This window comes from Sorex fumeus, unplaced genomic scaffold (genome assembly GCF_029834395.1).
Source record: "Sorex fumeus unplaced genomic scaffold, SorFum_2.1 ptg000086l, whole genome shotgun sequence".
In the NCBI taxonomy this organism is placed as follows: Eukaryota; Metazoa; Chordata; class Mammalia; order Eulipotyphla; family Soricidae; genus Sorex; species Sorex fumeus.
In genome coordinates, this window is record NW_026606143.1 from 28,454,256 (window position 1) to 28,526,344 (window position 72,089).

Here is a 72,089-nt window from a genome sequence, read left to right on the forward strand (position 1 = left end):
GGGAATATATCCCAGAGAGGCAAAAATGTATAGTCGAAGTGACATCTGCATTTGTTTGTTCGTGCAGCCTTGTTTACAATAGCTAGAATCTGGAAAAATCCTGAGTGCCCGAGAACAGATGACTGGTTAAAGAAACTTTGGTACATCTACACAATGGAGTACTATGTAGCTGTTAGAAAAGATGAAGTCATGAAATTTACATACAAATGGTATTACATGGAAAGTATCATGCTAAGCAAAATGAGTCAGAAAGAGAGGGACAGACATAGAAAGATTGCATTCATCTGGGGAACATAAAGTAGCAAAATAGGAGACTAACACCCAAGAGTAGCCATAATAAGTACCAGGAGGTTTATTCCATGGCTTGGAGGCCAGCTGCACAAGCTAGGGGACAAGGCAGCTCAGATAGAGAAGGGAGCACCAAATAAAGAGTGTTGGGAGGATCCTCCCAGGTGGGAGAAGCATGCTGAAAGTAGACTATAGACCAAACATGATTGCCACCCATTGCCTCTTTTGCAAACCACAACACCCAATAGGAGAGAGAGAACAAAAGGGAATGCCCTGCCACAGAGGCAGGGTGGGATGGGGGGGATGGGGGGTGGGAGGGATACTGGGATCCGTGGTGGTAGGAAATGGGCACTGGTGGAGGGATGGGTACTCGATCATTGTATAACTGAAACCCAAGCACAAAAATTTGTAAGTCTACAACTGTACCTCATGATGTTTCACTAATGAAAATTTGAAAAAATAGTATTGTCACAAGCATTTGTATTTCATTCATTAATAAATGATATTTGATACAGCTTTCCTAGAAGGTAGACTAAATATCATTAATCTGTATTCTAGTCTGTGAAATGGGAAAATCAGAGAGACAAAATAATTGTAAGTTCATTAGGCAAATATTTGGAGACAGGTGCTCTTTTTGCTTAAACCTCTTTTTTCCCCCTACATCAATTATTGTGCTGGAGCGATAGCACAGTGGGTAGGTTGTCTGCCTTGCACATGGCTGACCTGGCTGACCCAGGTTCGATTCCTCCACCCCTCTCGGAGAGATTGGCAAGCTACCGAAAGTATGTTGCCCGCACAGCAAAACCTGGCAAGCTACCTATGATGTATTTGATATGCCAAAACACAGTAACAAGTGTCACAATGGAGATGTTACTGGGCCCGCTCAAGCAAATCGATGAACAACAGGAGTGACAGTGACAGTGATATCAATTATTAGGCCACAAAGGCTTGTGTTGCTATTACTAATATTAATCATAATATTTTGCACCAAAGATTCTCAGATTTCAGAATTATGGCTGAAACACTGTCGAAATTTAATTAATATTTATTATGAATAAACATTCAAATCTATATTCTTAGTTAGATTAAAGTTTTCGTGGGTACAAAATGAGTATGTGCCTCCATTGTCATCCTGTTCCCAATTTCACACTGTTAATTTAGAGCCAGTCTATCTCATGTTCAGCTTGGATCGCTGACTTTTACCTATGCTCTTGGCACAACTACAGGAAACAAAGTGTATTTATCAGAAGAGTAAGAGAATATTCTAATTAGCATAGAGAGAATGTCATATGTGCTTGGTGTACAATCTATTCTTGTTTGTATCATGCGAATCACTATGGCATTAGGTAGATAGGAATAGTGGGGTGCTTGGTAGTTTGGCCCTGGAGATTTCCTAAATTATGTATAAGAGGCAACAGTGAGATGAGAAGGGCAATGAAGACAGGCAAGGTAGGGGCAAGAAAAAACAAAAACTATAAATCCTCTTCTCTGAGGCAAGATTTTCATGGAAATGAGAAAGACACAATTCAACACATTATTTTTCATTAATTAAACCACTATAATTGTGGTTTCAAAAGATATACTTTACCTAGTACTTTCTAATTAAATTTAATTACCTTATTTGGTAAAGTTATTAGTCTTTAATTTTGATACTTTAATTCTAATTCAGATACAGCAGAAAAACTCACCGTGAAGCTAAAAGCACGATGTTCAAGGTGGATGGAGCAAACTCTTGGGATATATTGCTGGGATAACAGTTTTATGAGGTAGACAGGACAAGTGATATTAGAACCTCTGAATACAAAGTTAAAAGGTTCTTCAAAGTACCTTCTGACTCTTAGTAAAGGCTAAATTTAGTGTTAGCATGGTTCCCAATATTTTTTACTATATGACACTCATTTTTCTTTTTTAAAAAATTTTTTTATTTTAAAAGATGGTTCACAATATTTGATTACAGCTAATATTCAAACATCAATCCCACCACCATTACACCTTCTCACCATCAAATTTGGGATGTTTCCATCCCAAGCCCCAAGCCCTGTCCCAAAGCACAACCGAAATAATATATTTTTTATTGTCTGTATGGAAAACCATCTTCTGATGTGTTGTGCGGCCGCAATTGCTCGTTACTTGTATGTGAGGCTCAGGCTGAGTGTGTGGGGAATGGCCTTGAGTGTGGTGACCGTTGGGTTCTGGAGGTTTTTGGCTGCAGTAACTGGGTCTCTTGGGAAGGGAGAGCTCTCACCTGCCCCCCTCTGGGGTGCCCCTAGTGAAACAGCCTGGCGTGGAGTCTGGTGGCATGGCTAAGGTGGGCATCATGTTGCTCCTTTCCGGAAGAAAAAACCATGTGATCTAGACAGTGGCCAATGAGATTATCTCTACTCATTTTTCTAATCTAATTTTGGGGGTAAAGGCCCTCCCGTTGATCATCGATTTGCTCGAGCGGGCCCAGTAACGTCTCCATTGGAGACTTTGTTGTTACTGTGTCTGGCATATCGAATACTCTCGGTAACTTGCCGGGCTCTCCGAGAGGGGCAGAGGAATCGAACTCGGGTCGGCTATGTTGGCTGCGTGCAAGGCAAACGCCCTACCCGCTGTGCTATCACTCCGCAGCGGGTAGGGCGTTCGCCTTACAAGCGGCCAACATGGCCGAGCCGAGTTCGATTCCTCCGCCCCTCTCGGAGAGCCCGGCAAGCTACCGAGAGTATTCGATATGCCAGACATAGTAACAACAAAGTCTCCAATGGAGACGTTACTGGGCCCGCTCGAGCAATTTTGGGGGTATTTTTTCCCACATTGCATACCAATACTCTTTTTTTGTTTGTTTTTAATTTAATTTTTATTAGTGAAACACCATGGGGTACAGTTGTAGACTTACAAACTTTCATGCTGGGTTTCAATTGTACAATGATCAAGTACCCATCGTACCCACCCCCCATTCCCCCCACCTTTGTGGCAGTGTATTCCCTTTCACACCAATACTCTTTGTTCTGTTTTGTTTTGAGACCACATCTGACTATGCTCAGGCCTTACTCCTGGCTCTGCTCTTCAGGATTACTCCTGGCAGGCTTGGGAACCACATAGGGTGCCTGTGATTAAACCCAAGTTAGACACATGCAAGGCAAACACCCCACCTGCTGTAACACTCCCACCACAGAGATAGAGAATATTGATGGCTGACAAACCCTTAGCTTTTGAGCACAAAACTGAAATTTCCAAGTGAAGCAGAGTGAAGAAGGAAGTTGCAGAGCAGACTTGACATAAGGACAGTGGTGATGGGTCTAGGGCACTTTGGTGGTGGTGAAGCTGTAGTAATGTTGTACAGTATAAAAGTTATCATGACTATAACCACATTACCTACACTATGACAAAAAAATGGGGGTGGCTAAATGGAGGATTCATGTGTTTTTCACAGTGAGTTGTGATCATCTGTAGCTATAAGCATTTTCTCTTATAGATTAGAGCTGCTGTTGAGCTTGGGGAACTGTCTTGTTCAGCCTTGCCCTCCAATCCTCTCCAGAGTTGTCACTCACAAAGGGTTGAATTATTACATCTTAACAAATGTACTAAGCAAACCCTAATTTCCGCTCTCAGATAATTCATATGTATTATGCCCCTCCACGTGTCCCATTCATGAATAATTAACAAATACATGAAAATTTAGAATTTTTTAAATGTTTGTCATATTGGGCTGGAGTGATAGCACAGCGGGTAGGGCATTTGCCTTGCACACAGCCGACTCGGTTCAATTCCTCTGCCCCTCTCAGAGAGTGTGGCAAGCTACCAAGAGTATTCTGCCCACCTGGTAAGCTCCTCGTGATGTGTTCGATATGCCAAAAACAATAACAAGTCTCACAATTTATTGTGAGACGTTACTGGTGTCCGCTCGAGCAAATCAATGAACAACGGGAGGACAGTGCTACAGTGCTTCTCAAATTAACATTTTAGATTATTTTTATTATGATTTTTAAAAAAAATTCTATTACTTCACTCATTGAATGGCATGTTTGAATGATTTTCTACAAGATACAAAAAGAATATTTACCTATACTCAAAATTAAATTTTATATTATTTTTATTAAATATGGGCTGGAGTGATAGCACAGCAGGTAGGGCATTTGCCTTGTACACAGCCGACCCGGGATCAATTCCTCCACCCCTCTCAGAGAGCCGGGCAAGCTACCTCTCTGCCCGCACAGCAGAGCCTGACAAGCTACCCGTGACATATTCGATATGCCAAAAACAGTAACAAGAAGTCTCACAATGGAGACGTTACTGGTGCCTGCTTGAGCAAATCGATGAACAATGGGAGGACAGTGCTACAGTGCTTATTAAATATACTTATTTAAAATTTATGTGATATTCTATTATTTGTAAGTCTTGGCTCATGCTGTGGCCTATAGGTCATCTTTTTCCATATTAACAAAGGTAGAGATTAAAATTCAAATGAAAGTTGTGTTCAAATGAACTCACAACTGGTAAATAATTATTTTATCTCAAAGCTTATTTTCTCACTACTTCTCTCTGCCAGTTGATAGAGATGAAACTTCTTCAAGACACTGATAGAAAGTTCATATACCAATATTTATTTGACCTCAAAGTATTTTCCTGGGCCAAAATTTATTATTATTATGCTGGGAAATTCTTGAGCAGAAATAAATCCCTTATTCGCTAAGTGAAATCTATTATGTGTAGCTAGAGTTCATAAAAATAATACACTAGAATCTAAATCCTCTTGTATCCTCTTAGAGTTCAGAGGTATTTGTTGAAACTGTGCAATTATAGAAGATGTCTTACTAGTCAGTATAATTCTGCTTTGTAGCATATTTAAGTCTTTCCTGAATATATAATTTTGCATGAAATAATACACAAATTTAATATATTAGTAACTAGACTATTTCTAGTTACTTCCTTTATGGATAAAAGAGAATGATGAGGCTTAAGCATGAGTAAAACATATGCCAGATGAGTTCACCCCGGTAATCAACTAGACTTGCTTCTCTTTCCCTAACCTGCTTTCAGCTTCTGCTAAGCCATGATCCTTGCTTCTTTGAAATAGTATCAGTGTTCTATTGTGCAGCTCTCACCAATGTTAGTTGTTACTACTAAAAAGGTTTTCTGACATTTTAAAACCTGGCAAAATAGAGTGTGAAGGGAAAATAGGCATATCTTGTTGATCACCTACCCTCTGTTTCCAAAGTTTGTTTGCTAGCACTAGCAGGATTTTCCCAGGGAGGAGCACAGAGATAGAGTACTGGGGTTAAGGTCCTAGCCATGCCTATAACCAACCCTGGTTTGATCCTGGCACCACATGGTCTCTCCAGCACCACCCAGACTAACCCCCAAGCATAGAGTTAGGAATAGCCTGAGAGCACCTCCCGCTGTGACCCTCAAGCCCTAACAAGAATCAATACAATTAAATAAAAGGATATGTAGAAATTTTGGCTAGAGCGATAGCACAGAGGTAGGGCGTTTGCCTTGCACGCGGCCGGGTTCAATTCCTTCAGCCCTCTCGGAGAGCCCGGCAAGCTACCGAGAGTATTTCATCTGCATGGCAAAGCCTGGCAAGCTACCTGTGACGTATTCATATGCCAAACAAGTAACAACAAGTCTCACAATGGAGACGTTACTGGGCCCGCTTGAGCAAATCGATGAACAATGGGAGGACAGTGCTACAGTAGAAATTTAGTTTCTATATTGGTCATTTGATGTCTTGCCTGTGTCCATAAGCACAGCCCTACTCAGGTTTTGAATTGTCATGGCAACCAGATGACAGGAGAGATAAAACCCAATGTCACAGCTGATGACAGTGACAGGCCCTCAGGGAACTGGATCCTTGGGGGAGGTAAGGTGGGAGAAGGGAAGCCTGGATTCTCTTCCTCTAGCCTCTTCATTGGCAGCCTAAGGTTCCATAGCATCACCTGAAACACAAATATTATTAATGTTCATTCCCATGGTAGTAAAGAGCTCTAGCATCACTGCAGGGAAAAGCACTGTGTCAGTTTTAGCTAGTATCAATTTCCATTCTCTTTTATGTATAGTCACCGTGCCAGCTCTCACCAATGTTAGATCTTTATTACTGTAAGTTTTTCTGACATTTTGATCTGGCAAAATACAGTGTGAAGGGAAACCAGACATGTCTTGTTGATCACTTATCTGTATATGTGCCTTTTTTGGAAAGGTTCATACACAAATGCAAAACAAAGTGCCCCTTTAAAATGTTCTTTAAAAGAAACGTAGAAGACACTTTAAAACTCCATCAGAGAAGCAGTAACATTTCTTTTCTTACTGTAGATCCTACTCCTGATACATATGCTAAAAAGTCATATGTGTTCCTTTTGCTCTGTTTCCTGTATATTACCACCCTTGGCATGTAGTGAAAGGTATTCTTTTTCTTATTTGCTTGTGTTATATGATTTGTCTTTTCAGAAGTCTTTCATTATCCACTGTCAAAAAGATTATTTTATAGTTTCCTATTTCTATGTTAAAGCTTTTTTTTTAAATATAAGCATTTAATTTGTCTCCATCTTTTATGGACAGCGTGAGGAAGCTGCGTAACTTATTCCATATGAAAGTCCTTTTCTCAGCATGGTTTATTACATGTTTCAACAGTTCATCATTCTTAATGCCCCTTCCTCATGATTTTCCTTTTCTTTCCATGTCCTTGATTTTGAGCCTGATCTACATTTCCGTTTGTCACTTTCTGCACCAGCAGCATATTATGTTAATCATCACAGTAGCGTAGGTGGCTGTCCTGCTTGCTAAGTTCCTTTGGCAAAAGTCCTTCCTCTTCATTTCTTCTTCTATGGGGATTCCAGGATCTGGTAAGTTGAAAATGTACAAGAGATTTTGGTATCATCATGAATTCATGCGTTTATGGGGAACTGGCTTTTTTTTTTTCACAATATTGAATGTTCTGAATGAATCATATAGCTAGTAATTCACTGATTTAGTTTTCAATACGTTGATAAAGGTAAAAAGGTAAAGGCCCTCCTGTTGTTCATCGATTTGCTCGAGCGGGCCCAGTAATGTCTCCATTGGAGACTTTGTTGTTACTGTGTTTGGCATATCGAATACGTAATGGGGAGCTTGCCAGGCTCTGCCGTGCGGGCGAGATACTCTCGGTAGCTTGCCGGGCTCTCCGAGAGGGGAGGAGGAATCGAACTTGGGTCGGACATGTTGGCTGCGTGCAAGGCAAAGGCCCTACCGCTGTGCTATCGCTCCAGCCCCCAATCCGTTGATAAGTTTTTATAATCTTGTTCTTAAAGACCTTGCAGTTTTTCATTAGAATTTAGGTTTCTTTTTTGGGGGGGGGCGAGGCATTCAGGGGTACACCCACCCAGTGACAAAAAGAGTGGGTCCTGTGCAAGGCAAGCAAGAAAATGCTGGCCTTAGAGCTGTACTTTCATTAGGTTTGTGTGTGTGTGTGTGTGTGTGTGTGTGTGTGTTCCTGGGTTAAAGAGATTGTTTCAATTGGCTGCTGTATGTATATCAGCCCACTACTATTTTTTTCTTTTTACTAATCTTATCTCTAATACAGACACAGTAACAACAAAGTCTCCAATGGAGACGTTACTGGGCCCGCTCGAGCAAATCTCTAATACAGAGATAAGATTACTATGTTATCTCTGTATTAGAGATAAGATCTATTGGTTCTTATTGATAGCTTCAGTGGATAGGTAGCTTTTCCAATCTGAGAAGTGGCTTGGTGCTTCTATGCCATTAGAAAAATCTGGACACAGGAAGTCATTTTCTATCAACCAAACCTGTGGGTGAAGTTATTCCTTTCCATTTTTCAGTGATAGAAATGGGTAGGCATTATGTAGCTTTGGTTTCTATTAACTCTTATGCTTTTACAGCGGGTAGGGCATTTGCCTTGCATGCGGCCAACCCCGGTTCAATTCCTCTGTCCCTCTAGGAGAGCCTGACAAGCTACCGAGAGTATCCCGCTCACATGGCAGAGCCTGGCAAGCTCCCCATGGCGTATTCAATATGCCAAAAACAGTAACAACAAATCTCACAATGGAGACGTTACTGGTGCCCTCTCGAGCAAATCGATGAACAATGGGAGGACAGTACTAAACTTATCTCAGGAAACCTGGCTGAACTCTTAGTGGACTTAGAGTATGGATGTATTATTATTATTATTATTATTATTATTATTATTATTTTAAAGCAGTCTGCAAAAAATGAAAAAAAAAGTTTGGACTTTTTTCATTGTTTCTCCCTTCCCCACACCATGTTGTATTCCCTTGTAATGACCCCTGTGGGATATATTGAGGGCAGAGTTGGGGCGCATCTAGGGTTGACAATTGAGTCCCCGACACTTGACCCTAATGGGCCAAGCACTAGGCGGTCCCTCCCATGAAGCTTCCCCTTTTGGCTTCTGGGCCAAGGTCCCTCTCCCCTCCAGTAAATGTGGGCTCGGAGCAATGTCAGGGAACGGTTGAGCAAATGGGGCCCCAGCCAAAAAGGAATTGACTGTCTTACCTCCTCCTCACTTTGTGCAAGTACGTTTCGGAAATCCCTGTAAGATGGGGGATGTTTCTTGGCCCTTATAGTATATAAGGTTGCCCTGTGCGAAGCGCTCCTAGAATGCGTATCTTTCTTTTGCTCCGGATACCCACCCTCCCCCTAAAAGGCTGCTTGCCACCCAAAAGGAGAGAGAGAACAAAAGGGAGTGCCCTGCTAGAGAGGCAGGGTGGGATGGGGGATGGGGGAGTGGGAGGGATACTGGGATTGGTGGGGGTGGAGAATGGGCACTGGTGGAGGGATGGGTGTTTGATCATTGTATAACTGAAACCCAAGCACAAAAATTTGTAAGTCTACAACTGTACCTCATGATGTTTAACTAATAAAAAAAACAATAAAAATAAATAAAATAAAAGGCTTCTTGCCTCCTCTGAGAAGGTGCACAATGAGTGCAGCTGGGAGAGCTGCCACCCTCAGCCCAGTGACTCCTGCCTGTTGAGTCACAGACCCCCAGACCAAGAGCAATAGGCATTCTCTTCTAAGCATGTCCCAAAACCAACATCAAAAGATATACTTAGTCTTGATTCATTTTCAAATGCGATGCTATGGACTGAACTCCAAGAACATTTCAATATTCTTCATGTATCCCATCATGGAATGTTAGAATGCTTAACATTACATAAGGTTGGGTGGGGTTTTTTTGGAGGTGGGGGGAGGGTGCTTTTGAGCCATACACAGCTGTGCTCAGGGATTACTTCTGTCTCAGGTATTCACTCCTGGTAGGGCATGGGGACCATATAGGGTGCTGGGGATCAAATCAGAGTCAGCAGCGAACAGGTCAACTTTCTACTTGCTCTACTGTGTCTCCAGCCCTGAATACTCCTTCTCCTGTGCCTCTTTCTTCTCCTTCTCCTCCTCCTCTGCCACCCATTCTCCCTCCTTTTCCTCCTCTTCCTCCTCCTCTTCCTCCTTCATCTTCCTTCTCTTCCTCCTCCTCCCCCCACTTTTTCTACCTCCTCTTCCTTTCCTTCTCCTCCTGTTTCCTCTTCCTCCTCATTCTCTTCCTCCTTTTAAATTATTCTTTAAATTAATTTGATGGTTAGTCAGGCATCCAAAATTCTAACACCAGCCCCTCTTGCCCACAGCCAGTGTTACCTCCCCCGCCCCACCCCAATGTTCCCACACTCCCTAACCAACCCACACACTCCACTTCCCGCGTTGCCAGGAACTTCTTAAGTAGCCAACGTTCTATTGAAAATGATCCCACTAGACTGAAAACCAATCCCAACACTGCTTGTGTCAGCTGTCCCCCAATTCTACAGCTGAAAACACCCCCATTTCTACAGAGCCCACTCCCACTCCCTTCACAGACATACAAGAGGCAGGTTAGAGGCTGGTACCCTATAGTTTATTGGGAGACCATATAGTTTATTGAGGTAGGAGGGGCTGCTGTTTCCTTAGTTGGCATCATCCCCCATCAGACTCACCACTGGCCTCCTCCGCCTCTGCCCTGGCCCCAGAGAATCACTCTTCCTCCGAGTCGTCATACTGCAAGTCTGAGTCTTCATCTTCCAGTGCGGGGTCCTGGTCTTCCAGCTCTGATACTTCCTCCTCTGGCTCCGGGTCTTTGTCCTTCAGTTCAGATTTTTCATCCTCCAGCTCAGGCTCTGATTCTTCATCCTCCAGCCCACGCTCTTTGTCCTCCAGCTCAGATTTTTTCTTTACCAGCTCACGGTCTTTGTTGTCCAGCTTTGATTCTTCCTTTTTGGGCTGAGGGTGTTGTCCATGGTGGCCAGGACGGCTCCCGAGCTCCCTGCGGACCTCCTGGCGGTGGGCTGGTCCCCTGTCTCCATGGTGTTGGGCCACTTGGCGGGAGTCACTGCCCCTCACGAGGGCGGACCCCGTCAGGCCAGGGCGCAGCTGCATGCCACTCAGGTCCCACCATGGTGCTCCAAGCGTCAGGGCAATCCGGGGGGTGGACGTGTCAGGGCGTCGGGAGCTGATGTGGGGCCAGTGGTTGGGGCAGAAGAGGAGGGGCGAGACTGGACGTGGGGATCGGCGGGGGTGGGTGGGCGCGGACACCGGCCACCCCCGGCTGGAGGCGGTCGGGAGGCACGATGAGGTCACAGAGGCCGAGGTCCTGCCCTTGGGGTGCCCGCTCTGACCTGGGCCCATGGCTCCCACCTGCTGCACTGCACACTGCTGCTGCCCGGTGTGGCTGCCGTTTCTGTGGCCACGGGCCCTGCCCCCCATTCTGCGCTCATGGCCACTGTGAGGTAGGAGAGCCAAGGCATGCGCGTCCCCAGGGCCCACAGCCTCACTCATTTGGGGGCCTGGTTTGGGGGCCATGCCCCACAGTGTTCAGGCCGCACTCGTAGCTCAGTGCTCAGGGATCACTCTTGTGGTGCACAGGGAGGGCAACCCCGGGGAGTTGCTAGAGATGGAAGCCCGTCAGACGCTAGGCAAATACTCACTTCCGGGCGTCCCCCTTGCCCGCAGCTGACACGAGTTCGATCCCCGGCACCCCACAGGGTGCCCTGACATGCCAGAAGTGATTTTTCAGAGCTTCTCAGTTCACACCCAGGACCCCACCATCCCTCATCGTTTAAGGACAATCCTTAGCAGTTAAGACACATGAAACCTGCTCACCTGCCTACCCAGCCCTCGGCTTATGTCAGCACTTGGCTTAAAGGTGATGGTGCCAGGTACCAGAGACACAACCGACTTCGGCCTTTGTCAGTTTTTTCCTTTCCTTTCTTTTTAATAAATATTTTGCTATGAGAAATTAGCCAAAATGACTTTAATTACATATGTCACTCCTGTGTATATAAGATCCAGACATGAGTGACTGACCCACGGGAAATTTAATTCTGGTCAGCACAAACTTGATGATAACTAATTTCTATTTACCCTAACAGTTTCAAAAATTGATCATATGATTTTCCTTAATACCTTTTTAAAGTTTTGATCCCTTTTTGCCACTTGTTTAGATTAATTGGAGATAACTTAAAATTAAGAATCTGTGGGTCTGCAACTGTACCTCATGGTGTTTCACTAATAAAAAAAAAGTATTGTGTACCTGGGCCAGTTTTGTTAGGGGAAGGTTTGGAACAAGACCGATTCTCCATTTAAAAAAGGCTGGCTGTATCTGGCATTGAGTTTCTTCTATTTAGAAGAACTAAGATCCATTGACTTTGATTTTTGTCTTATCTTTCTATATATTTTTTGACTTTTTATTCTCTCTTACTTGATACTAGATCATAAGAAAATAATTTTTTCCTGTCTTTGAAAAATTATTTATTTATTGATATAGTTTGTAGGGGCTGGAGTGATAGCACAGCAGTAGGGCGTTTGCCTTGTGTTCAACTGGCCTGGCTGAGCCGGGTTCGATTCCTCCACCCCTCTCAGAGAGCCCAGCAAGCTACCAAGAGTATCTCACCCTCAAGGCAAAGCCTGGCAAGCTACCCATGACATATTCCATATGCCAAACACAGTAACAAAAAGTCTCACGATGGAGACGTTACTGGTCCTGCTCTAGCAAATCAATGAACAACGGGAGGATGGTGCTACAGTCCTATAGTTTGTAGGAGTTTAAATGTTTATTAATTAGGGACACAGCCAGGTGTGCTCAGTGCTGACTCCTTGATTGGTGTAACTAGTTGGGTCTTTTCGGTAGTGATATGGCTCTGACCTTGGAGTATGGGCACAACTATATACAGATGTGTGAAACTGAAATTTCATAGTATTATAAGCCAATGCCAAGTCAATAAAAACAAAACTTGAAATGTGACTTATTTTAAATTAGTGCTTTTTATTTAGAATTTTGAATTTTGGCAGAGAAATCCTTTAGCCACTAAAAAATTAAAGTTGCATTTGTGAAATATGACCCTTTATTTTCTCTTTAACTTTGTGATCCAAAAATATGATTTGGAAATATTTTTGCAAATGTCCCAATTGGTAGCTTTTAACTTTAAACTTGTTCTTAACTTAATCCCCTCTCATTAGTCAGTGACGGGTTTCCATTGATAACCTATTTAAGGACAAAAATAAAATTTGTACACCTGAAAAATAAAATTTTCATTTCATTTCATCATCCTGTTAATCGTCGATTGCCTCGAGCAGGCCCCAGTAACGTCTCTTTCATCCTAGCCCTGAGATTATATTCAGGGCTCTTTAGGAGAATGAGACCCATCATTGTTACTGGTATTTGGCATATTTGGTAGGCCACGGGGAGTTTGCCAGACTCTGCCCTGTGGGCAGGCTACATTCGACAGCCTGCAAGTTTGTCCAAAGTAGGAATGAGATAATAAGATGTCGCGCGGCCGCGAATGCGGCCGCGCGGTTCCGGGATCTGGATTTTATAGTCTCTGAGTCTTGGCCGCTGATGGGATTACACGGCGCCAGGGGGCCAGGTGGTGGGTGTGACCCCCGCCTACTGGAATTTGGAGTCGAATTGGAGTCGAAAAATAAAATATTTGGGGTTAAAAGTATTTCTTATTACATTTCCCATTATACAGTAGAATCCTTAAAAAAGTCACTTTTATAGTGGAGCAAACTCACTTTTCTTTACAAAATTGCTTTTTTTCTGAAGTACATCTTATTATTCAAGTATTTATGGAAAGACTGCCAAATCAAGCATTACAAATCTCAGATTTCATATGAATGGAAAAAAATATAACAAATAGTCTCAAACATTTTGACTTCAATCAGAAGGTATAAATTGTATTTCTTTTAAACAAATAAGGTACTGTACCTAGATGCTTTTGGAATCCAGTAGATGAGTAACAATTATTTCAACAAAGGTAGCAGGTATTTCTGTTAGGACTTCAAGGTTTTTGTTTTAATTGCCATATCTCCAGTTCTAGATTTGTTATTTTAGAGCCTATGGACGTCTAAGGACAATATGGGTTGGACTTAAGAGACTAGAATCATGGAAGTTACTATTCATTTCCTCGTATCAGTTTTACTGTTGTATCATAGTTTGCAACAGTATTAATATTATTGTTTTCTACTTGAGGTGCTGGGAATCGAACTCAGGTCAGCCGCGTACAAGGCAAATGCCCTACCCACTGTGCTATTGCTCCAGCCCCAGGTGCTGGGCTGGAGCGATAGCACAGCGGTAGGACGTTTGCCTTGCACGCAGCCAACATGGTCGACCCGAGTTCGATTCCTCTGCCCCTCTCGGAGAGTCCCGCAAGCTACCGAGAGTATCTCGCCCGCACGGCAGAGCCTGGCAAGCTACCCGTGATGTATTCGATATACCAAACACAGTAACAACAAAATCTCCAATGGAGACGTTACTTGGGCCCGCTTGAGCAAATCGATGAACAACGGGAGGACAGTGACAGTGACTTGAGGTGCTACTATACCATGTCCATCACCAGGGGCAAGAACCCTCCACCTCTGTGTCCCACCCTGCCCCAGTTTAGTCTTCTCAGTTCACAATTCTCTTGACCCCATCTCAGGATTTTTTTTTAGGGTAGCATTTTAAAGCCAATGGACCATTGTCTGCCTGACTTCCTTAGTGCTTTTGAATATCATCTCCACTCCTCTGTTGAATTGGTGAATTTGGTTGCTTTGGTCCCCAAAGTGCACTCATTAGCATTTCTATCCAACTCAGGTAAATCCCCGGTGTTGTAATGTAAATCCTGAATTACAACCCTGCTCCTCTCTTATGTATCTGCCTCTCTCTTCAGTCTAGCACCTTCCCCGACCTGGGCCTTCTCAGTAGGCCTTATTCATCAGTGTTTCCACAAAACTGAACTCATGTCAGGCACAAAGTATGTACTCCATATTTGAGTTGAGTTTGTTGAAAGCATAGGTGGAAGCGTCAACAATTCTCAGGGAGAACAGTTTTCTCTTCACTGCTTTTCATTGGTTTTCTCTGATTTCTTTATATACTTGAATTTTCTTGCTGGCATCTGAAACCATTATAAAAGAGCGAAGAAGAAGGATTAAGCCACTCACCCTTGACCACATTAGAAAAGGCATTGTAAACCCAATTGTTATCTTCTTCTACCACTCACCCAAGGAAGGGAGAGAACAGAGCAAGTTTCAGCTCTTGAGGTAAGAGGATGGTGATTTCCTCTGTGCCCTGGAGTCATGGATGAGTTGAACAAGGATCAGAATGCAAAACTAAAAATCCTTAAAGTTCTGCTAAGGTGCTTTTCCCCCTTCAAGTTATCGTGACTCAAAAATGCTTTCCAGGGTCATAATAGAATGATTCAAGAATTGTTCACACCACCATTCTGATTATTACAGTGAATCAAGAATTCAGTTTATGTTATTTCAGCATGATGTTATTCCATTTACTCAGGCAGCATCCCTAATAGTGGTCTTAATTAAACACATGATCTGGGATTCTGAGAGCATTATCTCATTCACGTCATATACAGATTTCCCCTCTTAAATATCCTCCAAATCCACCCCCCTCCAGAAGCTTTTTTTTTTTGAAAGGTGGGATTCAATTTTAGAGGAAGAGAAACATCCTAATTGCGTGCATTGTCCGTGGTTAGTGCAGCTTTCAGAAGGTGAATGCAGTGCTTAGCCACATTTCTTCTCAGGGATTTGGTGTGTGTGTGTGTGTGTGTGTGTGTGTGTGTGTGTGTGTGTGTTCCAATGACAATCCATTTGTTATTTTTATGGCAAGCCAGAGAGTATGGCCTTGATTGCAGCTGTTACCCTCTATTCTTGCAGTTGGCAGCACAGAGTCACTTGGGATCACCTACGCTCCTTTCCTTCAAGTTCACAGCTGGAGAAATCTACTTCTACTGTTACCGTGATTCTTGTGCAGTTAAGAGGGCACCTGAGAATTTGCAAACCCTTCAGTTCATTAGTTGGTAAAGCATTAGTAACTCAGGATAAAGGTTCCTTTTATCCTTTTAATTAAGTTTAATTTATCCTTCAATAGGCTTGGGCTGGATTCATGCTAGTATTCCAATGACCTTACCTTAGAGAACAACCTGGGTATTATTTTGGTAGTTAATACCACCTGTCATGTTCAAGTTTTCACTTACTATATATTTTTAGAATCATTCTATATTCTTCCCCCTGCCTCCCACTGCTTGCCACATTTCTCTGTGAGAGGGATTCAGAGATCCCAGACTATTGGACTATCAGGATTATGCCTTGGTGCATGTGGGCCATGGCACTAGGGTGTGGACTTCTGGCCTGGCACTCTGGACCCTACATTCCCTTTTTCTTATGGACTTTAAATGCTTTGACAAGTTTATATTATCAGAAATCATATAATAGAGGTAGGATGAAGGTGTTTGGATAAGAGAGTATGCTTTGTTTTATGGACACGTTAAGCTAACGAAGACCTCAAGCACCCTTAGTGACATGTGGCAGTATACTGTTATTTTACTGATCCAGGAAAGTCTCACTGCTGCTGCCTGACAAAGGCAGCTTGCTTGGTCCTAGCTGGCCTTGCTCATATATTTTTGCATGCTGGCTGTGAAGCGATCTCTGATGACCTAGGCTGGGATGACAGGATCACACCAGTTCTGCTCCACTGTGTCTTTCATGCCCTAGCAGGCTAGCCAGAGTGTTGTGAGAGCAGTGGCAAAGGACAGGAGCAAGAAAGTTTTCTTATATATACCCTTGTCATGACTCCGTGTGCATCACCCTCGGAATCTCCTATTGGACAAAGCAAGCCGAAGACAATGGGAAGGCGTGATTGCTGCAACACTGAAGGGTGAATGGTTAAGGTAGAGTGACGAGCTGGAGTCAGTCTGTGTCATTAGTCTTCTATAGAATCTTCCATTCTAGCCTGAGAAAACCTCTTTCTACTGTCCGCGGATGACAGATGTCCTCTCTCAGCATTGCCTCTTAGAAGACTTTTTGCATCATGACTTATTTTGCTTGTTTTCCCCATCCAAGTTGCTCGCTCTTTTCCTTTCCCTGGACTTCTTTCTCTTCAGTATTTACCTTCTTTCTCCTGTTTTGCTCCCATCTACCCTTTCCTACAGAGAAACTGAAAACAAGCCTAAAATTCTCACACATAGATGATTGTTTGAAAGGAGTACTTTTGCTTTTCTTTTTTTGGTCCCTGGAGCTCTCATTAACGATTAACTCCTTAGAAAGGGAAGTGCTGAAGTCTCTGTTTCTCCAGAAACTTAACAGCGTGGGTGGTTCTGGTGTGGGCAGGAAGACAGAATCAGACTTAAGTTGTCCCGAAAGGTGGGGGGGAAACCTCCCTGGACCAAACACAGAAAGAAGAAAAACCTAAATAGATTCCCCCAATAACACTTTTTTTTTTGCCAGCTTTTCCTCCAGTTTACCAACTGCCAATTTCGACCGGGCTTTTCCTTTTAATTACGGGTTTAAAACAGACAGGGCTGCAGGTGGTAGTTTGGTTGGTAGTATGTGGTGATAAGTATTGTTACCATAGCTACCCAGAAAGTATTCAACAGAATATCACTTTGTGTTGCAACTTCAAACAAAGGCTTTAAAAGTTCTTTGCTTCTCATATAGATTTAATTTAAAAGAAAAAGAGTCTGCTTTATTCAGACTGGAATCTGTCACTTAATCTGTCTCCAAAAATACGGCTGAGTGTTCAAAACAGGTCAATTCAGGGGTAAGTAAATTTCCTTAATAGGTTTAAACTGAGTTCAGCTACCTCCTTCCAGAGTCTTGGCTTACATTACACTAATTGGATAACAACTTAGCAAAGTGAGATATATTAAGGTGATTTATTATGGTAAACATTTAATAAGGTTTCAGACTTCTAACTGGTTTCAGGGGAAAGAATCCTGCCCTTATATAATGCTCATATGTTGTGCTAAACCTTGATTCATTAAAAAAATCTATAAAAAGCTCCCATACAATAATGTGTACCTCTAGAAGGTTCAAAACCTTTTCTTTCAAACTCTGCTTCTATTAATCTGCCTTGGGACAGCCTGGGCTGGGTTCCATGTGGTTAATTCAATGAGAAATGGTAATTCTGTTTCTCAAAATGTATCACGTATAAGGCAGTGGGGAGTTTGATTAGAGTTCTCTAGCCCTGGGAACCAAGCCTAGTTTTCTGTCAATTAGATTTAGATTTCTGTCTACCTACCTACTTACCTATTCCAATAAACCATTTCCCTATCACACTTCTTGTGCTTAAATGTTTTCACGTCAATATCACCTTCTAGTGTGGTAGAGAGGACTAGTGGCCAGTGTAGATGAAAGCAACCAATGAGAATTTTTTTTTTGCTTTTTGGGTCACACCCAGCGATACACAGGGGTTACTCCTGGCGCATATACTCAGGAATTACACCTTGCGGTGCTCAGGAACCATATGGGATGCTGGGAATTGAACCTGGGTTGGCCATGTGCAAGGCAAACACCCTAACCTCTGTGCTATTGCTCCAGCCCCACCAATGAGAATTTTTTAAAGGGGGTTTGCGGGGTAAGCCCTACCTCTCTTACATGGTGAAGGAAGCATATGCCCTGTGATCCTAATCCCCACTGCGTCAATAGGTTCTTTTGGAGGAGCACACCTGGAGGTGCTTGGGGGACCACAAGGGCCAGAGATTAAACCCAAGGGTCCTGTGGCCAGAGAAGCTACTCCAGCCCTTTGAGCCAACAACTTGGCCGCCATCAGTGGGCAAGTTCTGAAATGCTGTGCAAAATAAAGTCTTATCATAAACAAGGATGTTCTGACATAAGCATTGGGAAGACTCAAGATTTCCTCCAAAGAACTTTCATCGATGATATGAAGCCTTTTGTGGATATGATGGCAGAATTACAGGGTAATGGTGAAAAAGCAGTGATATCTAATTTGCTTTTCATTTCTACATCATGAATTTAAGGGGCTGGAGTGATAGCACAGTGGTAGGGCGTTTGCCTTGCACGCAGCCAACATGGCCGACCCGAGTTCGATTCCTCTGCCCCTCTTGGAGAGCCTGGCAAGCTACCAAGAGTATCTCGCCCACACGGCAGAGCCTGGCAAGCTCCCCTTGACGTATTCGATATGCCAAACACAGTAACAACAAAGTCTCCAGTAGAGACGTTACTGGGCCTGCTCGAGCAAATCGATGATCAACGGGAGGGCCTTTACTTTAACTTTACTTTAATTAATAGAGGAGGATTTAATTGTCACGTTTTCTAAAACAGCTCAAAACTTGAGGAACAGGAAGAATTTAAGTCATGTGACTGAAAATTGAGGCTACACCACCAGAGGGATTTCTTCTTTTTTGGGATTTTGGGCCACACCCAGTAGTGGGAGATCAAACCCAAGTTAGCTGTGTGCAAAGTAAATGCCGTGTCTGCTGTAATATGGTTCTGGACCTTGGGAAGGAATTGTTATGGGAAAAAGATAGAAAAGGGGTAAACAAAAGATTTGATTAGTGATAATAGGCTTATGCTATGGATGCCGGTACTGTAGAGGATACAAGAGAATGAACTTGAGTCTCTCATCTAGCTGAAAATCCAAAATCATCAATTCTCACACAATTGTTTACTTGAGGGTTTCAATAGCTTTTGAAGAAGTCCAAAGGGCTTCAGTGTCCAGTTTAAGGAGACAGGCCCTACAATTTCTCTGTAGCAGCCCTCTTCCTTCCAACCTTTCATACACACACACACACACACACACACACACACACACATATAATTGAATCTCAGTAAGATGTGATACACAGTTATAAAGTTGATTATTATTGGGTTTCAGTCATATAATATTCCAACAACTATTCCTTCACCATTGTACATTTCCCACCACCAATGTCCCCAGTTTCCCTCCCTTCATCCCCCATCCCTCATCTCTGTGATCTATGGCTTCTCTCTCTCTCTCTCTCTCTCTCTCTCTCTCTCTCTCTCTCTCTCTCTCTCTCTCTCTCTCTCTCTTCCCCTCTCTCCTTTGGGGCATTATGGTTTGCAATAAAGATACTGAAAGGCTATTAGGTATATCCCTTTACCAACTTTCAACACTTAGTTTCTGTCCAAAATGCCCACATACTTGTAACAAACTTTCAACAACTGACCAGTTTTCCCTGGCCTTGGATATTAGCCTCATTCTATTTTTTATATACCATAAATGAATAAAGTCTTTCTATATCTGTCCCTCTCCTTCTGTCTCATTTCCCTCAGCATGATATTCTTTATGACAATTCATTTATAAGCAAATTTCATGGCTTCATTTTCCCTAATGGCTGTGTAGTATTCCATTGTGTAGATGTATCATAGATTCTTTATCTAGTACTCTGTTCTTGGGTACTCAGGTTGTTTCTAGATTCCAACTATTGTGAACAGTGCTGCAGTAAACATAGAAATACAGATGGTTTTACTGCTGTGTGTTTTGGGGGCCCCAGGTTATATGCCCAGAAGTCGTATTGCTGGGTCAAATGGTAGCCTAATTTCTAGTTTTATGAGGAATGCCCATATTGCTTTCTAGAAAGGCTGGGCCAGTTGGCATTCCCACCAACAATGAAAAGAGTCCCCTTATCCCTGTATCTGCCCCATCACTGGTTGTTCTTGTTCTTTTTGATGTGTGCCAGTCTCTCTGGTGTAAGGTGATATCTCATTGTTGTTTTGATCTGTATCTGCCTGATGATTAGTGATGTAGAGCATTTTTTCATGTGCCTTTTGGTCACTTGTATTTCTTCATTGAGGAAGTTTTTGTTCATTTCTTCTCATTTTTTGATGGGGTTGGAGGTTTTTTTCTTATAAAGTTCTACCAGTGCCTTATGTATCTTGGATATTAACCCCTTATTTGATGAGTATTGGTTGAATAATTTTTCCCATTTCGTGGGCTGTTTCTTGGTCACCATTTTTTTGAGTTGCAGAAGCTTCTTAGCTTAATGCAGTGTCATTTGTTTATCTTTGCTTCCACTAGCTTGGCTGTTTTGAACAAGTGACTATTTATTGTAAAGATTCATTAAAACGCATCAACCTCAAAGGTATGGCTCAATATCAATGGAAGTAACCTACTTAAAAAATCTTAGAAGGACTGTACAAATCTGAGTCTCTTATCGCTTCTCACCTGAAAATGATCCCAAATGCTCGAACCCCTTTGTGATGTTCTTGTAGTGTTTCTCGGGGTCTTTGTTGGCTTCTGAACTGGGACCTATGAGATCTCCACTTCGCTGATCAAATTAGCACAATACTTTTGGAAGACTTTTTATTGCAGCTTGGTAGAGTAATTCGCATTCAGTGAATTGCCACTTCTGCTTTCATGGATGTCTTTCTGGTACCTTTCATAGCCTTTGCTTCTGTGGGGCTTCCTGATCAACTTGTTCATTGGTGAGAGAGAACAGTGTTGAAGTTGGAGCAGGCGGACCAATGGGGGTGCCACTCCTCTTTTGCAAAGAGCTATTTTTAATTGGTTTGCTTTTTGGGTGGAGGTGGTGGTGGTGGGGAACCTTCCAAGCAGTGCTCAGGGTACCCAAGGGACACTCTTTGTCTTTGAGGGTCCAAGGATGTGGTGCTACTCAGGCCCTGAGGTGCCAAGGACCACTAGGACCATCCCTGACAGTGCTCAAGGGCCTTTAGGGAAACACTCAATGATGCTAGGGACCGCTAGGACCACCCCTGGCAGTGTTCACCCAGTGATGCAGGGGACGTCAGATGGTCTCAGAAATCCAGCTAGGGTTGGGTAAATGCTAGCTATACTCCCCAACAATTGTCTTCTCTCCCTGCCTCTCTTGAATTCTTTAAGTAACTTCTGTACTGTTTTCCATAGTGGCTATATTAATTTACATTCCCATGAACTCCGTTTGCCACTGAGTCATCCTTTTAGGCCCCAGCCTTGAACTGATTTCAGCAATGTACTATAGATATCAGCACACAAGTTTTATATATCCCTTCTCTAATGTATTCTTAGGCATCTTATCTTAATGAAATTATAAATGGAATAGCTTTTATAATTTCTGACTGGTAATTAGTTGTTAGTATATCGAAGTGAGACAGGTTTTTTTCCCCCTCTGCTGATTTTGTATTCTGCACTTCTACTGAAGTCATTGATTTATAATAGCATTTTCGGTGGGGCCTTTTTGTGTTCCATAAGTTAAATATCATGCCACCGGCCAGTAGTGAGTTTTGCTTCTTTGCTTTTCTATTTGAATGCCTTTTTGAGGGGGCTGTAAATGAGGACCTGGGCAGTGTTTCCTCTGTTCTTTTAAAATCACAACAATTTTTCCAGTTCACTTAATTTCTTAGATTCACTTTGAAATGGGGCTGTATGGTATGTATTTACCTGAAAATGAAAGTGACTTGAAAGTAATTTTGATTCGAGAGGTTCTTAGAATTTTGACATGCTTGGAGCCCCCAAATCATCACACGCTTCAAAAGGAATTGAGGTCATTTGTTTGGAGCCTGCAACCAAACTAGCAGGTTAGCGACTAGCAGGGCTCAGTGATTGGCTGTGTCGGCTGCTGGCGGAGGAGAATGTTCAGGCTGCTGCATTCTAGCCTTTGTTCACATGGAACAAACAGGACTGGTCGAACTGATGCACACATGATTATGTTACTCCTCAGAGAGAATGATTTCTTCTGCTAGTGTCTGCTAGAGAAACCTCCTTGCAGTGTGACATGGGTGTATTTACAGGCACATGATTAGGATTCATACAAATCGTTGCCCTACTAGTTCTGTGTTAAATTAAAAAAATAACTCCTGCACAACTGTGAATCAGATTCATGAAAGGGTTGCAGGAGCCGATGCATCCCTTATTTCTATTTTGATGCCAAGGTGATCTAACACATATTAAGAAATGAGTTATGTTGTTGTTGTGTTTGGTCTTGGGGCCACACCCAGTGGTGTTCAGGGCTTACTCTTCCTGGTCAGGCATCAATCCTGGGACTATCATGGGGGTGCTGGGGGATAGAACCCAGTTGCTCATGTGCAAGGCAACACCGTATCTGCTGTACTATCATTTCAGCCCCTCTCAGGAAATGTTTTATTATTTATTTTATTTTATTTTTTAAATTTTGTTTATTGGTAACAGCTTATTAATCTGGGTTCATTAAAAATGTGTGTGCATGAAATGTTTTAAATGATCTACCCCCTGTATATAAACTTGATGTAATATTCAAGTTAGATTACAGAGATACATTGTTTAATTTGGCAACAATGAGCAACATGTGGCTGTATAAATTTAGAATCCCTTAAAATAGAAAGCTCACTTCTGCTGTATTTTTTTTAAAGTATTTTTTTGTTTGTATATTTTTCATTTTGGAGGCCAAACCTGGTGATGCTGAGGGATTACTCCTGGCTCTGCACTCAGGGTTTACTCCTGGCTTTGCACTCAGGAATTACTTCTGTTGGTGCTCTAGGGGGCCATATGGATGCCAGGGATTGAACCCTGATCAGCTACATGTAAAGTGTACTACATATAAAGTGTACCCTCTGTACTATCTCTCAGGCCCAACCCTTGCTGTATTTTAAATGCTCGATACCACCTGTGGCCAGTGGCAACTGAGTTGACTAGCACATTCAAGCCATTCCAGTCCATGCAGAAAATTCTGTTGGAAAGTAGGAATGGTAGTAGAAAGTTCTGTTGGCTAGAGAAAAATGGGACCACTTGCTTCTATTAGATGAGTTTTCCTCAGGGAAAAGTTCAAGGACCCCTTAGTGTTTTAGACACTTAAAGGTGAAATAAATATTTCCTTGATTTCGTTGAAAATTAAGAATGAGTTCTAAAACTTTATTGAATCACTACAACACATTGTAAGATACAAAAATAGCTTACAATATTTAGATTAAAATATTGTATAGAGGGAGGGTAATCCAGAATAGTAGCACTGTAGCACTGTCCTCCTGTTGTTCGTCGATTTTCTCGAGCGGGCCCAGTACTGTCTCCATTGTGACAATTGTTACTGTGTTTGGCATATCGAATAGAGGAAGAGAAATGGAAGGGTGTAAGGAGGAGTGTGGAAGAGGAACAGAGGCTTCAAGAGGGAGGAAGTTTTCAATTGCTTTCAAGTGAGTTTCCTTAGCGTTTACAGAACAGAGCTTAAGGTAGTGGATAGCTCACACAGCTTTTGTCTTTGACCTTGTGACTTACTATTTTAATGGACTCCTGCCTCCAAGCCACAGTTGAGGGAAGATGTTTTCAAGTTGCACTTGAGAGTACTAATGGGGATTCACAGCAGGGTGGTGGGGGGATGTCTGAGAGACAGCCTGAAAACTTCTTAGAGATGCAAATTCTCAGGTCCTATCCACCCTGCCTCTGTTGTTGGGAGCCTTTGGGGGAGGGGAAGGGGATGTTCATTTTCATGCCCAATTGTAAAGTCATTTGTTGCAGTTACTGAAATGGATGGGTCTCTGTTCCTTGGAGTTTTTCTGAAGAGAAGGTGCCTAACTTTCCTCACATCCTGGAAAATAAAAAGCCATGCTTCTGCTGTTCTCCAGAAGCTAGAAACATTCACTTCTATTCTCTACTATGATGAACACGATCCTGTGCCAAAGTAAAATTTATTCGGTGCTTCGTGTTACAACCACAATGAATAAGCCATTACCCGAGAGGTCAGATGAAATCATGTTGAGAACTGAGGACCAGTTTGATTTCGGCCCTGACATGTTTCCCTCCTGTTTTAGGAATTGAGCCTGATTTCCAGTCCCTAAAGATGGGTTTTCAAGGCCAGTGTTAGAAGTTTTAGAGTCAAAGTATGCAGGTGCCTGATTTAGTTATAATATTACGAGTAGCCTTAAAAGAAGGCAAGATTTCCCTTGGTCCCTGGACCCACCTTGGCCTGCCCATCCTCACTGATGGATGTACAGAGGCATTAGACATAGCTGAAAGAGAAATCTCCACATCTTCACCCAGCATATTGGCATGCTTGCCTTGGGGATGGGGCTCTGCATGTTATACATGTAATTCATTCACTTCTGTTAAGCACCACCCTTCATTAAGTTTTAACCCTGCGGGGCCTTAACTGATAACCGCAGAGGCAGCATCTTGTTGGTTGGAACAGTCTCAGGAAAACCCCAGGCTCTGCTGATTCCATCTCAGCCTCTAGCTTATGGGAGTCTTTGTGCTTGAGGCCCTACCACCTAATTGTGATTTCTCAGTTTTCAATTTGGAAACTGGTTGGGAACACTCCAGCAGTTCAAGCATCTGTTTTAATGGTGACTTATCCTGTTCTCCCCTTAATCCCAACCCCATGGGACTAGAGCTTCAAAGGAATAGTCAGTCAAAGTCTGTGGTATTAGAACTGGCTAAATGTCAGGCTGGGCTCTGCATGTACACCAAGTATAGAAAAAGAGTACTAAGGAGGAGAAATTCTTTTGTGCACTCCATCTAACATACTAGCCAACACGTACCCGGAACTGTTTTTATAAGCAGTATTTACTGAGTGTGGAGTGTGCCGACCACTGTACTCAATACTATACCTTCTTATGAAATCTTCATTCCTGATACTTTGTGATTCTCATGTATGCGTTGTCATTCCCAGTTGGAAGTTTGATCACTTTACCACTGTCATGGCCCCAAATCATGATGTCTGTGGTCTGGTCCATAGGAGTTCTCTTGTGCTTACATACAGACCCATCCAAGAGGGAAATGGACTCCTATTCCATGTTCCCACCCTCCTCTTGAGTCTGAGAAAATTTTTATGGGCTAGAACTGGAAGATCACATATTACTTCTGTGGCAGAACTCAGTTCCAGATCCACATAAAACCCTGATGAGGAATCACGATCACGATCACGATCACGACCACCCTGTTGTTCGTCGATTGCCTCGAGCAGGTGCCAGTAATGTCTTCTTCGTCCTAGCCCTGAGATTTTTTTTTAAAGTGCCATATTCAAGGCTTTTTCAGGGTTAGGAGAATGAGACCCATCATTGTTACTGGTATTTGGCATATTGGGTATACCACGGGGAGTTTGCCAGACTCTGCCGTGTGGGCATGTTACATTTGGTAGCCTGCCAGTTTGACCGAATTAGGAATGAGATGATAAGATGTCGCGCGGCCGACTTCCAGGAGCTGAGTGTGATGATCTCTGGATCCTGGCCGTTGTTGGAGTTACACGGCAGTTGGTGGGTGTAACTGTCTAGTTACTGGCAGGTCCAGTCCCAAACTGTACAGGCTTGGAGATCTCAGCCCCGGGTCCCACACACCTGGGTTCCTCTGTCAGTTCTTTTATGCGTAAGGCTCATCCAAGTGTGTGGAGAGTGCTCCCAGCAAGGCCTTGGCTGGGCCTCGGTGGTCTTCAGCTGTTGGGCCCTGGTGGAGACAGTCAGGCATAGGGTAGGAGACTCTGTCTTGTTCTCTCCCAGGAGCTGAGTGTGATGATCTCTGGATCCTGGCCGTTGTTGGAGTTACACGGTTACACTGATGAGGAATATGGTCCCAAAATGGCTCTCAGGAAATAGAGTTCTAGATGATTGGTGAGGAGCAGTAGAGCTGGGATCTAAGCTCACACTGGATCCAGCTCATCTCACTGGAAATCTACTTTGCTATGGAGGTACAACTCACCTTTTGCCCCATCTCCCTTATAGTATAGATACATGGCAGCAAAAATGGTAAATGTAATGAATCAGCTGGCATTGTGAGCAACTCACAAAATAGGTAGTCACCCATCTAGCAAGTAGAAAGTTTCTCTAAGAGCTGTACCAAATGAAAGGTTTTTCGAGTCAGGACAAGAGTGGGGTAAAATACTTAGTAAGCAAAAAGGGGCCATCTCCATGTCTAGCAGGTGAGGTGCTTGCCTTGCATATGTACTTCCCAGGTTCAATCCCTAGCACCCTATATAGTTCCCTGAGTTCCTGAGCACAGAGACAGTGTAAGCCCTGAGTGCTACTGAGTGTGGTCCCCCAAACAAAATCAGACAAACAAGATTGTTTCAGGCAAAAGCCTCTTCAGTGAGTAAGCAGGGATATGGTACAGTGGAAGATGATCTCACCATTGTTGACCAGGAAATTTCAGATTGATTTAAAGTTACACTTCTGGGAGAGATATTAGGCTGCTATTAGGCTAGGTACTAAATCTAGGTAGGCTCTGGCATGCATGAGCCTATTTGGGGTTTGACATTTTCTGTTTTTCACATGGGAAAAGATACTTTGTACCATATAATAAACCAAAAGAATATTGTTACTCTTGGGGCCTGAAGGGTGGGTCAGTAGTAAAAATGGTGCCTGCTTTGCACTGTGGTCAGGGATGTAACCACTGGCGAACATAAGTGAGTGCCAAAATAAGTATTACATTACAAGGAAGAATTAAAAATTCTTTGGACAATGCAATTATATGAAATGTAATTATATCACATCACATTGCAAGCCAGTATTCCAGCCAGAATCTGTTCAGGGACCACAGTCGCAAAAGTATAACCCCCAGTGAACACATGTGCAAGTGCTTCCCCTACAATGTGCAGTACCCAATGGGTGTCACAAACAAGTGTGTAAGCACCACAACCAAGCATGTGTGTCCCTGTTATCACAACACTAGATGACTACATATGAAAGAGGAGGGGATTATCAGGCCGATCCTGATTATTCAGCGAATACCATCTTGCAAATTTCCTATAAGCATGGATGCATTTGTCCAAGGCACTCTAAGTCCAAAATTAGAAGGTCCTAACATCCAAAGCAATGGTAGAACCCTGCTAAAAGTCTCTCAGGAGAAAGTTGCTATTTTTCTACCATGACAAAAAAAGACTAATGGCAGTCTTACTTTTTGTAGATACACATATTTTCAGTCCATTCCTTCTGAAAGTAATACAGCTTGCTGTTTAAAGAAAACCTCCTCCTCTTCATATTTCCCTCTGCTGAGTAAATGGCACCAGCACTTTAATCAGCTGAATAGTTCCTACATAATTTGTGTGTCATTATGAATAGCAGGGATTTTGAATTCAAATGCCTTCATGGATCATGCATTTAACAAATATGTCAAGTGGCTCCATTTAAGGCAATAGGGAGTAGGAGGGACTATGGGTAACTGGAAAATACATGCCCCCACAAAGGTGTACAAAGTCAAAATTATTAAAATCACTGTTCCAGGGAGGACAAAATGTGCCTATGGGCTGAATGGTGCCAATATCTTATATATAATGCAGCATAATGCAATTTTCTGAGACCGAAAAACATATTGGATCAGACATAGCTTAACTGTAATTCAGTCAATCTGTTGATAGTCTGACAAAAATTTCTAGTTAGGGATTTTGTAATTAATAAAATCCCCTTTAATAATGAAAATCATTCTTGTATGATTAATGTAGTTTATTGTGAGTATATTTCCGTATCTATTTTCCCCTAACATTTAAGTGTCTTGAAAGAGCTGCATGTAAAATAGGAAGCCAGGAGTTAGACTGATCATTTCAATCCACGCTTCGTTGTGATGCTGGTGGGGACCCCGAGTGGCTTAGTTCAGTGAAGTGGGGAGGGGAGAGAACCCTCAAGAAGGGAATCTGCTGTTTTCTCTCTATCCACCTCTGCCACTGGGAACAGCTGACGAAATCTAGGACTGGGAGCCTTGCTCCTTGCGGGACAGGAAAGTCAGTCCTAGACTTTCCCCAGGCCTTTAGGTCCCTGCCTGTCCCTCACGGAAAAGAATTGCAGGAGTAGACAAGCAGTGAAGTATAACAGATTGTATTGGGAATTTTCGAGGAGGGGGCCAGGGAGAGGAGAGGTTGGAGGAAGGGAGGGTGAACGAGAGAACATGCTCAAGAGAGAATGTGGGCTTCTCCAGAGTGGAGAAGGAGCCCTAGTACACATTTCAGCATTAGACATGAAAGTCCACATCTCAAGGGTAGGTACGGGTGACACATGTGCTCCTGCACCATATGTGCTTGGCAGCACACGTGGGCCCAGGCAGCACATGGGCTTGGGAAGCATGTGCGTGCACTTTCTTTGTTCAAATTGGATTTTATAGGGTTTTTCCAAAGATGCCCCACGTGGGGCTTTCTAGCTGGGTAAGAGTCCTGTTACTAGGGTGGTTGCCAAAGGGGGTATAGTTGGGAGAAGATGATGGTCTTCTTTGATATTCTTTTCCTGGCTTTGTTACTGCTGACGCTTCTCTCAGAGGTGGGTCCAGCCTTCTCTGGGTCTGTGCTGGCATCTGTAAAGGTCTTATTGGACCTTAGTTCCTGTGCCCACAAGTGGGTCCTGACAGCCATAGGGCGAGTTGGCTTTATTACTTCCCAAGAACTCATTGTCATAGGGGGTCCTTCCCTATCTACCTGCCTGCCTGATTTAGTTAGGTGGAATTATTAGTCTCCTACGGTCGGAGTTTTGTTGGGCCACCTGTAATTACCCAATATGTAAACACTTTTTGACTTCTACAGCTCAGAAATTTTACATCTTTTTTTTTTTCTACCAAAGATTCCAGTATTCATAGAAAACTTTGAAAGTACACATTCTTCTCTCTGCCTACGAGAGAGTGACTTCGAATTCATTAGTCTAAGTTTAAGAAAAATAAACTGCTGATTTAGCCAATAGATCTACGAACTGAAAGAAGGGACATATTACAGTTTTCGTGTTCTACTCAGGAATTTTGTCAATTTGAGAATCAACAGGATCTTAGTCAAGAAACAGGTCACTCAGACCTTGCTCCACAGCATGAAACAATTGATTCAGCAGATACTTTGTTGATCCCACTGATAGACACTGACTTGTCTCACTTTGCCTTTGTTTGGAAAAGTTTATGCTGCACTTTTATTATTTTTTCATAAGGTTATAAAAGCTTGTTGTTCTAATGCTGGAAAATTCCCAGAGACTGTGGGTACAAAGATTTCTACATGAGATGTGTCTTTTATCACATCAATGAATTTCTAATTAATGGAGAATGGGAGGTAATGGCATCATACAACCTCCTCCTAATGGTGAACCATATATAATAGAAAAAATAGAAAATCAACTGAATAAAAAAATGAAGGTTTATAAGCTCTGTAGCGTTCTTTAGAATTCAGTCACTAACAAATATAATTATTAGAAAAAATTATAAATTTAACAGTATATGCCTTCAATTACATGATTATGAATTCTCGAGAACTTATTCACTCAACTTTGGGGGCTCCTGACTATCATCACTGAGCTATATTAAAGGACGTAAATTTGGGTGCATAGTAGAGCACATCATTGCTCTAGAAAATCTTACAGGAGAGATACATATATCACAATTTTAGAGGTATCAGTGGATACCACTGAGGCCTACTTGACATGGCAAAACTAGTAGGGGAATTAAACCCTAGATTTCTGAATCTGATCTACCCTGAAAGCTCATGTTTTGAGATAAAGCTGTTAGTATGGTGCTGGTCCTGGGTGTCAATCCTATACTTTAGGATTCATTTCCATTAATCTCACTTTGTGATAATGGAAATTAATCCTAAGGTATAGCTCAGAAGTTAACCCAGAAGTTCTCAAAGTTATTAGGACTACCATATCTTTTTCAGGAAAAATATTGGTCAAACCTTCTTCACCCCACCACCATCTCCAATTCACCTTTAAGAGGAACAAGCATTAAGTGCCACCCAATTGTACCCAAGGCTACTCTTGCCCACCTTATTGGATCTTTTTAGCAAGCAATGCAGGAATATTGCACCAGGCTAACAGACAAGACAAAGAAGAAATGGTATATTAGGAACTGGCTGTTACTCCTCACAGATTTGTGCCTGCCAGAAAAGTACTAGAGTGTATATAAATGGAAGAGTATCAGAACCTTCCATGTCTCCTCCCCTCACCCACTGTGACTTTCCCTATGGAAGAGCAATAGCAAGCCTAGTTTACTGATGAGACTGGCAGGTAGCTCAGAATGCATGCTATTAGGAGACAGCGACTTCTCAGGCATTTGCTCCCAGAGAGATGGGAAGACAAATAGGTTCACATAGTATTGAAGTGCTGTTATGTGAAGAAGCCAATTTAGGAGTAATCACAACAGCATTGTCTATAGATATCTGGGCTATCACTGTGAATTTGATGTAATTATTTGAATCTGGAAACCCAGGGCTGAGTTATTTGGAGAAACTCCTGCTGGAGCAAGGACTATGGCAAAACTACAAAGCACTGGCATGCAGAACTTGTAACATAGCAAGTTATTTCATGCCAAACTACGTTGCTTGCTTGCTTCACAAGAATACTCTTGTGTTCATTTTCACCCTGCAAATGATGAAATTACAAAGTTTAAGCAATTACTGAAATGGATAGCGAGAGTGGGTTTGTCATGACTTAGGATTATAAGTACATGCCTGTACTTTGTCCTGAACATTGGTATAGCTATATATTGATAGCATTGGCAAATAAGTCACAATGTTCTATATAGTTGGGCATAGAATTGGATCTTAACTGTAGTAGAACTGATCCAAATAAAAATATCCACTGTATGTTGCAGAATTGAATTACCTGCATTTTGAAGCCATTAATATCTGGTTTCAAATACTTGGTTCTTGGCCATTGTCTCAGTCCTTTCAATGAAATTCCATAGATATCTATTTCTACATATTAAAGTTTAAAGGAAATAGTGTGTTTCTTCATGAAGTAAGTACTTTGTCAGGGGCTGGTCTACAATAAAGCCAAGAATTTAAAGGGAAAAAAATCTCCTGTGTAACTGAAGAATTTATGAACCCTTTTCATCAACTATACTCCTATTCTCTTTGCATTCTCTTTGTCTTACAATCTCTGCAGTTTGCCCTGTGCTCCAGAGAGTCTGATTGTTTCTAAGTACATCACCCAGCTTCCCTTGTTGACTGGGTTCTGCCAAAGGGAGCCCCTCTATAGACTATGGGAAGGTGAAAGAAGAAAGCGGTCTGAATTCACATGTCTTCTTACTTGAAATCTGCCGAAAGTGCCCTTGCATGTCTAGTCTTATGCTTAGTGAAATTGTTCATTTGTTAAGAGGTTCAGGCAGCATCATTTTGAATGCTTTTTCCTAATTTTATCCATAGCATACTGTGATATTACCACAGTAACACTTTTAAGTGAAATGCATTTGGAAACCCCATGGCTTTTCATATCTACAATGGCACACATATACTATTCCTCAGGGTTTTAATATTTGCCTGGGTATAGTTAACAAGTACCAAGGCTGGTGGTGCATGGCTTACAGCTGAGACAATTTTAACATATGTTCATTAATTCAACAAGGATTTATGGAGTTCCTTCAGTGGGCAATATACTGTACTGAGCACTGGGAAACAGGGAGAGAGAGATGGCTAGGATGCTATCACAGAAATGATAATCCATGAAGACAGAAATGGGAAATTGTATATGGAAGTGGACATGGTCCACAAATCTGATAATGCATAAATCACTTGTGTATCCTATATTAGTATAAAATCAGGAAATTTAAAGGATAGTAGAAAAAGAGTTAAATAGGAGAGAGAAGTTAGAAAAGACAGGAAGTTAGGGAATGGGTTGATGATTGAATGGGTTAGAGTGCATGTTTTGTATGCTTGAGCCCTAAGTTCTACCCCTGGCTCCAAATGCTCCCCTAAACACCACCAGATGTGGACCCCAAATTAAAAACAGAGTCATTATATGAATCCTGAAAGGGTGGTAGGGGTCTAAAAAGTAGATTGGTGTGAGGGAGAGAATTTTCAGGGTAGTTCTAATATGAGAAAGGGCAGTTAAACAGAATGAAGCAGTGTATGTGATATGATCCAAAGTTAAGAACTTTTTTCAGATCCTGCAGCTTAAATCATCTACAAGCAATATGTATCATCACACAATTATATTAACCTTGTAAACACATTTAGTCTAGGATGGGAGCATGAGACCAAAAGGTGAATCAATGCTATTTTTATGTGGAGGAGTTTTCAGTGTATATTCTGTATTGCTTTACTTCCTGATCTGAACTTGAGTTTGATATGACTACTTAAGTAGAATAGTTATAATCAACAAGGACCTGTCGGGAAGACTTTACATTCAGCTTTGATAAATTGTCTGACTTTTTTTTTGCTAGATAAAATTGGAGAAATAATCATTGTTGATATTTCTTTTTAAGTTAAAATGAAGGTGTTATATAATGTGGCATTATATAAGCCTACATTGAATTACCTATTGAAGTATTCATAGAGTTTCTAAAATATTGGCTTCTGATGACTTTTTGGTGGTATTTTGGACACTTCTTGTGAACCTCCAGCCCTTGCTGTGACAACCAGCTTTCAGCTCAAACAACCCTACAAATGCACTTGATTTCCTCAAGAAAATAAAAACCTTTGGTATTTGGTTCTTGGCTGCATTGCACTGTTCTCTGGGAACTATAAGGATGTTTTACCCTGGGGTAGTCCTAGGTATATAGGGATTGGAGTCAGTGGGTAAACGCTTTTCTTTTCCATTTTCCAGACAGACAAATTAAGCTGGATAATTCAGCCATGTCTTGGCTCTTTTTTCCAGCCCTGTTGTACCCTTCCTAGTTTTTTTCTTTTGCTGCTGCTTAAGATCATGTCCTTTAGCAGATTGCCTTGTCTCAGATACTGCTTACAGGAGATGATATTGGGGAGGGACACCCAGGCTAAGACAAATAATGCATTAACCTCTTCATGTACCATATTTCAAACCTGACTGGATTTATCTTGCAATTTGGACTTCTTGATGATGAAATCTACCCTTCCAATAACATAAGGCCTTTTGCTAAACATACTGGGAGTGGCTAAGCAAGTAAAAGACAAAATAAGTGTGTCTATGTGGTTAGTATCAAGGAATAATGTGGTTTACAGATCAGTGAATCCCAGTCCTGTCTGTACACTGGAATCACTTGAGGAACTTCAACATTAGTCATTCCTCTAACTCCCAAGGAGAGTGGTTTAATTGTCTTGGAGTATAATCTAAATATTGAAGTTTTAAAACATTTCCTAGATGATTTTATGTGCTGTCAATTTGGAAACTATTGGAAAACTATGACATATAGGCCAAATCTGATTGCTTGCCTGTCTGTTTTTTATGGCCATGAGCTAAAAATATGAACTTAAAGGTCCATGGTTGTTGGAAAGCCTGTCAGATTAGACACATGGTGCCAGATGGACAAAGAGTTTTGTTGACAGCATGTCACAGGTTGAAAAAGACCTGACTTGTTTTGTATATGGGAAGCCTAGACTTGATTGCAAGAAAGAATTTTTTTTAATTGACAGACTCTTGTCATCAAACTAGCAATCTTGAATGATTATAAGAAGCAATTTCTAATTTTTTTTAATTTTTGGGTCACACCTGGCAATGCACAGGGGTTCCTCCTGGATCATGCTCTCAGGAATTATTCCTGGCAGTGCTCAGGAGACCATATGGGATTCTGGGAATCGAACCCAGGTTGGCTGCATGCATGGCAAACGCCCTACCCACTGTGTTATCACTCCAGCCCCAGAAAGCAATTTTTAGAGATAAGCCAAAACCAGGAAACATTTTTAGGAAAGGTGAGTTGAGGTCTGGTGGTTCCATCATGCTTCCCTCCTGGGCTGGTCCCCTGTGGTGCATGCAGGGCACATTTATCTGCACACATAACCAAAGGTTTCTGCTCTAGGTTTCAGCCTGCCCCTATCTTAAACTTTTGGGGAAAGGACAAGATGAGAACAACTGTATCTACCCTACCAGCAGATTGTCCTTTTATTTGGGGGAAGGAGCATTTTCTAAGAGCACAGAGTTCCTAAGGGCTTCTCTCCCCATTCTCAACCAACCAGGCAGGATTGTTCAATGTGGTGTTTCTTGGGGTTGCGCTCTGAAGTGCTAGTGACCACCTAGACCACCCCAGCAATGCTCAGAAGCCTCCAGGACTATAGCCAGAATTCTCAGGGAAATATCTTTTTAAAAATATATTTATTTATTTTATTGCATCACCGTGAGATAGAGCATTACAAGCTGTCATGATTGGGTTTCAGTCATGCCCATGGGTTTCAACACCCATGACTCCACCAGTGTAATTTCCCAGCACAAATGTCCCCAGTTTCCCTCCCACCCATCCAAACCACCCCCCACCCCACCTGCCTCTATGGCAGACACCTCTCCTCTCTCTCTCTCTCTTTCTCTATTTTAGGCATTATCATGTATATTATATCATATTATCATGTATATCCCTTTACCTACTTTCAATACTTAGTTCTTGTCCAGAGTGATCATTTCCAACTAATGTTGTCATAACGGACCCTCCTCTAAACTCCCCTCCATCCCTGACACCCTTGTGGTAATTTCCAACCATTGACCAATTCCCCTGGCCCATTTTCCCTGGCCTTGGATATTAGTTCATACTGTATTTTTTTTAATATCTCAGGGTATATCTTGTGCTGGAGATTGAACCAGAGTGTGCCCTAACCCATATACATCTTCATGGCCCAAGTTCACTGTTTAGTTTTGAATTCAACTCTTCGTTTCTTTGGGGCATCAAGGTCTCAAAATTTTGTTTTATGACAGTTCTAAATGGTTAAAAGAAGAATCCAAAGAATATGCTAATAAACACTTAATCAGTGGCCCTAAAAGGCTGTTGCTCAGGTGAAAAGTTTCTGATCTAATGGCTACTCTATCTGACTATGGATCATTGTCAGGTCAGACATTTATTACTGAAAAGATAAATGTTTGAGATAGCACAGTGATCTTCCACATGGTTTTCATGCGGAAAGTTCCATCTTGGAACTTTGGTCCCCTGAGTACCACCAGGATTGAATTTCTAGCACAGAGCTGGGAGTAGCCCTCAGCACCTCTCTGTGTGACCCAGTGACCCTCCCCAACCCCCATGAAAACACAAACTTTCACTTGTATATAAACCACTTTCATAGTTGTCTTAGCAAAACAAATCCTTTACTATGATATGAACAACGTCTTTTACAAAGCTAAGAAAGAGGAAAAACATTTCCAGTGTATTTCTTCCTAGATAGTCTTTGGTATACATGAATAGTTTAGTTCCAATAGAGTTGAAGAGTATAGTTTAACATGTCAGAAAAATTAACAAGGATTTTTTAACTTCTCCCAGTGGCAGTAGAGCTGGAAAGGGGAGTGTGTGTGAGGGAATCTTTAGAAAGTTAAATTTATGGTGGTTTCAGAATGGGAGAAATTATTTACTCAACACTCATCTAATAAGAGATTAATATAAAAGATATATAAGGCACTGGTAGAACTTTACAAGAAAATAACATTCAATCCCACCAAAGAATGGGGAGAAGAAATGAACAGAAAATTCCTCAAAGAAGAAATACAAATGGCCAAAAAGCACATGAAAAAATGCTCTGCATCACGAATCATCAGGAAGATGCACACCAAAACAACGAGATAACATTATTTGATTTCTGTGATATCACAGAGACTAGCACACATGAAAAGAATAAGAACAACCAGTGTTGGCATGGACATGGGAAGAAAGGGACTCTCATTCTCTGCTAGTGAGATTGTCAACTGGTTCAGCCTTTCTGGAACACGTTATGGACATACCTTAAAAATCTAGGAATTGAGCTCCCACTTGATCCAGCAATCCCACTTCTTGGAATATATCCCAAGAGTCAAACACAAAATGGAGAAAGGACTTTAGCCCCCTATGTTCCTTGCAGCACTATCCACAATAGCCCAGATCTGGAAACAACCCAAATGTCTAAGAATAGATGATTGGATAAAAAAAAAAAACTATGGCACATATACACAGTGGAATGTTACTTGGCCATAGAAAAGATGAAGTCATACAATTTTCTGCTACCTGGAGGGACCTGTAGAGTATTATACTGAGTGAATTTTGTCGGAGGAGAGAGACTGACAAAAAACAATCTCTCTCATATGTGATATAAAGAAACATAAAGGTAGAATACAAAAGCCCAAGGACAATGGAAACAAAGAGCATGAGTTCTGGTATTTGGTAGTAAACGGGCCTCTTGGGGCTGGAGGAGAGGAGAGGGAGGAAGGAATGTAAGGAGGAAGAGGTGGTGCTGAAAGGTGGGAAAGGTGGGAAAGTGCTGCATATGAAACCCTGTCAGCAACAGGACTGTCAATCATAGTGCAAAAATGCATTTTTAAAAAAGAGCCTCTCATAAAAGCAGGGTGAGAAGCAAATGCAGGGGTGGGATTGGGAGAACATTGGTGGAGGGAAGCAGACACTGGCAAAGGGATCGGTGTTGAGACACGGTATTCCTGAAACCCAATCATGAATAACTTTGTAATTTCACGGTGACTAAATTTTTTTTAAAAAAATAAATTTATGGTGGTTTATATTTATTGTTTCCTCTTATTCATCTGAATTACTGGAACAAGCACAGAGTGTATTCATTTGGCCTTGTGCTGCTTAGAGAATGAAGTCACCCGAGCTGGATTACAGAGCCCAACGACAATGTCCTCAGTAGCAAAATAAAACAAAGACTACTCATGAGTAGTGTGAATTGAGAGGATTGTATAATCCTTCAAAGCCAGTGGAAATCATTCTATACTAGCTGACAGGTCCAGTAAATCTATTTGGGGAGGGGTCACACCCTGTGGTGGTTAGGGGTATCTCTGCACTCAGAGCTCATTCCTGGCAGGGCTTGGGAGACCACATTTAGTGCAGGGGACCAAACTTTGGTCGGCCACATATAAGGTGGCCAATTTACCTTACCCATTGCATCATCTCTTTCTAGCCCCTAATATTTTACTGCCCCCCCATACTGGAAATTGTTTTATCCATAGGCACTCTTCTGTCTATTTTAATCACTATTTTATTATTATTTTTTGGAGGGTTGGGGCCACACCCAGCTGTGCTCAGGTCTTACTCCTAGCTCATATTTAGGGGTCACTGTGGTGGACTTGAGAACCCTATGGAGTGCCAGGGATGGAACCTGGGTCTTCTGTATACAAGGCAAGCACCTTACCCTCTGTAGTATCTCTCCCTTATTTCGATCGCCATTTAAAAGTCACTTGGAAATAAAGGTAGAATCTAGAAACAGTCAATGACAATTCCTTTGTTTGTAAGCTATGCTGTGTAGAGCTACTGAATATTGTGTGACCTTGAGCTTTTCAGATGTTTAAAGATTTGGTCTCAGATGCAAATCTAGGGAAAGAACTGATTAACTATCTTACCCTTATACAACTATATATATATGTATATATATGTGTGTATATATGGAAAGTATATATACTTATATAAATTGTATAATCCATACTTTCATTGTTTCAGTCCCCCAAATTTCAGGAGCCTTACAAAGGAAAGCATACTGAATGCAAATTGAGTGATCAATTTGTGTGCAATCAAATGAGTACATGTCACAGGTCTAAAAATAAGTGATTGGTGATAGTTGATACAATAAAACTGGTACATTCAAATGTGATGTTTACAAACCAATTAAATGTTATAACACTCTGATTTTCATATACAAATTAATCCCTTGGGCAAGTCATGCTATCTCACTGGTACCAAAGCCTGTTTGGGGAGGCTGTCTTAACTTACAGAAATAAGAGTTTTGTGTTAAATATCATCTTTTAATTTTTTTAACTTGAGGGACTAGAGTCATAGTGAAGCGGGTAGGGTATTTTCCTAGCACATGGCCAACCTGAGTTTGATCCCTGGCACCCTATATGATCCCCCCCACCCCCGCCACCAGCCCTGCAGGAGTCTTCCCTGAACTCAGAAGCAGGAGTAAGCCCTGAGCACTGCGGGGTATGGCCCCAAAGCAAGCAAGCAAGCAAACAAACACAACCCCCAAATTTTACTTTGAGACACTGTGATTTACAATACTATTCATGATAGGGTTTCATGCCTACAACTTTCCAACCTCACACTTTGCACCAGTGTCCACTTTCCTCCACCACTATCTCAGTGCAATTTTAAATTGCTTTTCCTTTTCTGAGAAGGATATTACAAAGTCGTAAAAGAAAGCACTCCATGCCTCTGGAGATGGCGATGTGAAGTGGCTGCCCCAATTCACTACCATATTGTAAATGTGGAGGAGGGGGGTACTGTAAGGAAATAGCCCTTTCCATAATAAAACATAATGTGGACTTTAAGATTCTGCTCTGGAGAGGTATAGTGGGGGAAAAGGGGTGACTAATTCAGTGATTCACTTTGTTCACCCAAATCTCACCACCTCCTAGGATACTTCAGTGTAAGTCCTTGATCACACCATCACACTGACACTAGGTATGCATGGAGCTTCTCTTTTCAGTTCTCTGGTCCACACAGCAGTTGGCTGGAACTTACATATATTTCATGATAGAGAATAGCAGTGTACCGCAGTGACAAGGGATGTCCAAAGAGTCTGACGTAGAGTCGGCGCTGACCCGATGTCCATCCTTCTTTTGTAGGCTTTCATGACCATGTCTCATTCTGTATAGGGTCCAGGCATCTGATTTCCATACCCAGGAACCCCATGTCATTTTACCTCTTCATCACTAAGGATGGGACTGGTTACTGACCATACCGGATGTAACCATTCTTCATTTCTTTTTCCAATTTAATGTTCTTAAAGCACCATGATTTACAAGGACAGTGAGTGTAGGAGGCTGGGGACAGAAGACACAGATGATGTGGTCATTTTTGACATGGATCCTCCCTTTAAGGTCGAAACCTTCATTCCTCCTATGGTTGGGGTGTTGCTTGCTGGAGGTTGTCATCTATCTCCCTCTCTAGACATTGGCCTTGGCTGAAGGACACTCAGGGTTATGTGCTTTTTCTAGTAGTCTTCATCCAGTGAGTTAGAGGTTGACAGAGAGGTAGAAAGTGTGGATCCCACTGAGGGGCCTGTGTAGCTTTGTTGTGCCTCAATTACAAGAGCATCACCTCTGCTGCTGTCTAATGAGGCTTCTGGACACTCTCACTGGTGCAGGTAGAGAGTATAAGTAAAAGTCCCACAAAAATCTCTCTGAAAGTCTGTTTCCAGAAAAGATAAATGAAGACATACGCACACATCTTCTCTTCAATGAGTAGATAGCAATCACTCTTCAGATAGGAAGCAGATGAGTATCAGTTCATAATTTCCTTATTTTACAGACTAGGAAACAGAAACTTAGAGATGCCTAGTGTCATAAACCTAGGAAATAGTAGAACCAAATATCTCATACCAACTCCTGTGTTCTTATTTACCATAGCAGTTCACTTACATTTATCATACCAGATTTAATAGATGTCATTTTCCCATCCTTATTTTAATTCTTTTCCAAAAGTAATAAAATAATGACAGATATAGCTAAATACGTCTCTTTCAACTCTTTCCTGACATTAAGAAGAAATGTGTCAAATAATGCATGTAAGTAAAATGACAATTTTTTGGTTCTTTGGCTACATATCACAGTGCTCAGGGCTTACTTTTGCCTCTGTGCTTGGGGATCACTCCTAGTAGGCTAAGAGGATCATAAGGGGTGCTGGGGATCAAACCTGGGTCAGTCAAGGGCAAGGCAAGCTCCCTACACACTGTACTATTGCTCCAGCTCACTGAACTATTTTTATTGATGAAAGCTTTATTGACAAATTTATCCAATGTGCATATCTTAAATTTGAATAAATGTACTTAATAATTTTTGTATATTATACATATTTAGACAAAAGTGTTTTGCCAAATATTTTTACTTTCAAGTTTCAGAACTACATTAACTTTTAGGAAAATTAATTCCCATATGATTTTAATGGACTGGAGCAATAGCACAGTGGTTAGGGCATTTGCCTTGCACACAGCTGACCCGGGTTCAATTCCTCCACCCCTCTCAGAAAGCCCAGCAAGCTACCGAGAGTATCCCCCCACACATATGGCAGAGCCTGGCAAGCTCCGCGTGGCATATTCAATATGCCAAAAACAGTAACAACAGGTCTCACAGTGGAGACGTTACTGGTGCCCGCTTGAGCAAATTGATGAACAACAGGAGGGCAGTGCTATAGTGCTACTCTGTTTTTTTAACATGAACTTTACTCCTTATCAGAATTTTTTTATAGGCCATAGATATCTGAATCATCTTTTCAACTTTTATCTTTGTTGAAGATGGAGAATTTTTGAGTAAGACACAAAATTGAGCACTGCTCGTTTTATTTGACTTGAACTTAAATATTGGAGTTCTAATTCATGCTCCACTTGGAAAAACATGTCCTTGGATTCCTCACTCATTCGTGTTGTCTTCTTGCCCTTCAGTTATCTGTTTTTTGCTTTACAGTGGGTAGGGTGCTTTCCTTGCACACAGCAGACCTGGGTTCAATCCTCAGCACTCCATATGGTCCCTCAATTCCTGCAAGGAATAATCCCTGAGCACAGAGACATGAGTAAATCCTGAGTACCAACAGGTGCGGTCCCCAAACAAAAACAAAATAGAATGTTGAATTGATAGTACAGTGGGCAAGACATTTGCCTTGCACAAAGCCAACCCTAGTTTGAACACGGGTATCCCATATGTCTTCCCACTCCCAGAACCACCAGGACCAGGAGTGATTCCTGAGTGTCCCTGAACATCGCTGGTTGTGGCCCATAAACCAACCAACAAACAAAAAACAAAGAAAAGAAAGGTAGTTGGGGTTTAATGGTATTTATTAATAATTAATAAAATTAATTAGCATTTGTATGTTGTGTCCCACACGGCTATGTCAGTAAGTTAGAGGGAGCTGGACTGCATGCTGAGTTCCCAGTCAAAGTAACACTGTCCTGGAATGATGCGTTCTGTCTATTACTTTAGGAGCACTGATACTACTCATCTTACACAGAATTGTTACAACGGAGTCAAAGACATGGATCTGGATCATGGGAAGGAACTTATACAAAAGTATTAAAGCAGAAGAAATGTTCTGGTGATTTCAGAGGTAGTTTTATATCCTTGCTTGCTAATACATTCCCAGCAAGAGAACGGCGCCCAAAGCAGTCACTAGTGGTTGAATGTTACACTATTATTATAGTACAATAGAAGCCATGGCATATGACTCATGGGACAGTATGTGATTGAGGAGTTAGTGGTATAGGAATTTGGTAGTGCTAAAATTTATTAACAATTTAGTCATTCATTTAACACTTACAGTAACTACCAGACAACTTATGAAGCCCTGATCACATGGAGCTTAAAGCAATGAAGCAATCACAGTTTAGTAAGGTGGGCCCTGGTTTCCATGGGCACCCGTGAGAAAGCACTTCATCTAGCCTTTGGGTTTTTTAATTTGGTGTAGGGGACAGAGCCAGTGATGCTCAGGCACTGCTCCTGGCTCAGTGCTTGGAGATTGCAGCTGCCATTGCTCAAGGGACCATGCAGTCCCAGGGATTGAACCAGGGCCACCCACCTGCAAAGCACGGACTCCAACCCTCTCAACCATCTCCCTGGCCTTAGCTGGTTTTAAGGACATTTCCTCAAAGGATGTGTCTTGTAGGGAGAGTCTCAAAGGAGGAGAAGGAAATGGAAATAAGAGTGGAAAGGGGTATTCAAAGGAGATAATGAAACAGGGCTAGAGGTAAAAGGTGAGAGGGAACATGGTCTGTTTGAAAGATCTCAACTTCAGTAGATTATTTACTATTATACTAAAATAGATGCAATTTACTTGTAAAAGGTTATAAATAAAACACAAAGGAAAGAAACCAAACACCAGGAGGTTAGAGAAAAACAATTAATATAGCCTAGCTCAGTAATTTATAGAAGCTATAAACAAAATCCCTGCTACACTTATGCTCACAAAGTTCCATGTAATATTTACAGGCATACTCCCCATGATGCCTCCTATTTTTTACAGTAAGAATGTTTCTTTGGCTACTGAACTCCACAGAATACATTGTAGCTCTCTGGTCAGTAAAATTTCAATCAGTGATTCCTGTGTTAAAATTTCTATCTTATCTCCCAGCCATGTTACATCATTAACAAAAAGTTGTGCGGGGGTTATCTTGATTTGCGTTCTTAATTCATTTGCCACTGCAGTACTCATACTTTGTCATAGATTGAAATCACTTAACAGGAATGCCTATGACCACATCTAGATTCTTAGCATATTTTTCTAGGATGCAGCCTGTATTATAAGCTCTATCAGTGTCACTATAAAGCAGCTCTATGTACAGTACTTTGAGAATTAGTCATGAAACAGTCGTGTGTGTGTACACGCATGCGCACACACACATTTTATTGAGCTTCAAGTAGGTATGAAGTTTAGATTGACATGCATCAAGTGGCATATTTTCCTACTTAAAATATTGAGAACCCCTTAGAGAAGACCATGGGAATCTTAAGAAAAGCTTGCTGATGTTAAGCGGTGGATCCCTGTATTCTTTTGAGGTCAAAATGTTTCATTTAATTTCTTGGTTTGTTCAATTGCATTGTGGATATTGTTGAGATAGGAAACTCTCAAAAAATAATGGGATTTGAGTAGGGAGGACCTGCCTAGTGGAGAACAAGGTCGCATCCTATGATTGGTCTGTGCTGTGCACAGGCAAATGTTGGTTGCAGCCAACTTCATCCACTTAGAAAATGAAGAATGTGACCTCCAGCAGCTCTGCCTCACAGTGGCCATCTGGGTACCAGCATCTCCAGCTGGCCCCGTGCCTTGGACTGAGCACATTGCTAAGGGTGTGGACTGATGAAAGGCAGGGAGCTCCTGTGTATGTGAATGGCACGAAGGCCCTGCAGGCAGGTCAAGGAGCTTGGTGGATGTGCACATGAGCTCTTCCGCTGTGCTCCTCCATTGAGTGAGTGTACCAGTGTGAGTGGTACACTCACCACTCCAGCCACTGGGCTATGCTTTGCTTTTTACTTATTTAGATTACTACAAACAAACATATGTATGGGGGGAACTTCCCAGTAGTGCTCAAAGGGCCTCAGGTCCATTCCTGGTGACCCTTGGGCCGTGGTATGGGGCTAATGGTTTTGAGTGTGGTAGAGTGTCCTGCTTGGGTATCACCAGGGCTATTCCAATTGTGCAGAGTTGGGGGGACCATGCAGTGTTAGGAACCAAACTTAGGGCTTTGTGCATCAGGTCATGTGGCCTGGCCCTGTGTGCTCTCTCCCAGGCTCTGCTTTGCTCTTGGACTTTCATCTTCTGGGTATGATTTTTATTTTTCATTTTATTTGGGCTGGAGCGATAGCACAGCAGTAGGGTGTTTGCCTTGCAAGCGGCCAACACAGACGACCAGAGTTTGATTCCTCCACCCCTCTCAGAGAGCCCAGCAAGCTACCGAGAGTATCTCGCCCACACGCTACCCATGATGTATTCGATATGCCAAACACAGTAACAACAAAGTCTCCAATGGAGACGTTAATGTTACTGGGCCTGCTTGAGCAAATCAATGAACAACGGGAGGACAGTGACAGTGATTTTATTTATTTATATATTTTTGCTTTTTGGGTCACACCCAGCAATGCACAGGAGTTACTCCTGGCTTTGCACTCAGGAATTACCACTAGTGGTGCTCAGGAGACCATATGGGATGCTGGGAATCGAACCCGGGTCGGCCGTGTGCAAGGCAAATGCCGTCCCTGCTGTGCTATTGCTCCAGCCCCAATTTTTTTTAAAAGCAAGTATTCCAGACTTTTGTTAAAAAAAGGTAGTTGACAACTTTCCCCCTGGGATTTTTTTTTAATGAGGAGTACTGCTATTTATTCAGCCACTGATTAAGCTGATTGAATTGGGCATGAAATCCACATTCTTTTTTTAAATTCAGAATGTTAATTTTATTATTTATTATTATTATTGGGCTGGAGTGATAGCACAGTGGGTAAGGTGTTTACCTTGCATGCAGCCAACATGGCCGACCCGAGTTCGATTCCTCCGCCCCGCTCAGAGTGCCCGGCAAGCTACCGAGACTATCTCGCCTGCACGGCAAAGCCTGGCAAGCTACCCGTGACATATTCAATATGCCAAACACAGTAACAACAAAGTCTCACAATGGAGACGTTATTGGGCCCGCTCGAGAAAATCGATGAACAACGGGAGGACAGTACAGTATTATTATTATTATTATTTTTTTTTTTTTTAATCACCGTGAGATACAGTTACTAAACTTCCCTGTTTGAGTTTCAGTCATCCAACGATCGATCACCCAACCCTTCACCAGTGCACATCTTTCACCACCAAGGTCCTGAGCATCCCCCCCATCCCACCCCTCCCCCTGCCCCTATTGCAGACAATCTCCCCCATACTCTCTTTTGTATTGCTTGTTATGAATAGCATAAGATGTCCTGGAATTCTAAAATTTTAGATAATTCATGTCTGAAGCCAGAGTGATTGCATAGCGGGTAGGGTGTTTGCTTTGCATGCGGCCCACCTGGGTTCGATTCCTCCACTCCTCTTGGAGAGCCTGGCAAGTTACCAAGGGTATTCTGCCCAAACGGCAAAGCCTGGCAAGCTTCCCGTGATGTATTCGATATGCCAAAAACAGTAACAAGTCTCACAATGGAGATGTTATTGGGCTGGAGCGATAGCACAGTGGGTAGGGCATTTGTCTTGCACGCATCCAACATGGCCAACCCGAGTTCGATTCCTCCGCCCCTCTCATAGAGCCCGGCAAGCTACCGAGAGTCTCGCTCACATGGTAAAGCCTGGCAAGCTACCTGTGGCGTATCTGATATGCCAAGCACAGTAACAACAAAGTCTCATAATGGAGATGTTACTGGGCCCGCTCGAGAAAATCGATGAACAACGGGAGGACAGCAACAGTGACAGTGACTGGTGCTTGCTTGAGAAAATCAATGAGCAATGGGAGGACAGTGCTACAGTGCTACAGTGTCTGGAGAAATCTCTGCAGTGAGTTTCTTGGTTCGGAGATTCTTTTGTGTGTCTCTGGATCATGGTCGCTAAGGAGTTTAAATAGCAACCAGAGGCAGTTTGTGGGTATGACCTCCAGGGTCCTATGGGGACTACCCCCCGGAATTTTGAATTTGTCATATTCTGGCAGGAAGTAGGCAAACTAGGACAGAGATAAAATTCATTTACTCAGGCCACCTTTCATTGGAAGATCAATTCAGAGATACTGGTCAGCTTGGTTTAAGTTGGCCAGAGAGGCAGTACAGGGCTTAAGGCATTTGCCTTGTATGCAGCTGTCCTGGTTTCGTCCACAGTACCACAAATGGCCCTGGGTGCACTGCCAGGAAGGAACCTGGAGAACAAAGCCATGAATAAGCCCTGAGTGCAGCTTGTTGTGGCCCAACCCCCAGTGCCAAAGAAAGTGTACTAAGAGTAATTTTAATTGACTTCCAAGTGTTAAATGTTCAGTATAATGCTCATTTTTTCTAGTACAAGTGATTTTAAGCTAATAAATATGATTAGAGAGACTATTACTTCAGGTTCTGATCCCTTAATTATACTAACTGATCATGACATGACTGATTAGAGTAAAATTGTCAGATCAATGAATTATAAAAGTGTACATGGAGATGATGAACTGAGATTCCCCTTTTCGGTTTTACTTATTGTGAAGTATGAGGTTTAAAGGTTCAGAAAGTTTGCAGAGCATTTCAAACTTGGAGAGGAAACTGGGATGGTTCATGCTATGTAAATTTGTACAAGTATTCTCCCATTCTTCTCAATTTTGGTCCATGTTTTGGGGAGTTGACGATAAGGGGTTGGACTACAGCGGCAGTGCTCAGGGATTACTTCTGACTCTGTGCTTATGGATCACTTCTGGCAGTGCTCTATGGGCCATATTTGGTGCCAGTGAACAAACCAAGATTGGCAATCCCTACTTTTTAAGAAAATTTGTTAATAATTTTAGCCAAGCTTTTGGAATTGATAGAAATGAGTTTCATTTAGATCCCGCCACAGCTGGAGGAGAAAGGGTATAAGAAGTGAACTTTGAACAGCTGGATTTCTCAGCATTTCCATATGTTGCTTTCTAATTTGCTTTTCAGTGATTTGTTTGGGGTTGCCATTTAGAGTCTGGAACCAAATAGCAAAAACAGCTACAGCCCTGGTCAGAAGAACAGAAGAGTCCTATTGCTTTTACAGAAAATTGTCATTATCACCTGCTTTAAAACCAGAGTGCAAGCATTAAAGTGTCTAAATAATGCACCATATTTTCATTACATGCAAAAATGCTAAATTGTCTCTTTTGTCTGCCACTGTTCTCCATAAAAGTAAAAAATAATACAGTAAAAGAGATAATTTTTTTTATCTCTTTTGTTTTCTATTTGTTTTTCTGATTCATTGCTATTGGCCAAATTTTTCATAAATGTTCACAATGATTCAGAAAGAGATTGAATAGAATACTTAGAGATGCACTGAATACAATAAGTAATGACTGTTTGCCTTTTTTGGCCAATAGTTTATATGAAGACTTGACAGGATGGTTGCAAAGATTCCACTTTACTGAGAAAAATTGAGACTGGCTAGATGGAAAATTCATTACCCTGGGATCTGGGTTATCTTTGGAAAGAGACTGACTGGCTACAGTATCTCTAGCTAGAACTGCATTTTTAAAAAAAATTGTATTTACTGATACTTTAGAAATTTGCTAGTGTTTAAAAGCATTACTATCATGACTTCCTTTAAAATTGCATGGCTTCCACACATGCTAGGGGAAAAGTAAGCTCAGATAGAGAAGGGAGCACCAAATAGAGGGTGTTGGGAGGATCCTCCCAGGATGGGAGAAGCATGCTGAAAGTAGACTATAGACCAAACATGATTGCCACTCAATGCCTCTTCTGCAAACCACAGCACCCAAAAGGAGAGAGAGAACAAAAGGGAATGCCCTGCCACAGAGGCAGGGTGGGATGGGGGATAGGGGGGTAGGAGGGATACTAGGACCCATGGTGGTGGAAAATGGGCACTGGTGAAGGGATGGGTGCTTGATCATTGTATAACTGAGACCCAAGCACAGAAATTTGTAAGTCTACAACAGTATCTCATGGTGTTTCACTAATAAAAAAAATTGCTCGGCTTCCCATGATAGATTGGAAAGCTCAGCTGATTTGTGCTGTGACCCGGCTGTCCTGTTGCGGTAGAGTAGCCTTAGTGCTCATCTGTTCATTTAGAGGTGGAAGATTCAGGTTCCTGGAGCAACAACACTTTAACAGTTAGAGGGAAAGCATTGCTGTAGCCTTTCTTGTTTGCGATCCCTCTCATGAATTCTTTATATATACACTTTCACATTTAAAGTCCATTTTAAATGTGAAAGGCAAGTCTTTAAAGGAATGCTTAGAAGAACACAGGTAAAAGTGTGATGAAAACCGAGTACTGAAAAGTGTAAGAGCTAGAAAGTTCCGTTTTGAGGTGTCCCTTCAATGGCTAGCTTGGATCCTAAATGCATTTGCATTTGCAGTTAGTACCCAGGGCAGGGTGAGGTGACACTCTGAATGTTCCTAGTCAGACTCCAGCAGAGAGTTCTTAGGAGATTTGAATCAGGTTCAGCCAAGGGTGCCTGCTTTCTCTGCCATGTGACCTTAGTAGGTTCAATTTAACACTTTGGCACCTGGTTTCAACAGAGGATTTTTCTTTCAATGCTTCCGTTGCCACTGGGTTTAGTTTTGTTTCAGTATTCAGCTGCCTATTCACTATTGATCACGTTTTTGATCTCCTGGCTGTGTGTGGCAATGGACACAGGTGGGGTGTTCTCAGGTTCATATGCCCTCCTAAAAGCTCTCGCCTCAGTGACTGCCAATAGATAGGGTTGGCCAATGAAACGCAGGATGCCCACTTAAATTTGTTTCAGATAAACATAAAATGAATTGCTCTGGGGCTGGAGCGATAGCACAGCGGGCAGGGCATTTGCCTTGCATGCAGCCAAACCGGGTTCAATTCTCAGCATCCCATATGGTCCCCCGAGCACTGCCAGGAGTAATTCCTGAGTGCATGAGCCAGGAGTAACCTCTGTGCATCACCGTGTGTGACCAAAAAAAGAAAAGAAAAAAAAAAAGAACTGCTCCAAACATTGCATGGAGCCTACCTATGCTGAAAAGTATCTCTTGTTTATGTAAAACACTTTATTAGCCAGCTTGTATTTTCTTTGCTAAACATGGCAACCCTATGCAGAGCCTGCAGTCAGTATCTACGCCTGCAATGTCCAACAGCTCACCAAGCACCAGAAACAGAGCCATCCCGAAGTGGAAGGAGCAATTATAATGGTAGATACCACCGCGGTGAATGAAGTTTTGGGAACTTACTTTCCTGATTCTGCTTTTGCCTCACTGGGCTTCAAAATTGATCAGGTGAACAGGGATTCCAAACAGATTAAATCTGCTCTAGAAAAGTAAAGGAATGTGGTGTTTTTGCACTTCTGTCCCACATAGCAAATTCTCCCTGACTCCATTTTTTGCCTAGATAAAGTAGGAACAATATACCTTATGTACTCCATGGTCTTGTCCCAAGAACTAAGCGAGATAGTACAACTGTAACCATTAGCACAATGCCTGTCCCTTAATCCATTGTAAAGGTTCAAATTTGTCTGTGGTTGTCAACATCGTGGTGAAGAAAAACGCCTTTATCTTTAATTTTTTAAGTAGGGGCCATGGACTGGAGCGATAGCACAGCGGTAGGGCGTTTGCCTTGCAGGCAGCCAATATGGCCGACCCGAGTTCGATTCCTCCGCCCCTCTCGGAGAGCCCGGCAAGCTACCAAGAGTATCTTGCCCACACGGCAGAGCCTGGCAAGCCATCCGTGATGTATTCAATATGCCAAACACAGTAACAACTGTCACAATGGAGACGTTACTGGGCCTGTTCGAGCAAATCGATGAACAACGGGAGGACCGTAAGTAGGGGCCACACCTGATAGTGCTGGGGAAGGGTATGCAGTGCTGGGGATTGAGATCAAGGCTTTTAGCATGCATGTGTTCTGCATTGTGCTCTACATTTGAGCTACCTCCTTAACCCTGACAGCTCCTTTGGAACACAGTAGCTGCATTGAGCAGTTTTCTTCTATAGACTGAATCTCAATTCTTTTTTTTTTTCTGAACCTCAATTCTTTTTTTTCTGAATCTCAACTCTTTTTGTATGGATCTCAACTCTCTCTCTCCTCCCTTCCCTCTCTCTCTCCCTCTCTCCCTTTTGTTTTGTTTTTGCACCACACCCAGCAATGCTCCCAGGTTACTCCTGGCTCTGCATTTGGGAATTACTCATAGAGTAAGAGATTAAGGCCTGAGATAGTGGTGCTCTGGAGACCATATGGCATGCTAGACATCGAACTCAGGTCAGCTGAGTGCAAAGCAAGCACCCTACCTGCTGTACTATCTCTCTGGCACCTGAATCTCTGTTCTTTGTCCTTTCTTTGTCCTGAGACCTGGTAGATTAGAAATTTGCTGCTTAGGGCCATAGAGACAGTACAGAAGGTAAGACACTCCCAAAAGAAATATATTTTGGAGCTGGAGAGAGAATACAGCAGATAGGGTGCTTGCCTTGCACATGGCTGACCAGGATTTCATTCCTAGAACCTCATATGATTCCCTCAAGCCCAGCCAGGAGTGATCCCTGCGTGCAGAGCCAGGAGTAAGCCCTGAGCACTGCTGGGTGTGGCTCAGAATCTATGTTTTGTTACAAGGAGCAATGTAACTTTGACTCTAGTGTGAGACAAATGTAAGTTGTCTTACTGTTTTAAATGGTGGGATCTGCCAGCAATCTAAACAGAAAAAAGTTTATGATATTTTCTAAATATCATTTTCTCTTAGTGCTTATGGAAGAAGGCAGGTAAACAAATTTTAGGGTTGAATTACTGTTAAAATTATCAACAATAGGGAGTTCGCCTTATGACAGCATCTCAAAGATTGGATTTGTAGTGCATCTAAAATACATATTCAGTGATTATTAATGACAAAATTTTATACTGTGAAACAAAATATGCTCTCTAAATATTGATTTGGGAAAAAGAACTTCGTGATTTTTAATAAACTAATCTGGTCTTTGTCACTGAGACTCTTATTCTTGCTGATACATAGAGGAAATAATTGAGGATTTTTAAAAAGGCATTTAAAATCTTCAATTTAAAATCTTATTTTGGGGGCTTTGGGCATACCTGGTGCTGCTTGAGTGCTACTCCTAGGTCTGTGCTCAGTGGTCACTCCCAGCGTGCTTGAGTAACCATGTGGTGATGGGGGTTAAACTGGGGTCAGCAACATGCAAGGGAAGAATCTTAACACTGTATTATCTCTTTTATTTTGAAATCATTTTAGACTTACAGGCGAGTTGCTAAGTCAGTACAGCAAGTTCCCTTATACCCTTCAACCAGTTTGTGAAGTTGATTTTGCCTATTAGTCATTCCTATGCCTAGAACGCCCAGGGTAATTCTAGAATTCCCCTGGATGCTGATTATAAGTAGTTACAGTGTGTCAATGACTTCTTTAGAAAGAAACTCAAGGGTAAACATTTCCCTTCAAAGCAATGGAACTGCAACTTTTCCCTCTTCTAACAAAGCAAGGGAATAACTGGAAGAAAGAGCAATAGTAATTTCAGATCCAGAAAGAGGGAGAGAGAGAGAGAGTATAGAGATTAAGGCCTGAGCACTGCCAGGTGTGGTCCAAAAACCAAAAATTAAATTCAGAGGGAAAAAGAAAAAGAAACTGTATTTACTATTGGATGTGACAAATATCCAAGCACATTCATTTTCTTTGCTAGTGGTAAACAAGGGAAAAGTGTGAATGTATTGATGTTCTAGGTTGGATTATTAGGTACTGAACATGAGTCCTGCTTAGTAACTTTAAATATATCTATGAGTGACTTTTAATTTTAACTTGTTTGGGTTTTGAGCCACATCTGATGGTACTCAGGGCTTATTTCTGGTTCTGTGCTCAGAGATCACTCCTGGCAGGGCTTGGGGGACCATATGTGGTGTTGGGGATTGAACCAGGGTCAACTATGTATAAGACAAGCTTTATTGTCTCTCAGACCCCCAATTTGGCATTTTGTAGATCAGAGTCATTAGTCGCACTGGGTCCTCTAGGTTGCTTTCATGCCTAAATAAGTGTTTCGTGTCAGTGAGAATGGAAAGATAAGATATTTAGGGAGATATTTAGGTCACCAGCATCATTCCTGTCTGAAACTCATCTGACGTAATGGGTACTACAGCAACATACCAAACAAGCTTATATTTTCTTTTTGGTTGGGAGAGGTCCCAGATAGCACTAGGGTTCTGGAGGCCATTTCTAGGGGATACTTGGCTTGGCTGTGATGGTGTAGTGCTTGGGCCCAAGAGGGCCATCTCCAGTGGTATGATAGGTCCATCAGGACTTTACCTGGAAGTACTCAAGGGTCACCAGGACTCCAGCAGCAGTGTTGGGGGGGGCATATGGTGCTGCATATTGAATGTGAGGCCACACACACATGTGTGCCACATGCTCCAGCCCTTTGAGTTATTATCTCCCCTGCCTCCAGCTCATGATCTTCATCCAAAAATAGTAATAATGACATGAAGAATTTTGTGCCAAGCACTTTCAATTATCCATAGATATTGGTCCTGACTGTAATTCTCTGCCAACCAGGCTGGCAATTTATTATCGGGGCCCTGTGGTCCTGGTGATACCCAGGCCATCTGGGAGCTGCTGGGATGCTCCCAGATCATAGACGGTGGTGTTTGGGGAATCATGTGACATTGGGAATCAAATCCTGGCCAGGTGAAGGCTAGGCATGTGCCCTAACCATTGTACTATCTGCTGGCTTCCTTATTTGTATTTGTATCCCCTGTTAATCTGCTCAAATACAAACCACATGTATCTAGAAAGCTCCAGTGGTGGACTTAGAAACCCAGATTAACCCTTTCTCCCTTGCTATACCACCTGTGGTACTAGGCTGAAACTAGAAGCTAGTACTCAATAATGTCCTTTAAGGGCAAGTTACAGGGATTTAATATTTGTATGTAGCTGGAGCGAGAACTCGCCACATACACCATGAGAGTCTTTTACCTTGGAGAGATTTTGGTCCTTTAAGGGCCTAACTTCTTTCATCTTTCATCTTCCCCTTCTCTTACCCTCTCCTCCCTGTGCATCTGGCATTCTATGATACACACACACACACACATATGTATGTATACACATATGATCTAATTCTGTTAATCAACAAAATACTTAAGTACTTTCCAGGAAATCTTACTCTCATTACTTATATCAACAGTTCACTGCCATTCTGCCTGCAAGAATTTAAAAGCGACTTTGATATTTGGTTGTAGTAACGTCTAATGTGCTCAAAGGACTGTTGAGGTGCTTGTAAAATTGATCGCACCTTTTGCTTTGCCATAAAGAAGAGAGAAAGATTAAAAATAAAGACATGTGCAGTTTTCTTTAAATGATGTGGAAGAATCACTATGAAATGTGTATCTTTGTTAAGAATTCTCACTTTCCTTGAAATTTAACCTTCAAACTCTAGAAAAAGGTTTGAATCCTTTTAGTTATTTGTGGTAAAAATCTAAGTGTTGGGAATTTAGAAGGTACATTTTTTTCTAACTAAGTGTTGCTTTCAAGTACAAATGACCTTTGATTTCCCAGAGACAAAGACATAGGTGGGAGTCCATTGACTTGCTAACAGAGCGGGAAGGGGGAAGTGGGGGGGGTGCTCCACAGCCATTGACTTGATAACAGGACAAGGCAGGACAAGGTAGATTTATCAGCTACCTTCCAATTCAGTTTCTGGGGTGCACTTTGCCACTATCAAAATCTTGCCTTGCATGACTTGCCTTTTTGGATTTCACAAATGTTGGGCTTGGCAAATCTTAGGGTCTAATACTGATTCTTAAAATATTCCTCGTAGAGCTTTATGTAGGCTTAAGCTGTATGTAGGCATGATTTGTATGCTAAACAAATCATGAGATTCTTCGAACCGCCTACAGAGATGATCTATGACAGTATGCAGGTTAAAACATTTGAGAAAAACGTTAAGAAAGGGGGAAAGAAGCTACTACTGTAGTAGGCCATCATTTTACCTACTTGTGAATTTTGTTCTTAGACAGACCAGAGCATGCTGTGTTGTCTCAAATACTCCTCACTCCATGATGCAGTTATTTTCCTGTTACTCAAAAAGGGATCCAGAGACCAGCAGCAGGAGAATAGTTCCTGGGGACTTGTTGGAAATGCCTCCTGGGCTCCACTCCAGATCCACTGAGTCAGTTACTGCATTTGAAAGATGACCTGGGCCTGGTCTCCCCTGCATGTCCTTAAGTCTTGCACTTCCAACACTGCACTGAGCATAGCTAGGGATGGTTGGAAGTTTGTGAGCCTGATATTTAAATATAAGCTTATTGGTTTATCATTGGTTTGGAATACCCTAAGTTTTTCAAGTACAGCTTCTTATTGCTCTATTTCTATATAAATCACCACATCTACCACCAAAATTTCCATGTCATTCACACCGTAAAATCAACCCCTTCTATCCTAATCTTTCATCTTCTTTTCTTCTAGTCTCAAACCCCGATTTAGAAATGTTACGAAGCTCCGGAGGCACAGCTACCTAAATATACCTTCATCTATTCAGGGATCCTCAACTTTCGTTGTACATTGAAAACATCTGGAAGATTATTTTAAACTACTGATACCTGGCTTCCACCCACCTATAGAAATTTTGACTTAAATTAACATAGCGTGTGACCTAGGTGTGAGAAAAAATATATACTCAGCTGATTCTAAATGTGCAGCCAAGATTGAGAACTATTGCACTAGAAATAGTCTCCCCCCAAACTTTTTGGATAATGACTAGATGCCATTATAAGCAGAGTACTGAAAATGGTCCTGAGTATAAGTGTGTGTCTCTGTAATAAGTGTCTCTTTAATCAGAACCTGGAGGTACTAGACTGAGTTTGTCATTTCACACAGTTCTGGAATTTTTGGCATTTGTGGTAAGCACATATGCTTTGCATGTTTTTCTAACCTGAGCATGTGGGAGAACAAGAGAAAGGCACAGGTTTGCTCATGAGTGACACTGATATATTGAGGGGGATATGCTGTACTTGAAAGAAACTTAAAAGTACATTTATGTTTGACCCTACTGATTCAGTCATTCTGTTAGAAGACAATCACTATGCAACTAACCACTTTTTAAATTATTACTCATAACTAAAACTGTTCTAAATAGCAGCCTTCCTTTATTGTAAAGTAAAGTAAAAGTAAAGTAAAGGCCCTCCCGTTGATCATCGATTTGCTCGAGTGGGCCCAGTAACGTCTCCACTGGAGACTTTGTTGTTACTGTGTTTGGCATATCGAATACATCACGGGGAGCTTGCCAGGCTCTGCCGTGCGGGCGAGATACTCTCGGTAGCTTGCCGGGCTCTCCGAGAGGGGCGGAGGAATCAAACTCGGGTCAGCCATGTTGGCTGCGTGCAAGGCAAACACCCTACCACTGTGCTATCGCTCCAGCTCCTTTATTGTACCCACTAGATATATTTCCTTATTGCATTTGAAAATTTCCCCTTCTTTCATAATTCAAAATTCTCCAGATTGGATTAAGAAACAACTCTGGGTGCTGGCAAGATAGTACAGCAGGTAAGGCACTTGCCTTGCATACAACCAACCTGGGTTTGATCCCTGGCACTGCGAGGAGTAATCCCTGAGCACAGAATCAGAAAAAAGCTCTGAGCACAGCCAGTGTGCTGCCCCACCCCTCCCCCAGGAAAGAAGAAAGAAGCAATTTTGTTTATAAATCTCCTCTTCCCTTGGCCAATCCATCTTTATGAGTACAGCCTTTTACTATTATGCAGGAGTTCAGTGTAGAGAATGACATCATTTCAGATGATGTCAGTATCAGCATGTGGCTAATTTGGTTGAACTGACATTATGAGTACATTAGAGATATGCTTGATTAAGTTGAAATATATTTCCATATTGTTCTCTTACTCAGTCTTAGCTCCTTAGGGGATTTTAATCAAACCTGAGGTTTGTGCTCTGTGACTAAAGTTCCTGCAAAGGGCTTCATGCTTCCTTCAGCTTGTCAGAGCTCATGAGACTTGGAGATGACATTAAGGTAACTATTGAAGAGTGAAGATGTGATGACAGTGAGAGATTGGGGTCTCAGAACTGATAGCATGATCATTGCCTAGATGTTTTATTTGCTTAGAAATTTACCCTAAGGGATAAAGGGTGAATATAGGGGTGTCATTTCCTGACATACTGCCTTGTGGATGACAATTTCTTCTGTTCTTTCTTTCCTTGAATACTTAAAAGGATAAAAGAAGTGTAACTATAAAAATGACAGTAACAGTCCAGGGCACTCCTATTCTACTTCGTCATTCAGGGCCCTTCTATGGTATTGCTTTTAGTCCTCTGAAGTTCTGTCCTTGTGGACATGGTAGAAGCCAGCTTCTCGAACATGCTCTTGTTTGCAGAAAGGAGGAAAAAAAAGAATTTAGCAGAACTTGTCATATCCATGTCTCCTATGGAGACTGAAACATGTGGGCTTTATTGTGTTCAACAATGTGGTGGTGATGTTTTGCTTATGGCTAGCAGTGTAGAACAGAAGTTCTGTCCAAGAGGCTAGAGATCAGGATATTTATCCATCAACTCCTGGCAGTCATTGATTTAGGGAGTCCTTGGCATATCCCAAATTCTTTGTTGCTTCTGATCTGCTATCTTCCTGGAAAGTGGGCTTCAGAAAAAGCTTCAGGCAAAGAATTGTGAAAGTTTTCAGTTGAGTCTCTTTTCCGGAAGTGATACTGGCTACAGCTAGGACAACTGATCACATTGTAAGATTTGCTCTGGATCACCCTATCCCCCTCCCTACTACCTGTGCAGAGGACAAGACTATTTCATCAGGCTGCATTCCTTCCGCCCCCTGTGGATAAAGGACTGCCACACCAATTCCAGCACTCTCTACCTCCCTGTCGCCAAAGAGCACACCTTCCTTTTGTCTCCATCCTGCCAGAGAAAATGTCCTTTCTTCCCCTTTGCACCAAAGAGACTTCAGCCCTCTTGCTGAGCTTCTCCCTCCCTTTACCACAACCTCACTAGAAGTGAGTTGGGCCAGTCCAGGAGCGTACCCCAATAAACCTTTCTGTCTCTTCACTTTTCTTGTCTCTGCCGCTCTGTCCGTGCAGGGTATGGTCCCAGATCTTACACACATCTACTAAAGCGTTCTCCCTGCTCCCGCCACATGGCTTCACCCTGTTATTGGTGTTTTGTTGATTTTAGGGCTTTATCTCTTCCAATTCCCAACCATTCATGCATCAAACCTTAAATTTTAGACACTGAAGAAACACATACCTTCTTTCCATAAATAACCTAGAGTCATAACATTACTGGTTTTAAAGTGAAGGTGACTAATTTTATGGCTATAACTCTATTTTATAAACTTTAGACCTGGGCTCACAGGTGAGGAAGTGTGGAGGTGTGCAGAATAATTGGAGTGTTTGACTGTTAACATATTTGCTCGAGCGGGCCCAGTAACGTCTCCATTGGAGACTTTGTTGTTACTGTGTTTGGCATATCAAATACTCTCGGTAGCTTGCCGGGCTCTCCGAGAGGGGCGGAGGAATCGAACTGAGAGGGGCGGAGGAATCGAACTCGGGTCGGCAGTGTTGGCCGCTTGTAAGGCGAACGCCCTACAGCTGTGCTATCATTAACATATTTAATTACAAGTTATTTACAAGGAAAGTTCAAATAGTAGTTTGGTAAAACAAAACAACGAATACTACAGAGTTACTTCTTTAGAGACAACACTCAAAAGGTGCTCAGGAGGAATAGAGCCTCTCACAGTGATCCTCAGCCAACCCTGTCAATGCTTGTGGGTCACCAGGGCTTCACTCAGGAGTCCTGTGGTTCTGAGGATTGAGCCAGGGTCAGCTGCATGCGAGGCAAGTACCTTAGCCTTGTACCATCTCCTCGGTTCCTTTTTAATTTTTTTTCAGTGAAGCAAAATACTTTTTAGTGAAAGAAGAGAAATGTGAGGAGAGAGAAGAAAGAAAGATGTTCAAGAGAGACTATGGACTTCTTCACTGTGAGAAAATACTGATTTGCTCTTTCTTTTTTGGTAAATATTTTTATTTTACTTTCAGCACTAGGGGCTGGAGCGATAGCATAGTGGGTAGGGCATTTGCCTTGTACCCAGCCAACCTGGGTTCGATACCTCTGCCCCTCTCCGAGAGCCTGGCAAGCTACCAAGAGTATTTTGCCTGCACAGCAAAGCCTGGCAAGCTCCCCGTGACATATTTGATATACCAAAAAATCGGTAACAAGTCTCACAATTTGTTGTGAGACATTACTGGTGTCTGCTCGAGCAAATCGATGAACAATGGGAGGACAGTGTTACAGTACTACTTTTAGCACTGTGGTTTACTATAGTGTTAACAAGAGGGTTTCATGCATAAAGGATTCTAGCACCACAAACTCCATCAGAGTGTCTGCTCTTACTTTTAACAGCTTTTGGTCATCTATGTTTAAAAATGTTTAAATGTAGTTTGGTGGGACTGGAGAGATAGTACTGTGAATAAGGTGCTTGCCTTGCATGTGGCTAACCCAGGTTTAATCCTCTATACCAAGTATAGTCTCCTTAGCACCTCCAGGAGTGATCCCTGAGCACAGAGTGAGGGGAAACCCTGAGCATACATCTTAAAAAATAAAATTTAAGGGGACATGGTGCCACCAACAAGTCAACTTGTACCTGTGGGGCAAGTGCATCAGCAATCTGATAGTGCTTTCAGGCTTTCTGACACCCCAAAATTGCCTCTGTGCCTTTGGCCAGACCCTAACAATCTGGGACCAAGTTTACCAAGAAATTAAATTGCCAAAAGTTAGGTTTGTGGGACCCACACCAACAGACTACCTCTGGCTCAGCTATACAAGCTCATTTATTGGCCTTATTTCAGAGACCCATAGATAAATTTCTAAAGAGATTAAAAGCTACAGTTAATCTTGGACCCGTGCATGGCTGAACAGACTGGGGTAAGTTGGAGGCTGGCAGGTTGACCTGGTGGCCCACCCAAGCAGAACCCCCAGCAGCCACTTGCTTTCATAAACCAAAATCACTGCCATACCCCCGGCCTGCATCCACCGTCTCAGAACGGACCTCACCAAGATATAATCTGCTGAAAATTTTGTAATGTGGATCTTAATGCACCAACAGCTCTGGCCCAGAGACACAGAGGCAAGTCCCAGAAGACGCTACAGTGCCAGAGATTTCTCTGGGCCCCATACCGAGCCAATATCACTGGGGTATCCCAGATGGAGGAGGTGCAATCTCCCTGCCTACTCCAGATTGAATTCCAGTGACCAAGAACTTCCACAAGCAAGGCCCTCGGTATGCGGGTTCTAAGACTAAATCTCCGGGCCACATGGCTGCAGAGGAACTGGGCTGTCCCTTCCTGGGTCCCTGCCAGCCCAGAAGACTGGCTGTCATGCCCACAATTTGCCTCCAGGTGCCATTTTAGCATACCAACATCCCTGGCGCAGAGACACAGAGGCAAGTCCCATAAGACACCACAGCGCCAGATATCTCTCTGGGCCCCATGCTGAGCCAATATCACTGGGGCACCCCAGATGGAGCAGGTGCAGCCTCCACTCCTACTCCAGATGGAATCCTGGTGATCAAAAGCTTCCACAAGCAAGGCCCTTGGTATGCAGGTTCTAGGACTAAATCTCCAGGCCACATGGCAGCAGAGGATGCCCACAATTTGCCTCCAGGCACCATCTTAGCACACCAACAGCCCTGGCCCAGAGACTCCCAATTGAATCCCAAGTGGATTAGTGCCATACAGAGAATTTTCTGGAACCCAACCATTTACAATCTAGAAATTTACATTTACAATTGTGGCCACATGAGCCCTCATGATATTTAAATGGAAAGCAATGAGCAATGGAAAATAAATTATCTAGCTTCTGTCCCTGGCAGGTAGGCTTGAATGGTGGTGGGAAAATCTGAGCAAAACATAATGCCCCAAATTAAAGAGAGAGTATTGGATAAATTGTCTGTCGTAGAGGCAGGGTGAGGACTGGGATGTGTGTGTGTGTGTGTGTGGGGGGGGTATATTTGTGGTGGAAAATGTGCACTGATGGAGGGAATGGGTGTTTCATCATTGTATGACTGAATCTCAAACATGAAAGCTTTGTAACTATCTCATGGTGATACAATAAAATAAAAAGTAATGTGGAAAAAATATAAAATTTAAAAAATTGAATCACTATGAGATATATACTTATAAAGTTGTTCATTATTGAGTTTCAGTCGTAAAATGTTCTACACCCATCCTTTCACCAGTGTACATTTCCTGCCACCATTGTCTCCAGTTCCCCAGTTTTTCTCCTTCCCACCACTCCCTGGTCTGCCCTTGCAGCCTGCCTCTAACGTTTGCAATACTGTTACTGAAAGGGTGTCATGCAAATCACTTCACTTCTTTTCAGCATTCAGCTCTTGTCCAGAGTGATCATTTCCAACTGTAATTGTCAGAGTGGTCCCTTCTCTGTCCTTACCACACTCCTCCACCCCCTTGGTGATAAGTTTCCTGCCATGGACCAGTCCTCCTGGCCCTCGTTTATACTATCTTTTGGTATTAAACATACATACTGTATTTTTATATCCCTAAAATAAGTGCAATCATTCTATGTCTGTACCTTTTCCTCTGAGTCATTTTACTTAGCAGGATACTCTCCGCGTCCGTCCACGTATAAGTAAATTTTGTGACTTCATTTTTCCTAAGAACTGCATAGCGTTCCATTGTGTAGTTTGTACCATAGTTTCTTTATCCACTCATGTGTTCTTGGATGCTTGGGTTGTTTCCAGATTCTGGCTGTTGTGAATACCTGAGCATAACTTTAAAGCTTAAACATGTGTACGTGGTGTGTGTGTGTGTGTGTGTGTGTGTGTGTGTGTGTGTGTTTGGTGGGGGTGGGAATGGGTTGGGCCACACCCTGCTATTCCCAGGACTTACTCCCTTCTCTTTGCATGAGGATCACATTCAGTAGATTCTTAGGGGTCTATATAGAGTGCCAAGGATCAAACCTGAGTTGACTGCATGGAAGGCAAGCACCTTGCCCTCTATACTATCTCTCTGTTCCCATGCTTAAGCTTAGAAATATATGTACATGTGTATGTTTCAGTATATATGATGTAAACAGTTTTGAATATGAGCAGTTGATTCTTAAATTCTAGGAATTATAGGTAATAGCAATACTTGTTTAATTGTATGATGTGTGTGGGCTAATTCAAAAACTAAACTTTGCCTTTCATTTACATGAAGATTGCCCTTTCTGATTGTTTGTATGTGAATGCAGCCATGAACAGTTATCACATGAAGATAGAAAAAGAGGATCAAAAGAAAAGTTGTTCAGGGTTGGAAAGATAGTATAGCGGGTAGGGTCCTTGCCTTGCATACAGCCAATCCCCGTTTAGTTCCCAGCACCACAGCCCTGCCAGGAGTGATGTCTGAGCGTAGAGCCAGGATTATGCCCTGAGTTCTGCCAGATGCAGTCCAAAACCAAATCAATCCAAAACAAACAAAAGAAAAGTTGTTCACATTTGAATTGAAATTCAGGTAGAAGGAAAATATAAATCAATTACTAAATTCAGAGGTCAGTAAGAGCTGCATATTTTTCTTTTGTAAAGTTGGAGGAAAGAACACTCTTGTCATGGTTTCTTATTCATAAATTACTGGAAGGAGTTGGAAAGTTTATGCATTTTCCACTTGAGTTCAAATTAAGAGTTTTACCAATAACCTAGTTGGGGGAAAAACCTTTTGAAAAGAGAATTAATTCTAGTTTCAAATAGATTGACAAGCTAACCTAACTTATTCATAGATTTCTGAGATGTGCTCAACAGAACCTTTAAATAGAGCTCTTACAACATGAAGAATTTCACCAGGGTGTCACAAAGCATATTTTAGACCCAAGCAGCCTTAATAGCTGCAAATCTGCCATGTTTTGTCTAGGTTTTAGAAGACCTCGAAGAAAAAGGTGATAGAACCTTGCATGGAACCCTGACAAAATCTTTCAGCAGAAATTCTAATATTTTTTTGTTTTTGAAATTTTCCTTTGCCACTTTCCCCTTTCCTCCCCATCTCTTGAAGGAAGACACAGTTGTGAGAAACTTTGAAAATTGAAGATGACCAGTACCTGAACTTTATAAATAACTGATACACAGACCTTTTCACCTTTGTGTGTGCCTGAGGAGTTTTGGGGTCACACCTGGCAGTGCTTAAAGGCTACTCCTAGTTCTATGCTTGCAGGTCATTCTGTGAGTGCCCCAGATAACATGTGGTGCTGAGATGACCAGGTTTTCCTGAATGCAAAGAACCTTTGAATTTCTGTCAAGTTGAAATGCTGTGATTTTGAACTTTCCTTTAGCCAGTCTAGTTTCTTGGTTAAGACTCTGCTCTTAGGAAATTGGATGGGCGCTAAGTAACCATTGCTAAGAATCAGTCAACCAGATTAGTTTACTGCTTTTTTAAAAAAAAATTTATTAGTGAAACACTATGAGGTACAGTTGTAGACTTACAAATTTTTGTGCTTGTGTTTCAGTTATACAATGATCAAGTACCCATCCCTCCACCAGTGCCCATTTCCTACCACCACGGGTCCCAGTATCCCTCCCACCCCCCGTCCCCCCATGGGATAATGTGCTTGCCTTGAATATGGTCAGCCCCAGTTAGATCTCCAGCCTTGAGTAATCCCTGAGCACAAAGTTAGGTATCAGCCCCAAGCACAATCAGCTCAGCAAAAATGGTGCTTCCCATGTTTATGGATTTGCCTATTTGGAATGTTTCATACAAATGGAATTGTGCAATAGGGGTCCATTTATGTCTTCCTCTATCACAGCATGACATATTTTTATCGGGGGCACTCCCAGTGGTGCAGGTCTAATCACTCAGGCTTGACCCTGTGATGCAGTGCAATGCTGCTTAGGCTCAGTGATGCTAGGGAGCCATCAGCGCCATACTCAGTGGTTCTTGGGAGGGGTTCATGTAGTACCAGAGATAAAACTCAGTGCCTTGTGCACAGTCGACACATGTTCTACCCCTTGTGATACTTAACCTAGACCCTTAAAAAGTATTTTTAAGGTTTAAACATGTTGTAGCATGTGTCGATACTTCATCCCTTTTTATGGTTGAATACTATCTCACTAGATGCAGTGAATTGTCACTTAAACATGTTTGGCAACTCTGGATTGTATATAGCACATTGGCACCAGTGGGCTATTTCAAATAGCTTAGGAATGTAGAAGGCGATTCTGTCTAGGTGTGTACTTATACTCTGACAGACTCACCACGATGAAACCACCTACTGGGGCATTTCTTATAATGCACCCTCATCAGAACAATGGATAACTATTTTACATCTTGTTTTTCTATTCATCCGTTAATGGGCGTTCTCATTATTTCTATTCTTTAGTTCTTATGAATACTTCTAATAGGAGCATTCATGTACAAGTACTTGTTTAAGTGCCGATTTTCACTTCTTTCAGGTTATGTAGTAGGTGTGTAATTTCTGGGTTGTGTGGTAAGTTTGATTATGTTTTGGGAACTAAGAGTACTTCTTTGAACTCAAAGTAGTAAGACAATAGCTTTAGTAATGATCTCTTGCCCAGTGGCACCTTAAAGTGTTCAAAATTATTGGTCTCTCCCAGAAGTAGAAATAAAAAAATTAAATAAAGGAAGTCTGTCACATTGTACAAACATTTTCCTTAATATTCACTCTAGTGTCTTAAACATGTGACAGCATAACAAAGAAAGATGAAACAACTTTGATTTTGAGAATTGTTCCAGTGTGTACCAGGAATTACATTTGACTGCTAACAGCACCGGCTTAAAGTGAAAGATTTTTCCTTACATGTAAAACTTCCTAAGCTCAGAACTGACATTTTGGGTTGGATGTTTCTTTGCTGTGGGGGCTATCCCATTTAAATGATTTGCATAATCTTAGAAGATGCCAGTATTCCCCACCCCCTGCATTTTTTTAAACAAAGAAAAAAAAACATTGCTCTATATAAATAGACATGGCTAAGTGTCACTCAGGGATACATCTGCACTCTGCCACCCTTACTATGTCTATCTCATCTCAGTCACCTCATTGTGAAAAGATAACTCCTAAGATCTAGGCAGAGATACTGAATCAGGCTTCTCTAAGAGATCCCTCAGTATCTCTGCTGAAAGACTAATGTCTTCATTTCATTGTACTTTCTTCTCCAATGGAAGCTGAGGCAAATATTTTATTTCTGGGCTTATTTTCATACCCAACAGAATAACTGCTCAGTTACCAAAGAAAAAAGGGAGAAGATCTATTGCACAGTCAACTGTAAGTCTCAGTCATGCATGTGAGCACCACAATATGTGCTAGAACACCATAATTGATACGACATTGCTGGCAAGTACCACTGGTGGCTCACACTTGAATGTAGTTTAATTAACACAAATCGCAGCATTGGTTTCAACGTGTTAAAGGCGTATGGCCTCTAGTAAGTATGTGTTCAAGCATTACAAGTAAAGATGTATGACTTCTGGCAAGCACTATGACCATCTGTATGTGTTACCCCCAGTCATTGCAATAACAAAAGAACAAAGGGAAGGGGAGGAAAAAATTATAGAAAGGGCCTTAACTTGGCTTACACTCCAATGCACAAAGATGATGGGTACAATTTCAGGGAGAGAAATCCAGTTCCTTTGGACACAGGGCGGTAAACCCCAGTTGGTCAGCTTTCTCTTTCCATTTGTTATAAAGTCAAAGGAAGTACCAGCAGCAATATTGCCCACAAGGATTGGGCCAGCAGAAGTGTTAGCACGTCCAGCCTCAGATGGGTGTATCTGACCTTTTGGCCCCTATGCAAAATCTCCATACCTGACGTCATAATGGAACTTTGTAGTAATCTAAGAGAGTTATGTGTGGCAGAGTAGTGCTCTCATAAAACCATCAAAACCCATGATGGCCAGGTGGTCACTGAAGTGAAAGTAGAACACTTCTTTGGAATACTGGGTTCTAGACTACAATATCAGGGATAGTTGAGGCAAAGCACATGTATGTATGTGGCAAGCCCAGGTTATCGCATCTGGAATGTAAATAGAGATATAGCATTGTTACCAATAAGACTGATAATATGGGTTTATGGGTTGAATTGTATCCTCTCCCCCCCCCCCCCACCATCCCAAGTTCATATCAAAGTTGCAAACTGTAGGCAGGGAGTGTCACTTAATGGTAAGGCTTATGTCTTGCATATGTGGTATCCTGTGTTTCATTCCAGCATTGCGAACGCACAAGCCCTTGCAGACAGTTCCTGTGCATATGACCTTATTATGAAAATAGAGTCTTTGTAGGTTTAACCAAGTAAATATGAAGTCATAATTAGAATGGACCCTAAATTCAACATGACTTGTGTCCTTGCAAGAAGATCAGAGACCTATGGACACAGAGGAGGACATCAGAGACCAGAATGGTTCATCTATAGCCAAGGAACACTATAGTGCAACCACCAGAAGCTAAGGGATAGGTAGGGAATGAATTTTTCCTTGGAATCTTTGAAAGTTTCCAACCTGTGGACTTCATGCTTTTGTACACCTCATCTCTGGAACAGGCAACCAACTTCTGTTGTTTAAACCCACCCATTTTGTTGTACTTTGTCACAGTAGCCCTAGAAACTAATGTAATACAACTGTGACACATGTCTGACACATGAAAAGAAACTTTCTATTTACTCAGAATATGTCTAGTTTCATTTGTTTTTTATATATTGTTTGATGTGAATTATTGTGATGGGTAGTACAGATCCCATCTCATTAGCTTCTCCCCAAAATACCCTAAACTATTTGACTTGTTGTAGGGTTTCCTACAAATTCCTTTTTGATGGTAGCATTTATTAAATAAGCTCCACTCTCTGGGATTTTCAATGAGATGTTATACGGGAGACTGCTTTGTCAATAGTGAAATGCCGCATGGTGGCTAGTTACAATCGTGTTGTCAGTGCGGTTTTATCATTGTGCACCTGAAAAACAAGTGGCCAGAGGAATGTCAACAAATGTAATTAGATTTTTAGCTCGTGTGATTCCAAGGGCAAAGCAAACAATGGTGCGAAATGCACATGTATTCAAGTCCTTTCCATAGTCCTATCAATTGCATCTTGTTATAAAAATTCATCAGTAAAATGGTTAGAAAGGCATCTGGGGAAAAACTGCCAGAAAGAGCTGGCTGGATTTTCTGTGATGTTGTAACAGTCAAAGCCTGTCATTCTGTGTGCTTGACAGATCATTTGAGAGCCACCTTCGCTGCTGGCAATGCCTGACCTGGCCTTTTCTGTAATGGAGGAGCACTGAAAAGATGCCTCACCCAGAAATTTTGGGGGAAGCATAAACATATTAGGGAAAAAGACTCCATAATGTAAGTCTTAAGAGAGTCTTCTCCTTAACTGTGTAGTTAAATAAAATGGACGGAAGCCAAGGATAAGCTCTCCATTCCTAAACTTTGGTTCAGACATATTTATGCCCTGAGCTATAAAGGCTGTAGTGGCAACAGCTCTAATAATATGGTCTAATGAGTTGGAAAAATGATGGCTTGGTAGTTTCATTGCTGAAGCCTACGGCTGACAACCCAGGCAGGGCCCTTGCTGGTGGAGTATTACAGAAAGATCTATAAAACGGGCAAAACAGTCATGATGGAAGAGCTTCTTTAATGACGAAAAAAAAATGGTGTTTTATTTTCCATTGCTTCCTAGGGGCTGCCTAAATATAGCTGAACCTTCCTGTAATATTTTAAAAATCAAAAGAGCCCCTGAAAATTAGCAACAAGGTAGATCATACATGTTCCAACATTTTTATATCAATGATAAAACTATTTATTGGGTATGCATTACCTGTTAGACTAATCAGAGGGTTTTACATATGTTATTTCAGTTAGCACTCAGATGTCATGTGAAAAAAGTTTTTTTTTAGCTTTAGTGGAAACTAAATGGAAAATACATACATAAGGTGTATATTATGGTTTGCTATATATTTACATTGTGAAGTAATTACCACAACCAGGCAAATTAGCATATGCATGACTTCACATAGTCACCATTATTTTTGTTCTGCAAACATTTAAGAGCTACTTAGAAAAATCCAAACATACAATGTAGAATTTCAATATATAATACACAATTTTCTGTGGTTACCATACTATACTCTTGGCTCTCTAGCTTACTTTCACTCCTTTTAGAACTGTAAGTTTGTACCCACTGGGCAGCATTTTCCTCTTTCCCTCAATCTCTGTTTCTGGGTAAGAAAATGAAATACTGAGTGTAAGACCGAAATTTGATTTATAACATCTGTCCTCACCTTGATCTGTCCTCACCTTTAGAGAGCTCATCAACACACTTGACAGTGTTTGTGGACTGCTCCAATGAACCATTAGAAAGGTCTTCCTCTTTTTTAAAACACTTTTTTCTAATTTAATTTTTTAAAACTTGAACTACTGTGAGATACCCAGTTACAAAGTTATTCATGATTGGGTTTCATTCATACAGTGTTCTAACCACCTGTCCCTTCACCAATATAAATTTCCTTCCACTAATGTCAGCTGGCTGGAGCGATAGCACAGCCGTAGGGCGTTTGCCTTGCACGCAGCCAACATGGCCGACCCGAGTTCGAATTCCTCTGCCCCTCTCGGAGAGCCCGGCAAGCTACCGAGAGTATCTCGCCCACACGGCAGAGCCTGGCAAGCTCCCCGTGACATATTCGATATGCCGAACACAGTAACAACAAAGTCTCCAATGGAGACGTTACTGGGCCCGCTCGAGCAAATCAGTGAACAACGGGAGATCCAGGCCAGGCTCAATGTCAGCAGTTTCCTTCCTGCTATCCCCTACTCCCCTACCAAACCTGCCTCTATGTCAGACACTTTTCTTCTCTTTCTCTTTCTCCGCCCCCCCCCCCCTTCTGAACATTGTGGTTTGTAATCTAATATATTGCATATGCTTTTTCCTACTTTTTGCACTTAATTCTTGCCCAGAGTAATCATTTCCAACTGTCATTGTCATAGTGGTCCCTTCTTTAATCATGGGCCTGTCCTCCTGGTGCTTGTTTCTACTGTCCTTGGGTACATACAATGTTTTTTTTCTATACTACAAATAAATATAGCCATTCTATGTCTGTCCCCTCCTTCTGACTCATTTCACTCAGCATGATTCTCTCTAATACTCCCATGTCCATCCATTTGAAAGTGAATCTCATGGCTTCATTTTTTTCCTGGTGGCTGTGTAGTATTCCATGGTATAGATATACCATAGTTTCTTGGTCCAGTCATCTGTTCTCAGATACTTGTTTTTTTTGCAGATTCTGGATACTGTGAATAGGGGTGCAATGAACAGAGAAGTGCAGTGTGTTTTTGGGCCCCCAGCATATAGTCCCAGCAGTGATATTGCTGAGTTATATTGGAAGCTCAATTTCTAGATTTTTGAGGAGTCCCATATTGTTTTCCAGAAAGGCTGGACCAGTTGGCATTCACACCAACAATGAATAAGAGTTCCTTTCTCCCCACATCCAGCACTGGTAGTTCTTGTTCCTTTTGATGTGTGCCAGTCTCTTGGTGTAAGATGATGTCTCACACCAGTTGTTTTGATTTGTCTCCCTGATCATTTGGGTTGTAGTACGATTTTTCATGTGCCTTCTGGTAATTTGTATTTCTTCTTTGAGGAAGTTTTGTGTTCAGTGCTTTTTTCCATATTTTGCTAGGGTTGGAATTTAATTTTTGTAAATTTCTATCAGTGCCTCATATGCCTTTGATATTAGCCCCTTATCAAATAGCAATTGTGTAAATAATTTTTCCCATTCCATGGGCTGTTTTTGTATCCTGGTCGCCATTTCTTTTGAGGTGCAGAAGCTTCTTAGTTTAATGTAGTCCCATTTGTTTTTGTTGGCTTCTACTTGCTTCTGCTTCTCCTGCCCCCGTGCCTGGCTGTCCTCACTGGGGCCCCTTGGAGGGGGGCGGGTTGAGTTTCCCTCCCCCCCTCCTCAGCAGAGCCCCAGCAGCTGAGGACCTGCAGAGTCAGCCACGGCCATGCTGGGAACACTCTCCACATGTCCGGACAAGCCTCATGCATGAAAGAACTGGCAGAGAAACCCAGGCACGAGGGTCCCGGGGCTGAGATCTCCAAGCCTGCTTGGATTGGGACTGGGCCTTCTCCGCCCAGACCCCCCCATCTTCCAGTAGGTAGGTGTCACACCCACCAGCTGCTGCTAGGGCCAGGTTGGTCCTATCAACGGCCAAGACGCAGAGACTATAAAACCCAGCTCCTGGAAGCTTATTATCTCATTTTTACTTTGGAGAACCCGGCAGGCTACCAAAAGTATCCTGCCCGCACGGCAGAGTGTGGTAAACTTCCCATGTCATACTCAATATGCCAAATACCAGTAGCAATGATGGGTCTCATTCTCCTAACCCTGAAAGAGCATTGAAATGACTCTTTTAAAATCTCAGGGCTAGGAAGAAGGAGATGTTACTGGTGTCTGCTCGAGCAATCGACGAACAACAGGATGATCGTGATTGTGATCTACTTGCTTGGTCAGTGGAGTTTCATCTTTGAAAATACCTGTAACTCCAATGTCATGGAGGATTCTGCTTATATTTTGTTCTATATACCTTATTCTGGTCTGATATTGAGGTCTTCAATCCATTTTGATCTGACTTTTGTGCCTGGTGTTAGAAAGTGATCTTAGTTCTTCTTCTTTTTTGCATGTAGCTGTCCAGCCTCACCAGCACCACTTGTTGAAGAAGCTTAGAAACGTCTTTCTTATATAATTTAGGTTATCGTTAGGAGGTTATATAATGCCATTGTAATAACTAGTGGCTTTTTTATTTTGCTTTTTGCGTCACACCCGGTGATGCACAGGGGTTACTCCTGGCTCTGCACTCAGGAGTTACTCCTGGCGGTGCTCAGGGGATCATATGGGATGCTGGGAATCAAACCTGGGTCGGCTGCGTGCAAGGCAAACACCTTACCCGCGATGCTATCTCTCCAGTCCACTAGTGGCTTTTTGTTCTCACTCTTGTGATAGACTTTTTAGTAATTGGAGACTTCTCTCATGCCTATTCTTAATATTATTTTCATATTAAATACCATTTGATGCTTCATCTAGTACCAATGTAAAATGATTTTTTTCTCCTCACTCTGCTAGTCCACTCACTTCTGAGTGGGGTCCTAATTGGTCAACTTGTCCATAAATGTAATCCATAATGTAAGTTTCCATGTTGGGATAATTCTCTGATTCTGGATACTAAATATTTGCAAATATAAGTTAATTTTAAATAGAAGTTTTTTTCAAGTCATATCACCTTTGTTTGCATAATATGGGACTTATAGTAAAGTGAAAACTTTTTCTACATATAAAAAAGTTTTTATGTTAGATTTTTTTTCTTTGCAGGGGCCATAGCCCACTGTGCTCAAGGCTTACTCCTGTCTCTGTGTTCAGGGATCATCCCTAGCAGTTCTTTGAGAATTATATGGTGTGCCAGGGATTGAACCTGGGTTGGACTCATGCAAGGCAAGTGCCTTATTCCCTGTTCTCTCACACTATCCCTGAAGTTGTATGGCTTTTGATTAAAAGTTTCATTTTACAATGTTAGTTTCAGCCCTACAATCTTTTTTGTTAACATATTTGTGTTCCTATTATCAAAAAGTTATTATTCTTAGCAGTAATGTCATCAACCTCAAGAGCATTAAAACATCTAATAGATTTGGATGAGAAACAGAAACGGGACTAAGGTATGATATGGTTCAGGTCTAGGGACCTCCCTATAGTTATATCAACTCTTAACCTAGAATCTTATTTTAAAAACAGATCATTCTATCCAATATATTATTATAAAGTGTACAATTTTCCATATGACTTAAAGGAATTTTTTCCATTCCAGAAAATATTTATTGACTAGAAAAGGGCTTGGCAAACTCCTGCCAATTCCAACTGGCTTCCTGTTTTTGAAAATAAAGTGGAACTGGAATATAGCCATGCTCATTTGTTTACATACTGTCTATGGCTGATTTCATGGGCTGTAACAACAGAGTTGAGTAGTATGGCCCATAAAACTTTAAATATTTACTCTTTGTCCCATTACAGAAATAGTTTGATCTCTGAAATAGCACTTCCTCCTGCAGTTATCTTTCTTTCTGCAAAATCAGTCTTCCCATCATGATTAATAGTATGCTATAGTTTCTTACATCTTAAATGAAACCTATGTTGATCTCTCCCCTGCTAGCTGTAATCCTGCCCTGTTTTTTAAAATTCTTCTCTTTAAAAAAGAAGCCAATTACTTTCCATCTTTCCTTCTCATATTCTAGTGTGGTATTCTTCCCAAACCACTTCTCTGAAATGACTTTGTTTAGATTCCCCAAGTGACTATCAGTTGCTAACTTGAGAGTTCAATGTTCTAGCTTCTCATCTTACTTGGCTTATCATTTCTGTTCAGATGCAGTGGAGTTTCTCCTAAATCACTCTTTCTTTGGCTTTCTGGACATGACTTATGTCTTCCTTGTCTTTATGGTTTTTTCATTTTCCTATTTTGTATTACCCTTTTGCTTTAGCTTCAGACCTCTTCCTTTGTCCATCTCCATTCACTACTTAGGTGCTTTCATTGTGTTTCATCTCTATGTGTGATGACTCAACTTATATCTTTAGTCTGTAACTCTAGACAGAACTCCATTGTCAACCAGATGTAACCATTTGTCAGGCCCAGTGGGTGTCCGAGTCACAGGTTATAAAATAAATAAAGTCTCGATTTTATTTATGCAGACCAACTTTTTACAGTTATCTTCATTTTATTGAAAGGAAATCTAGTAAGTTCATTGTTATGTTTAGCATACAGGAGTGATTCATCTGTCTTTGGGTTTTGTTTTCTTTTACTTTTTTTTGTTTGTTTTTGAGATCATACCCAGGGATGCTTAGGGCTCTGAGCTCAGGGATCACTCCTGGTGGGGGTTGGGAGATGGTGTGGGGTGACAGAGATCAAACACAGGTTGACTGCGTGCAAGGTAGACATCCTACTCACTGGACTGGCTCTCTGGCCCCTGTTCATCTATGGTTTATACATATTTCTTATTCATCTACTGCTATACCCAGTCATGTCTGTCTTTTCTAAACTCATAAACTATCATTACCTTACATTTGAATTATTCATTTTGGGGGGCACACCTAATGGTGCTTAGAGCTACTTTTTTTCAGTTTTTATTAGTAAAACACCATGAGGTACAGTTGTAGACTTACAAATTTTTGTGCTTGGGTTTTAGTTATACAATGATCGAGTACCCATCCCTCCACCAGTGCCCATTTTCCACCACCAATGATCCCATTATCCCTCCCACCCCCATCCACTCCATCCCACCCCACCTCTGTGGCAGGGCATTTCCTTTTGTTCTCTCTCTCCTTTTGGGTGCTGTGGTTTGCAAAAGAGGCATTGAGTGGCAATCATGTTCGGTCTATAGTCTACTTTCAGCATGCATCTCCCATCCTGGGAGGATCCTCCTAACACCCTTTATTGATGCTCTTAGGGCTACTTTCACTTCTGTGCTGAGGAGTTACTATTGGTGGTACTTGGGTGAGTACTGGGTATTATATGTAAGACAAGCGCCTAAAGTCCTCTGTATGGTCTCTCTGGTCCCAGGCTATGGTTTTTGAAATTTAAAAAAAAAGCCTTATTAAGTGAAGATAGTTGCATAAGTATAGTCAGTTAATGAGCAATATAAAATAAGTTTTAATGTTAGCAATTAACAGCATGTTCTTAATATAACAAGTAGATAATAAATGTAAAGAGATTTTTTTTCACAAATTGATG